Raw genomic sequence first — 53,913 nt, forward strand, 5'->3', positions numbered from 1 at the left:
CAACTTTAGACTAAACAAGAACTGAAACCACTTTTAGTAAGAATACAGATGGAAATAACAAACAGAGGACGGTGAACCGAAGTTAGGGATTTAAATGTCATTTTGTCAGATACAAAAATACCTGACAAATCACACAGTACTGAGTGTAAATACTGCTTTGGTCCTAACATTTTATATTCTGGCTTTTGCTGGCTATGAAAAAAAGGTATTTTAGTATGTTTGTTTATTTACAAAATCACATAAACATTATGCTTTAGCTTTTTATTTCACTTTTAACTTCATAAAGACAAATTATATTGACATTTGATAGTTAATTCAGTTAATTTGAATAATGAAGGAAATATTCAAACCCAGGTTTAATCATATCTAATAAAAATAATAATATCGTGTTGTATTAATCCTGTAATCATACACACTTTGTGTTTGCTGCAAAAAACTGAACTTTTGAGAGCTTGAGCAAATCTTGGCTGCAGCATGCGTGTATATAGAAGGTAATACATACATTTTAAGTGAGTTATGATGACTTTAATGGGGTGATGAGTAAAAAATGTGTTAAAATATAAATGTATCCACACACAAAATGTCTCAGTGTAGATATTTTTCCCCCGTAAACATCTGAAGCAATCTGGCCTATATGAAGGCCTGATATTTTAATTTTCAACTAATACAATTATATCCTAATCTCTTTATGAGCAAAAGGTTTGTTGTGGATCAAACTATTTTTAGATTATTAAAATATTATAAATTTTTCCAACTCTTTGATGGATTAAATAGTGTCATGTACAAATGACTGAATCACATTTTAATGCTTACTAGCTCTGCTGAATTTCTTTAAGCAGGAAAGAAGGGAACTGAAAACATACATTTAATTGTCTTTATTCGGGGAACAGGAAAAACAGCTACATTATGACAGTTCATACATACAAAGAAATCTACAGATAAATTACATTTCCACCACACATTTATAAAAATTTACTTTTACAGTAAATAAATGCAAGTTTCAAACAGATCTTATTAACAGCAGGGTCACAAACACCACACAGAGGGAGAAAGACAAACACTTGTTTTATGTGCCTCCTTTAGGTTTGCTGCGCTTTAAGACTGTAATGAAATGCAGATGTCATTTTCTCATTAGTTGGTCTTTTCTGTCGGTTAATCTGCATTGTTGCATCTCCAACACACATGAAAAGCAGCTCAGAGGCTCCACTGACATGTTGGGTTTCATTGCAGGATACTTGCTGCTCTATCCAGTCAGATAACTGCCGAAGCACCACCGTCCCCCATTCCACACATTCCAGAATTTCCCAGCAAGCATTGCAAGCAAGCCTAAACAAGTCACGTTCTTTACTCGGGGAGAATTTCACACAGTCAAGTGACTGAAGTCTCCTAAACTTTACAAAAACCTGCCTTTTTCTGAAATGTGCAATCACAGAAATAAACTTATACACACGTCTTTAAAATCCAACTACTTTATTAGAACCAGATAGAAAGAAAAGTGGCTTCTTTCACAGCAATCACCTTAAAGTCTGTACTACTGCAGCAAGGAATCTGCACACAGTCACACCAAAAATATACTTCCTTAGTGTTTTTAATTATTACTCGTGTCCATCTGCTGTAGCTTGTAACAGCAACTGGACTGTGGTTAAACATTTCCACCCAGAAAGGTCTGCTGACAGTCATCAAAACAAACAAACCTCTTACTCTCTTACTTTAGGGTTCAAACACGAGGCACACACAGGAGCAGTGACACCTAATCTCAACACAAAGACAGAAAGACAGAAAGAAAGACAGACAGACAGAAAGGGAAGGGCAACGATAGAGAGAGAGAGAGAGAGGGGCTGCTCCCTACATTCCTCCCAAACATCCCCTCCCCCATCGACCTGCTACCATCGAGGATGCTCAAAAACACACATCAACCCCCCCAACTTTTTTTTTTTTCCATTTGCTTATTTTACCATCACACTCACACACTCTGCTGTTTTGCCATCACACCAAACACTGACAAACAGGTGAAGAAAACACACAGCTGACCGATCTCCACTGGGTTTTTATGCAGAGGTTACTCACTTTGCAAAAATAAAAATGCAGTTGAATGTTCAGAGTGTATTAAAAACGCATGAGAATCTATTTTTGCTTTAATTTTTTTTTTTTATTTAAATCTGCTTCACTTACTGATTTTGCTCAGTGGTGTTCATTAAGGCTACAATGTTTTTACAGATCACTTTACATAACTGGACACATTTTTTTTCATGACAGCAGCACACAAGATGCACAAGGAAAAAAAATTCAATATTATAGGTTTGGGATAAGCATTACGTAATTTGTTTTCAAAATGAATGTACATCAGTACTAACTGTCCCTTAAATTTAGATGACAAGGACTTATGTCAGCCTACAAAAGTGGGTAAACTGTCCTCTGTAAATACAGCACTGAGTAAACAGTTTTGGAGGCTTTGCTCTGCCGCCACCTGCTATCAGTCATCAGTCCACTTCTGCAAACTTATCTGAAACAAGCCCTTTAGCACCAGTTTAGTCTGAGCTGAGGCCAAATGCTATGACAATACTATTGCACTGCTAGAATGGATGGTACAGTAGTGCAACATTGTCAAAGCAGCTGACCTCAGCATGTGTCAGCACGTGGACACGGGGACAGCCATTCTTCACTGCCAAACTCAAATTACATTTAAATAAGCAACAAAGCTGTTTGTCCGGATGAACTGGTGGCTGTTGAAAAGAAAGGGGAGCTATGAAAATGTTTCAAAGTGGAATTTATCTGGATTTATTTACAGTACGTGATAATGGCTGTAGAGTGTGGCCTGTAAGGCTCATTTATCAGTGTGAAAAAAAGGGGACAGAATCTACTAAATCTAGCACATTAACACAGTATTTGTTGTAATTGTGATGCTGCTGATGTGAGACACAGCCGTCACAAACATTCACAACACATTCCCACACATTATAATACTATAGGATCACCATTCATATTAACGTCTCCATGTGCAGGTCAACAGTTAAGGCAGTAAAGGGAGGTGTGGGTCTCTGTTTCATCAGCCAATGCCCTTTTAATATTGCACTGCTCATCTCAATGTCCAGTAGTGCAACAGAAAAAGGGCAGTGGACAACAACATGGACACCATCAGCCTCCACTGCACATACTGACTCAACTACCCACCTTTCAAAAACCTAAAACCTGATAAACCCCAAGATGTTTATTCTAAAAACTGGATAAAGCTCATGTCAGAAAAATACCAAAATCCAGCAAAATACATTTGCAAACTTTTTTTTTGCACAAATTAGCTGTATTTGTTTAAAGAATAGCACATCTCCAAGCAGTAACTGAGCTGTAAAGTGCAGCTGAAATTAAACTATTTTTAAAAGGGCTTTTAAAAATCCCATCTTTTCTGCATGGTGGAGTTAAATAAACTTCCTAAATTAAACAGCATTGGTTACTCTCACCCTGGGAGAATGGGAATTTCCCAGCATGTGGGCCCATACCATTCTCTACAGTGAATGACATGCATTCTAATTTGGGGGGAAAATGGGAGGTTCGAGATAGGGGGACACACTCCCAAAGCCTTCCCAGAGCTATAGGGTGAGCCCTGCCACCGTCCACACCTTCTCTATCACACACATTTGATCCTTTTTAGCAGGAATTCTGTCCAGGTCGTCTAATGAGTCGCTCAAAATCAACTAAATAGAATCCGGTTGAATTAAATAAAGGTCTTCTTTGAAAAAAAAAAAAAAAACAACTTTGTAAAAAAGTTGCTTTGGTATATTACAGTGACAACAAACTGTAACAAACCCTGAAATGGAACGCAAAGGAGGTCCTGCAACTTTGCAGTTCCTGCGTGGTTACACAACCTCCACCATCTATACCATAAAAGAACAGGAACCAGCCCTGGACTGAGCTGGAACACCGAGCAGGCTTTCTTTACACTCATTCATCTCATTATTTCCATAAAACACATCAAGGTGTTCTTGTGGTTTTTTTTGTTTTGTTTTGTTCTTTTTTTTTTTTTACCTGTTCTTGAAAGCTTTAGGTTTTCCTCGCCATACATCTCAGTGACAGGCCTATACGCCTCCTTAAAGCACTGGATCTGCTCTGTAAGCCATTCCTGCCAGCTCACAAGCCCACAGTACAATACTGACGACTTGTTAGATTGCACAACAGCCTATAGGCTGCACACACACGCCTGCACCGTGAAAATGCCCCCCTCAGAGACCTATTACGCTACGATCACAACCCAATAAGGTGCAGGACGGCTTGATCTGTCCACAGGGCGGAAAATCGCGTCCCGATCAAGTTTTGAACCGAGCGTCCAGATGCGCAGCGCACGGGATTGTCTCAACTCTTACTGGTGTTTTCCTCCCACAAGTCGCATAAATAAACACTTAATCTTCGCATCGCAACCTTTGCAACTTCCAAGTTTGCACTGAGCTCCTGACAATTTACGCAAAATCGGCAACAACTCACAGTGGACAACCTCCAGCTCCCTCTCCCTCCACAACCACCTCCTCCTCCAAAATCATGAATAGTATCTAGCCAAGGGAGGGACAATCCGTTATAGGCAAAGGGAGAAGGAAAAAAAGTTGTCCATAAAACAAAGAAAAGCAACCCCTCTCCACAAACCACACTTGACGGTCCGCTGCTTCGGGGCTTCACGCCGTCATTCCTACAGAGCAGAGAGCGAATAAAGCTCAAATGTGCGGAGCTTCAAGACTGAAAAAAATCGCAAGTCTTCCATGCACAAGCACACGGCCTCACAGATCCGGACTCCATCTTTGACTACTTGACATTCAGAGCCTGCCGGAGCAAATTCCTCGTTTGCATGCCTCCCACTGATTGGCCTTTTCTTGCGCTAGTCTTTGCTATATGATGAGCCATTGGTTTGGTTTCGGCGTGTTCAACATTTCCAGCGGATACAGGATTGGCTGCGCGCAGGGAAGCGTCACACCGTACAACGAATACCTGATCAACTGTGTCCCATTCACAAATTTCTCATCATCTCGCTCACTGTAGCTCAATACTTTAATCACTAATTATTTTATTTGCGTCCTGGCGCTGAAATTAATTGCGCAACTGAACGCGGCTTTAAAAAAAAAGCGCTTTAATTGGCCTCTGGAGGCGCAGTAAAGCCGCTCATTAGGTCACATATGGACTGAACTGCGCTGATCATATCGACTGTGAATATTAGGCCTGCACTAATCATACATGAATATATCAGGATTTGGGATGGAAATGCAAACATGAAGATCTGGCCGTTGGATTACGCATAAATGTGTCGGCGAGTGCGCCAAAAAGGGGGGCTATTAAAACACTAATGAAATCAGCGCAAAATTAACCAAAGACGCACAGCTGTCGTGGATAATGTAGTTTGTGGTGGGACGTGAGGGATCAGTTGTTGGATCAGATGCGGTTGCGGACTCACACGGTGCTGGAGGTGGACCCAGTGGGCGCCTCGGCCCCTTGCGAAGCTTTGATTGACGCACAGAGAGGAGTAGCGGGCTGTGAAATTTGGCATTCCTGGCCAGAGGAGCTGAAATAATGGCATTATCCAGTGGGAGAGGGCCCACTTTTTACTCCCCACACACCCACCCGACTCCAGCCCACTCAGAAGGGATCTGATTGTGCAGCCAGTCGGCAAAAAAATGTTTGATGTAAGGCGGGGCATGATGGATCCGGTGAAGGTTTGGAGCATTGATGCCCCCTCCGCCTCTCAGAGAGGCTTTCCGGTGACTCTCACTAAACTGGACAGAAAGTGTCCCATCAAACTGTCCCACACACAGGCACAGATCACTGGTGAAAGAGTGTACGGAGAACAGGTAGACCTCTGGACACGGATCTAATTACAGATCATAATTTTATAACCTCTGCCCAAACTACTCCTACTTCTATTCCCGTGTTTCTAATGAAATAATGACACTATTAGAACAAGAAACAAAGGATTTCTTGGATGTCAAATGCTCGGTAAAGTCATACATTTTCCATCTGAAATTAAAAAAAAACTGCAATTTCTGATTTGTGCTCAGAATAAATAAATATTTGATGTGTATAATGTTGGAAAATATGGTTCAAATGATTAGTTGCAATGAAAATAAGATGTTAGAGTAAAGAGATCAGCATCACTTTAGAACGGAAATGTGTGGAGGCTTCAGCTGTAATTTAGATCTGAATTAAACTGATTTAACAGATAAAATGAATCAATCATTGTTAATTTCCTCATGAATCTGTAAAAATATAATCAAATGAAATGGTTTAAAATTATCCTAACCAAACTTCATTACTTTTTTGAACTTGCTATTACTTTAATCACTTTTATGTTAGTTTCCCTCTAACACCTGTTTGTTAAAACAATTTCAGTTCAGAAATGACACAACAGGCAACACAACTCAGTGGATTTAAAACAGGAAACCACAATAAAGAATTAACAACTGGAGCTACAGTTTACAGTTTAGTCAAATGAACAAACTCAAACATGCAGGAAATTACTGTAATGTTTTTTAATCAGTTTTGTAAAATATCAGGTCAATAAAAGATGAATTTTCTGTCAGTATATAAAACCACAGGGAGGAGATACAGAGTTCAAACCAGACAATAATTTTGTTTGTGTAATTTACAGATTCTGTGAAATCCATTTTGCCTTGTTTCCATTTTGCCTTGTTTAATTAGCTATATTGTAATCTACCTGTGTAAAAAAAAAAAAACCAAAACATTTTTTTTAACTGCTTGAAGGGAAAATGAACGATATACTGCAGTTCAGTCACCTGAAATTATATGAAGAAACTGAAGACAATTTCAGATTAATAGTGCAGATAGTTTTAACTAACAGTTTTCTGCACAAGAAACACACAAAAACAATTTTGCATGATTATTTAAAACCTATTTGATGGTTTTAATGTCACACTTGACCTTTTTATACAGTTTTCCAAATTAAATGATGCAACACAACTGTAAAATGTTAGGAAAAAGCATCGTTTCAGCAGAGTAATTTATAAGCAGTGAGACTTTTTTTTTCCTGGAGTGAAAATTTGAATGAAAACAGGCCTAATATCTGAACGATAAATAATAGATGTAATAATACAAATCCTCAAACATCTAATGGTTGCAAAAATGATTTCTTTGCACACTTACATTTACAGATAACTGATGTAACTTCACCAAATGATAGATTTACTTAAATCTCTGCATTTGAGGGCATTATAAAATCACACATTTTGTTTTTACAAAGTAATCCTGCTTTTTTGCATGTAAAAAAAATAATAATAATAATGGAGAATTATTTCCACTAAGACACCTACAATACTCACATATTTAATCAGGTTTAGTCAGAAAAAAAAATGCATCTGAAAAAACATTTTTTGCTCCATGGAGTATTTTCAAGGGTTGAATGTAGAAAAGCTAAACAAAGAGAAGAGAGGTGAAAAAAAAAACAGAGGCAAAACATTTTCTTTCATATTTTGGAAACGTTTCTTCTTAAAATAAGCCTGAGGGCAAAGTGCCACAAACAACCACTCCCTGTGGATCGGCCTGACTTTAAACTGCTGCCTGTGTGAGGTGTCATGGGGGCTGAGAAAAGCCTTTTAAACATGGGAGTTATTGTTCCTCTTTTTCCAACCTCCCATCCTCTGAAAATGTACCTCCTTTCTTCCTCTGCCCTTTAACCTCTCCCAACCCCCATCCCTCCATCTCACGTCTCTCTTCAGATTTCCCCTCTCATCGTCCGAAGACCAAACAACCATGATGGATCGTCATTGATAATTTCCCACTAAGAGAGAGGAAGGGAAAAAAGGTTAATGGAGAAGTTTTTTTTGTGGATGTGGGGGTGGGAAGTGGGTTTTTCTGCTTCATCTTTTTCATGAAGTAGTAGTGGTAGTAGTAGTAGAAGACCCCACCTCAAGCTCCGAGCCCCTGTTCTACCCCGTGTCTTCCAAAGAGGGCTCCCCTCCTCCTCCTCCTCCTCCTCTTCCTCCTCCTTCTCCTCCTCCCCCTTCATGCCTCCCTCTTGAAACAGACTCTATGGACTGCATGCATGACATTCCAGCTGTGTGGGTGGCACAGCCTTTTACAATGTCTCCAACAGCACACAGGGCTCCTAAAGCACAACACCAGAGGAACCTCGTTGTCCTCTGATCCATCTCCACATTCTCCACTCACGAGCTTGAGTGTGTGTCCTTCACACTCATGCAACGGACCGGTGGAATCTAATGACGACAGCTGATATTTGTCCATCTAAACCCTCATAAAACACCATGTGTGAAACAATAAGTCAATTAATGTGTTTGTATTTAACCACAGTGATGTGCTTGGGCTTCAGTACATTCACACCATTGTTTTATCATCTTTATGACTTTTTATAATTCTAAAAAAAAAAAAGGCTCATGATGATTTTAACCTGATGATTTGTTCCAGATGTCTGCTACTTAAGCTTCAGGTCTCAAAGACTGCTATTAAATATGGTTAAAACAATGGAGTTTTTTTGTTTTCCTAATCTTTCTGTGTCTGTGATTAGTGTTCACAAAGTACTTCCTCTAAATCCCAAACCTCTATGTAGTCTGATTTAATTAAAAAAAAAAAAAAAAAAAAACTTTGAACCTTAAAGGGACTCAGATCTTTTTGTATTAACCTCTACATATTAGTTCATGGCTATGTTTGTCTGTCTTTAAACACCTATGAAGTATAAGTGAAGTAGTGTAAAGTTTGGCAATACAGTTTATTCAAGCAGCAATCACCACATATTAATAAAACTAAACAACAGATATGCTATTTTTTTGTTTGTTTTTTTTTTTTAATCAGCAGTTCAACAAAAAATAGAGCTGCTTCTACAAAAGTAACTCAACAGACGCAATAGATGAGAACACCAGCAAAAGATTTAACAGAGCTAAATATTTAGGTTTACTTAAATTCTTTGCTTTTTTAATTAAATTGAATTAGTTGCAAAAGTTTGATCATACGAATTCATTCCTCTAACTTTTCCTGTGTTTATATACACTGTTACCCATAAAGTTGTAATCATTTTGTTTTCAGACACATTCCTCTTTTTATTCCTATTTCTACATATATCAGTAATCACCTTTGACCAGGTCCAGTGATTACACACTGAGTCCCAGTTACACTTTATCTACCAAGAATAAATCACATTGTCACATGAGAAGAGGTACAAATATTTTAGATATGTTACAACAGTGTATTAATGCCACTGCTCACAGAGGTCACTGTATTTTATTATAGGGTATCAAAATCATGTAAAACAAAGAGCAAAAACATTTTTAGTTTTATTAAAATATGTAGGATGTTTCCTGCATTAATACATGATTATTAAAGCTGATCCAACATTATTATGATGCAGAAAAACTGTTGTCATTTCATTCATATCATACTCAACACACTGGTCTGTGCTCTTCTATATCTCGACACTGTCGTCCATAAAGTTGGAATAAAATATTTTTATTTCTCTTCATGAAATGATTGTGACAATGTGATTTATTCTTGATAGATGAAGTGTAACTGGGACTCAGTATGTAATCACTGGACCTGGTCAAAGGTGATTACTGGAAAAGCAATAAAAAGTGTATTGAGTTTGAAAAGAAAATATTTCCAACTTTATGGGCAACAGTGTATATAAAAAACACCTCAGTATATTTAGAAAAGATACAAAGCTTCATACACATTAAAAATCAGCTAAAACAGGAAGTGTTAGGAGTTTCTTTAGACTGAAAAAGATGTTTGCCTTGCACCGAATATGTGGACTGACTCAATTCACGCTATATGTTTGAGCTGCAGAGTTATTAGAGCCACTAACTAACGTGAACAAACTCCACTTCCTCTACATCTCCACACTTCCACTGCTCAACATCCGCCATTAAATCAATTAGTCATGATCCCAGAAGATCATTGAAGGAGCTGATTGAAGCTTTAAATCCTGATCTGCCCGTGTGAGAGATTGATTTTTAACTGCCGATGATAAACAACAAACCTCATCCATAACTCCCAGCCGCCCGATAAGTGTACATCAGGATTGTTTTTTGCCCCTTTCCAGCAGGCGAGTGCATGAGCAGAGTCCAAAGGATGAAAAACTCAGCCCCATTAACTGAACTTCAGAGGAATTCCTCACTTTACATACGGAATGCACTTTAGGTCAAAGGGCAAAGGGCCAGAGGGGAATCCACCCGCGCCCAGGCAGGCAGGCCTTATTTAAACAAGCCTGGAATGCCTGGTTGGTTGGAAGAGAGAAGAAGAGGAAGGGGAAGGAACCTCGCTGCCATTAACATGAGCAGGGGCCACCGCCAATAAATACCAGCACATTTTAAATTACCTGCACTGGCTGACTTCATGTGCTACCGACTCTAAAATTTATCTGCAGCTTTTCCCACTCACATCTCCACTTGTGCAACTGGGAATAGAGCTGAAATTAAAAGGTGTAATCACTGTATTTGTTTGAGTATCTTGTGCAGGTCCAGGATCCTGGAAACAACCCTTGAACACAAACATGGGGTCTCTGGAAAAATCTGAGGGGTCACCAGATGATTAAAGCACGGAGGAAGGAAGTAAATCTTGCTTATTTTTTCAGAGTTTTCTTTAATTTTTTTTTCCTCGCGACCCTCTTGAGGATAAAGCAGCTCAGAAGATGGATGGATGAATGAATGAAATACTAGTGTCTTTAACCTTTTTTGTTCTTGTAAATCCATCATGAGATGCAATGCAAACAGCTTTATCACTTGGGGAAAATTTGTTTGCGCTACTGCTATTTTAGGTTTTAGAAGAGGTTAGTTTGCTTTTCATTGTCAAAAGCATTAACATGTCAAATATGAAAACCCACTGTGTGTCACATTTTAGCTCATGGACAGTCCCTCTGTATCTACAGAATTATTAGACTGAGAAAATTACATTTTCCTTGCTGAATTTGTGCATTCAGGACATCAAACAAAACAAAAAAAAACAACCAAAAGCTGGATTGATGGATGATATTTCTGCAATCTGAAAAATCTATAAATGCTCAAGAGAAAATACTCTTTGTATGTTTTAGAAGAAATAAAACGCAATATGTTGAAATGGGGAAACTGCCTTAACAAATGAGGCCTTTGCCTAATTAGGTTCTCAAAAACATTATTATATACATTTAATTAGCTTGTTTCTTTTTTATTAAATCTAAAAAATTTTGAGCTCTTTTTCGTGTCTGTGTGAAAAAGATTATTTGCAAAGTTTTGTGCAACTTTTTCTGTACATTTCCAATAATTATAGTGAGACATACTTTGCATTTTTGGAAACTTTTGGATCTCACTGATATTTTACATCTTAGCACGATGAATGTGAGCAGAGGTTTTTCTGTGCAATAAGAGTTTCTATTAACTAAAGTACAGGCAAGACATAAATTAGAATTAATTAATTAATTCTTCCTTTTGTTTTAAATTTTAAGGAGCAGTTTCCGTAAAACATAAGAGATTTAAAATCCTGTGTGATCAGTCTGTGAGTGATACGTTTCTCTCCCTCTTAATTTAAGCCTGCCATGTTCCCTGCAGCCCTTATTGCCTAATTAGAGCTGCCCTTTCACCTGCCTGACTGTAATTTCACAATCAATAGGAAAGGACCTCAGGAGCTGCTCATAAATACAAAACCCTGCATTCCGAGTGTGGGCTAACGTCTCCATTTTTAGGACCATCTCGCCAGAATTTCTTACAAATGACATGCTACAATCCCCATGGTCGTGGTGGAATTCTGTCTACTTCTGGGCTTCAAAGCTGCACAGGACTCATCAGGCGGCCTGGCCAATAGGTGAAGAGGGGTGGACCCTGCCTGCCTTGACCTCAGCGACCTTCCCCAACCCCCCTACCGACCCACCAACTCAGTGTCCTGCTCCTCATCCCCCTCCGGCCAACCAGCCAGGCCGCCAGCTAGTCAGTAGGTCAGCCTGTCCATCCATCCGTCTGCATCCTTTTGGAGCAATGAGAACAAAAAATCTATCCAAATGTTAGAGCCAGAGCTTCCTTTGAGCATCAAAACACAGACTGTATCTTAATTTATCATCAAAAAATGGATTAAAACACTAAAAATATAGTTATTCATCCACCATTTTGTCAAACAGCTTTCATTGTGCACCATAGGTCACCTGCAAAAAAAAAAAAGTCCCAGCAAATATTTAATTCACCTTCTGTACAAAGTCAGAAAAATCTTCAAGGTGAAAAGTTCATGTAGTGCAGAGGTCAAAATACTGACAAGTTTTTGCAGTGAAATATTCATTATTGCACTACATCTGTCATTTACTAGATGATATGATTCAGTTGCAGAGTTACACCCAGCTCTAATATTTATATTCTATTTAAATTTTACATTAAGTCTGACACCACAATAATAATAATAAAAAAAGATGTACCAGTTCAATGGGCAAAAAAAAAAAAAAAAAAAATCCATATTAATATGTTCATGACTGATTTTGACAGATGAATGGACTATTGTGCATGTGATGGTTTACACAATGAAATAATCAATACATGTTGTGCAAAGTACAATGATTCGACAGAGAAAAAACATAATGATGTGGATCAGGAATATATATTTAACTGGTTAGCATTATAACAAATGAATGTAGAGTAAATGTGGAGAGGATCCAAAACTAAATGACTTTTGATAATGGCTATAGTTGGTCTTCAGCTGACTTCTTTACCAAGTTTGGTCTTGAAGCTATTAGGGAGTAAATTGTTCTAAGTTCTCCAAAATGTCCTACAAATATGGTAATGATAAATATGTATATTCACATAATTCTAGCCTTTTTTTTTTTTTTTTTTTTTTTTGACAGAAAAACCTAACATTTTCCTGCAGAGGGACTCCAAACTCCTCTCCCGTGCATCTAAGTCTTTTAGGTAAAGTCCTCAAATGAGTAGGAACAGACTTTTGAACATAAATATAATGCATTTCCAGCTTTCTTTTACAAATAAATTAGGGTAAAGTTTGGAAATAACATGCAAAGAATGGAAAATAACATTAGAATTTGAGACAGTTGTGGAACCTGAGATGTAATTGCACAAATTACTCAGTCATTATTTTTTTGAATCTGCATAGATATTCTAAAGATGATTGATTTTTTGCTGAAAATAATGAAACATTCAATATGTTGGGGTGAAGATTTTAACTGTATTTTGACAACTGCATGGAGGAAACTCTGGCAAACTGTAAGATGAGTCCTGTTGACATCTTCTCATTGAACTTGTTCTTCATGGTAGACTAAATTGACATGAGTGTAATCACATTTTCCAGAAGAGTGTCACTCCTGCTGATCTTTATTCATGAATATGCTTATTTTAAGTGCGTTTATCCTCCATTTGTCGCCTGAGTAGACTGGCTGTCCATAGATCTGTTATCGCTGAGTTAAAGAGGATCAGACAGACAAAAGGCTTCAAACATGCTGCAGACAAGTGCAGCTCAGAGAGAAGAACTCAGCATTTCTGGATGGTTTTCCTTTTCTGCTGCAGCCTCTTTGTAAACTCTTGACTCAGCGTCTTTGCTCTGTCATTGAGGCGGCCATTTTCCCATGAAGGCTTTCTCTCCTGGTGCCCTGCAGGAACCAATTACCTCACTTTGATTGGATCATTTCAGTTAACTGCCTGATCAAAGAACGATTTTTTTTCTTGTATTGTACTGATTGTGACACATCTCACTTCTCATAGAAGCATCTTTGTTAAAAAAAGAAAAAAACATGAAAAACTTTCACAGTTTCTTTCTCTTTTGGTTCATTTGGATTTGAAGATGTTGTGATTCTACTGGAGACAGTTAATCTAAATGATTGGTTCATAATGTCACTGGTTTCCATCCATGAAGTTCAAACACATGAAGCCTAAAGTAACAGTGAAGCGATGGCAGAAAAACCACGTCAGGGGCCTGTCATAAGACCGCATACGTTTGTGTTGTGTCGCCATCTGCTGGACAAAGATGGAAACACATTAAAGAGTCACAAGATAAAACAGGCGTGTACTTTACTTCCTCAAAAAAGATTTAAAAATCATATTTCAGATACAGAGTCCAATTATTGTTTCATCAGACAATTAAAATAGATGAATAAAGATGACTTCACATTTACATGCATTATTTGTCTTCAATATTCAAAGTCTTATTGCTTTTTTATTGCCTGTTACTTCATGGCATAGCAGGATAAATAAAACACACTATCTCACTAAAACCTCCGTTTGAATAGACATTCACATTAATAAATATTAACAAGATTTTAGAAAACATAAAGTTTTGACATAATGTTTGCAGATTGATTATTATGGTTATAGGAACTGTGTCATATTCGTTGAAATGAACCTAATACTGCATTCAATCTGGAAAAATATTCTAGTTTCAGTTCTACCACTGAAGCCCCTTGACAGTTTATTAAAGGGTTTTAAAGACAGAAAATCCCCCTAGTTAGTCTGAGACTCCATCAGCCAACAGATACAGCTGTTGAACTGAACGTATGAGGTAAAGCTGCTTTGATTCTGTTTTAACTGAATGTCTGTATTCAACCTGGTTACAGGTTCCCAAATGTTTTCAACTCCACACCTAAAAGAGAAATTTGGCTCATCACCATGACCCAAACTTAAAAAAAAAAAAAGTTTTTTTCACTGATTTCACCATCAGAACAGTGCTGGATAAGAGCACTTTGCTGCAGCTCCACTGAACAGACTAATTTAGAGTATTTCAAGAGAAGTCCTGTTTTGTGTCTTTGTCACAGCTGTTATTGAAGGAGACTTGCTGCAAATTTATACTAGTAAATTATTCCATTTTATATTCACATATAAGCATGTTTGACACATTATATACAGTTTGTAAACCTATTATTGTCAATATAGTTTCTACCAAACTAGATTATGCAACATGTACCTGTACATGACCAGACAATTTCAATATGAACTAATGGGCCTTCAATCAATTACTTATAAGCAAAATTAAGTGTCCACTTTGCTCAGACTCAGAAAAGGGAAAGAGCTCATTTGCTTTGTGCACATCCACAATATTTTTTTTAAGGTGCTCACTGGAGACTTTGAAACATACTTTTGTTTCCCACATTGATTTAAATAAAGCCATGGAAAAGTCAACACAATTGGTAATGTGTTTGTGACTCCAGTAATACAAAACGATCACATTGTACTGACGTAATAAAACGATCAAGACGGCACTTAGTTGCTTCTGCATCTCATCAAACACAACCTTTTCCTTTTTTTTTTTTTTTTTAAATAAGCACTGTGCAGCTCGTTTCTTGAGATGAAGTGAAGCATTTCCTTCCAGTCCTAAGTTTAGGTGCTGATGCAAATGACGCTCTAATAAACACAACACCCACAGTGTTACAGTTAGAGTCATGTTTATTTACAGCAGAATCCTGAACGAAGGGGGGGCACAGGGAGGAGGGGTTAAAAGGAGACAAAGTGTTTAGATCAAGCGCTTCAGGATTCATGTTTCACTACACAGTTCTTAATTTATTTATTCACCATTTTTCTATACAGAATCCATTCAGCCATAATATCAATGCACCAACAGAGCTGGAGTCCTCTGCTGGGTGGGAGAAGAGGTGGAAAAAAAACAAAAACTAAAGCACTAAAGAAAAAAACTTTACAAACAATGGGGTAAAAAGAAATCCATTTCCTATAAAAATTTACTTGTTTTATTTTATCACCATAATCATAATCAGTTATTTATATATGTATATATACACATATACACACACACATATATATACGTATATATGTATATATATGTATATAAATCTATATATTTTCTTGCTGTCCATGAAGAAGTGAGAGTTTGGTGTTGTGGTTCCACGATGTCCAAGCTTCCATAACTGCACGGAGCGGCAGGCCTGACCCGGCAGCATTCAGTTCATAATATCCATCAGTCAGAGGAGGTCAGTGCTGTCCAATCGCAGTCTTTCTGACCTGAAGCTTTTGTCCCACCAGCTGACGCAAGCTCATAGGTCCAGTGCCTCAATGTTGGCCAGCAGAGACTCAAAACTGCAGTAGCCCTGTTAATGCAGTCTGAGAAATGATACACTGTACACTTAACATGCACGGCCAGATAGCATAAAAAAGTAAAAAACAAAACAAAAAAACAACCAAAACGCCAGAAAACTGCATTGTGCATACATCTCTGACTTCCTCACTCACACTTTTTCCAGTATACATTAGCTGTTAACTGACAAGCACCACAAAACAGTCGAAAGGACAAAGAAAAAATAAAGACTCGGATACCGAATGGTGACAGTAAAAAACATCCTACGGGTTAGCGTTATTTTTCTAAATTTCATGATCGATTTCTGAAGGGCATCACTGATTCTCTCCCCTCCCTAGGTCCAAACAGACTTTGTGAAGGTAATGCTATTTGATCAGGCACACACACACAAGCACACACTGAACTGTCCACCCAGTTTTATCTGCAACTACATACAAATCTAACCACAGTTAAGTCCTCTTCATGTCTTTGAGTCCAGAAAAACTCACAATAGTCAGGTCTTCATCAACTGAGGTGAAACACTGACATTTATAAAGTTCAAATAAGATGTGCTGTTTGTTTCCGCTGAGCTGTCCTTTTGTCAAAATATAAAAAATGGATTTGATATAGTCATGCTCAGACTTTTATAGGCTTGAGAAATCTGCATTCAGATGATTTTAGTGTTTTCATAAACGTGTAAATTTACTTGTGCAGAAATTCAGTAAAAAACCCAGCAACGTGTGGCTTCATGATGAAAAGTGACATAGCAACTTTAAAATTCATTCAACATTCATTTATTTCAAAAAAAAAAAGAAAAGAAAAAACAAACACTGTTGCATTTCCACCTGTCTGGAGAGAAAATAAAAACTGACCCCTGATGGAAATGAATGTTAATTATTTATAAGATTAGACTTGCTTCCATTAAACATGTCATGTGTTTTTGCAACATGCCCAAGTGAATGGAAACCTGACTATTGTCACTGTTTTAAACATGTTCATAATTTCAAATTAAAACCAAGTAAAACAACCATTTACTCATCTGTGTCACTCTCCCACACACACACACACACACACACACACACACACACACACACACACACACACACACACGCAGGCACGCACGCGCACACACACACACACACTTTAACACTAGAGCAGGAAACTAACCTTTTCGTCAACCAGCCACCAGTGCAGATGTTTTTTTCCACCCCAGAATTTATCAGCGACTGATGTGACACTGATCAGTTTCCAAATTGACCAGAATTTGGCTGCTGGCTGGCTTCAGTTTCCCACCCTATTCAAACATGCTCCCGAACACAAATACAAACTCAAAATACCGCAAATACATGTACACATATATACAAATAGAAGCGGCCCCTTCAACATGGGGGGCAGCTTAACAATTTATAATGCATCATTTCTGTATATGCCAAGAATAAAACTTTTCTAAATAAAATACATAGTTATCTGTGAGGGTGGGGAATGGGGACAGCAGATGAACAGAGTGGAGGAGGAGGACTAGGAGGAGGACGAAGAGGAGGGGGAGTCAGGCTCGCGAGGAGTGTCAGAGTGGGGTGGGAGTGCTAGGGAGAAGCCACTGTGGTCTGATGATGGGCAGGGGGAAGGAGGGACACAGATGGAGGGGTGGGGTGGGGGGGTGGGGGCTCTTCCCGAGCACCGTCCAGTGCCACAGCAACACTCTGCCTCCTCTCCGCTGTACGTCTGTTTAAATCGTTCCATAATAATAATAATATTAATAATAATAAGGACCACGACAATGCTAAAAAAATATATATAAACCCCAGCCATGTCTCACAACTGTAAGTCCACAAAAAGGGGAGGGGGGGAGGCCTGGTTCTCAAGTTCATCTGTGTGGGTGACGTACAGAGATGCAGAGGAAAGTAAAGATTTAGAGAAAGAAGGAAAACGCAGAGAGAAGAGGCCTGACAAATGGAGCGGGCCATAGGACGAAGTGGCGAATGAGGCTGACTACAGCAGAACTACAGTAGGAAGGAAAAAGGAAAAAATGGAGGGAGGGGGGAAGAGAACAAAAACAGCACATGCAGGATGTGCTGTAATGAAGAGGAAATAAACAGAGAAGAGGAAGCAGCAATGAAACGGGGGAGGATGCAGAGGGACCGAGGATGAGTCGTGTTTGGGGCGTTGTGATCCACACTGGTGTCCTTCTGAGGGTTTTCACAGAAGATTGGCGGAAAGCATGAACAAGTGATGACGACATGGCCTCACTGTGAGTGCGCCCTCTCTCCTTCCCTCTAATTAAGGGTAAGGATCCGCAGTTCACCCCGCGCTGGTCTTTTATCCCAGGGTGCATCATACCTCCAGGAAGCGGGAGCTGCTGGTCTTGGCATGGAAGGGCTCCGACCACATGCGCCGCAAATCCCCCTGTGAACCACAACCCGCAGTTTAGACACGCTTCATCAGCCAGAAATCAAAGGTTTCCTCAAACTGTATTAGTCAAGAAACCTTTAGGGCACTGGCATTTCATTGTTTAACGAAAAACAGGGATTTCCAAACATTCTTTCTAAACATTTACTTTATAGCAGATTCTTCAAGCAAACACTGAAATAGGAAAATCTGCTTTTAGTTTTTCAGCTTCATACATGTGCAGACTTTAAACCATACTTTACAACTGAACAAAACTGAATCTGCATTTTTATTTGTGCGTTCGATGACACTGAGAATGCCCTCAATCATTCCTCAAGATTTAAATAAAGGTTAATGAATGCATTAAATGTATTCTATTCTATTTATTTGGCACTTCTCTGCCAAAGTTAGACCGATTCCACATCTATATACACTGTCCACAAAGTGTCTGCAGATATTACACACTCAAAAATAATGATTTCTATGACCTTTTCATGATAAATTTGAAATATAATTAAAGAAGGTTTATTATTTCTGAGTCACTTTTGGCCTCTTCATCTTTTTCCTATTTAAGTACCAAGTGTAAAGGTAAATGTAACCAGTATGTTTGTGGTTCTATGCAGAAACATGTTTAGTTTTTTAAATCTAGTTTGCCCACAGGTTAAGTGCAGTAAAAAGACAGTATTATGGTTCAGTGGTAGGTTTATAGATTATAAATATCAGAACTTCAGCTTTCACAGAGAAGAGCTGGACTCTTCCATGGAGGAGTTAAAGTGGTTGTGAGAATTAAGACTTCACTAATTCTGATGTAATACTGATTTCTAAGGCCCAACACTGAGTAACTGCATTACAAACATTCAGTAAAAGAGCATGCAGAACCAACAGGTGGCGATGTAACCCCAAACCTAAAGCCACGTTGGCCAAACAGAAGCCTGAAAAAAAAAAAAAAAAAGCTATTATCAGTTTTCGTTGTCTACAATTGTGACGCCTCGGTTCCTCAATATAGTCAGTAATTGTATAGTTTTGTGTAAACATGTAAAAAGTACTGTTACAGTAGCAGGGTTATAACTGGCAGTATTGTACCCATGTCTTCCACTGCACAAAATCACCTCATGTATAATTAAGATAAAGACACACTGCATGTGTGGACCAGGCCTTACAGAAAAGTCACTGTGCAATAACTTTTTTTGTTGTAGTGTTTTATCTTCCTGATCCAGAAACAAAGGAACAATTCCTTTCTTTGCGACTGCCAACTTGTTCTTTATGGTTTGTGTGTAATGCCCCTCCAGCGTACCTTCAGATAGGCCATAGTGAGCAGAGGCAGCAGGGTGAAGGGCACCAGGTAGAGCAGAGCAGGCTGAGCAGCACGATGGATCCTGGAGGCTACGGTGGCAGTCAGCAGACCTGGAGACAGACACATCCACAACATGTTATAACTCTACTCCATCTACTTCTATATTATAATCTACAAGAGTATTTAACACTGTTGTGGCAAAAATACCCAATGCTGAAACTAAGGCTAAGTGTTGACCTCTAGTGTCCGTGTGTCCATCGATTGTTTACTTACCCACAAAGTATCCGATGAGAGTGCAGTGGAAATAGGAGACGCGCTGCATGCGTCCTGACATGTTTCCAGGTCCTGGGACCTCCCCATTGGCTTGTTTCTTATAGTTGTCATAACGTAGGACGAAGCATAAGAGCAGGCCCGGCATCACAATGTCACCGATCCCCAGCATTGAGAAGTGACTTCCTGTGGAACTGGATGGAGAAAAAATAAGGCAGAAAAAAGCAGAAATAAGGTTCAAGTGCTCAGACAATTCAAAGCTAAAAGTCACAGCAGCTTTACAGTTAAAGCCTGTTGAAAATGTGCAACTTTAGGCCCTTTCCCACCGCAGGAACTTTTACAGGAACTTTCTGTATTACCCTGAACTTTCAAAGTTCCTGGTGCGTTTCCACCGAAAATTACCCTGGTAACTGACCCTCCCCTGGCCCCGAATTTACCCTGAAGAAGTTTCTGGTACAGAGGTAGTACTTTCTAGATTACCAGGAACTTTAAGGGGCGGAGCTGTGTGCTGGAGAAGGCTGAGTGGTGGACTAGACTCGCAGCATTTCCACACTCTGTTCACCGCCAATATTTAACTCATTTAATTTCCACAAGCTTTGTATTTTGATAATTCGGAAAATGGACCAATATAGAAACTACAACAAGTGCACGGATGACGAGGAAATTCAGACGGACTTTGAATTGCCGACATGAAACGAGCGAGTAAAAGCTGTCAGAGCCAAATATAAGACACAAGCCTAAAGAAATAGGAGAAAAGGAGAAGAAATTTATGCAGGATTAAAAGAAACTAAAGGACCACAACGGTCGCAGTGGATCTAACTGTCGAACAAACCAATGGTATGTATATGACCAAAATATTCCCTGTTTAGTTGGTTCCATGCTGTAACAGTAGTCAGCGGCATCAGCTGTTTAGTCAGAGGTGAAGTCCAGTTAACCTAATACTAACTGGTCAACAGTCTGACACTAAACCTAAATCAGAGAACTGGATGGATTCGTGTCGTCGCCGTGAGCTGAACACTGATTTATTCTGTATGTTTGTGATTTCCACCTGAAATGGGCCGGACGGACTCGTCTCTTTTTCTGAACCTGCGGCTCGTTTGTGTCCTCGTCCATCGTCTACTGCTGTTTACAACGGCCCAGGTCAGACATTTAACATGTCACATCACATTGGTAGGAATCTGTCATCATGTGTTCTGTTATTCATTTTAACATTTTTATTACTTTTCCTGTAGGAAAGTGAAAAAGGGACCAGGACCACGGAGTTCCAGACCGGCTGTCCTGGACTAGCTGGACCAGACCCTGGTCCAAAAGCCTGAACCTTTCACACGTGTTTACTTCCCTTTTAATCTCAAGGCACCTTTGTTTTGTTTCAATTTTTAATTAAAAAAAAAAAATCTTACCTAATACTGTCTGTTCATTTACAAGGCATCAAAATATGAGTATAAGTACTTTTATCAGTAATATGCAGTCAAATTAAATGCAGGCATTTGAGTAAATCTGTCTGACTTTAGGGTTGAACCTGGACTATATAAAACAATAGAAATGAAACAGAACCATCCATCACACTTAAAGTTAGATGTGACTGAGTTTAAGGAATGAGAAGTTGAAAAATACATGTTCTACCATTTTTAAATACAAATTAAGGCTATGTAATGATGGTTGACTTCATTTAAAATGTATTCCAGATGGATTAAGTGATTCAACAACCAGTAAAATGTGAAACCCAAACTGTCCACTTCAGTACTGTGTCATTTTATTGAACTAGAGGTTATTTTGTGAATGTACATGAACTGGACTACAGTCTCTGTTACTGCTCCCTCATATATCATCAACCTGATTTGAATAAATTACCCTGAACTTTCGGGTGCGGTGGAAACGCAGTTACCAGGAACTTTTTTACCCCAAAAAGTTCCTGGTAAATAAGTTCCTGGGCCTTTTGGTGGGAAAGGGCCTTTTGACATGGGTTCGACGTTGTTGCAGCTCATGTCTTGGCTTAAGGGTCTGATCAAGTGGTAACACGTGGACACATTTAATAATAATAATAATAATAATAATAATAATAATAATAGCGTTATTTGTATAGCACCTTTAAAAACAAAGTTTACAAAGTGCTTTGACAGAGGGCACAACAGCAGGATACAAGAAGCAAGTAAAAACACTAAAACAGAAGCAACACAATAAGAAAGATGTGTACAACAAATGCAAAGAATATGGTACTTCGGATAAATTAAGTGAATCGGAGTAAAGAGGGCAAGGATAGCGTAACATGATGCTGTTAAATCAATGCAAAAATGAATAAATGAGATGAAACAACATCATGTATGAGAATTATAAATTAGTAATCAAACAGGATAAAATCACATTTAAAAAAGTTAAAATTAAAATGGGACAGACATCACATAAAAGCAAGTCTATAAAAATGTGTTTTAAGAGGCGATTTAAAAGATGTCACTGATTCCACAAGCCTTATCTCCTCGGGCAGGCCATTTGGTGTTCAACAGTTCAACATTTGGTGCTCAACAGTCTCTGTCATGTAAGCAGAGTAACTTATATGCATGTATTATACATAACTGAGTAGGTATTTATAAGTACTTTAACATTATGTATAACAAAATTTGGGGAGATAAAATTTTTAGATGAAAAATGTCAAATTACTGCTCAGTAACACAAGGACTTGAAAGGGATATCAATTTTTTAAGCTTTACGCAACCATTCAAAACATGCGGTTCTCGACAAAAATTGATACCAAGTAGGACAAAACCTTTTAGATATTATGTTCAACTGTGCTGAAAATACATTTTGGAGTGAAATATCGAAAAGTCTCTGTTTTATTAACATGAGAATTTGGTAACACATGGGCAGGCTGCCATAGTAACATGTGGATGACTCTTTACCATTGTATGCATCACCCAAAATGTTTAATTATTTTCTAAAACAACAAGCCAGATATAATCACAATGCTTTATTTAATGTATTTAATACTAACACAGTGTTATTTACAACTTGCGGTGGTCCATACTGATATAGGTAAATTACAAATAAAGAGTCATTTCTCTGTAACAGTTCACAGATAGTCTTTTTAAATGTGACCGGTGTATGAATTCACAAACTTCATCATTCAGAACTTTAATTTCTCAAAATAATCAACTGTCTTTTGCGTCTTCGTGTTAACCGAATGCAGCCTCGCAGAAGTTTCGGAACTTCTCCTGTACTGTGTAAGTGGTCTTTTAAAAAGGATAACAGTTCCATAAAATAGAGATCTTTAGCTAAAAAAAATGAGCCCACTTGATAAATAATGTGTGCAAATGTATTTTTTCATGTTGATGTTCACTTTCGCTTGATCGGACCCTTAAACAAAACAGCAAAATTTCCTCTACACATCTAATTTTGTAGACACATATATAGAGAATGATGCTATAAATGCAAAAAATATATATATTTTGTTAAATGACGCAGTAACTAAATAAGTGATCCAAACACAAAAATCACCTGTTATTTTTAGACAAAATTAAAGAATCTTTTAACATTTCCAACTCACTTTTCAAATGTAATTCTTATCTCTTGTGCCTAACAAAAATGTCAACTTATGGAAGTCTAAAAACATATTTATTCTTCTCAGTATGGTGGCCTTCATAGGACATTGATACTGTGTATGTTGGTATTTGGTTTACATTATCATGACTTGGTTGAAATTTCATCACTCTCTACTAGTGTAATCTCCTTTTCTTCTTCATGTTGGCTTTTAAGAATTACAGTTTAGACACATTTCCTGAACATCATAAACTACTTCAGAAAAATCTAAACAAATCCCAAGCAAAAAAATCATCTACACAAGCTTCAAACTTCCAGGTCTAAACCAACCTCTCCATTCATAACTATGTAATCTGACATCAAACCATAACTTTGCCTTCATTTGTCACAAAGATCATCAAAAAACATAAACACTACACAACAGTCACTACAACCCAGTGGGATCAATTCTAAAAGCTTTGCTAAAAATGGTTACTGCACTGAATAATAGCGCTTATACAGACAAATTTGCATCTAAAAAGTAATGATAAAGAGACAATGGATGACAGGGTAATTATATTGCAAAAATACGCAACGAATGGAGACTTTAGTGTACAGTACTGCAGTATAATTTTGTTTGTATCTACCACAGAAAAATTAACCACAGTTTGAGTATAAAAGAAATCACAATAATTCTCTCTTAATATCCTGGCTCGGGATCCCTCTACATGTGATGTTAGACCTGCAGGTAGAGTAGGGTATTGTTTAGAGTTTAACGAAGTGAAGCATAAATATCAGGGGATGTGTCTTGTGCCAGTGCTGCCATTATCATTATGTGCATCATGCACTATGGGCACCAAGTGCTGGAGAGAGAGCACCAAAATATCTTAATGATCATAATCAGAGTGACAAATTACTTAAATTTAAGATGAAGCACCACTACAGCAGGGACCATTATCATTATAGCCAGTAGAGGATACATTTACACATCCATAGAGTGTTTAATTTTCTGTACAGTGTAAGTCTGTGTGATCACAATGTGCTACGGTTGAATGAATATGGAGCTGAGCTTTGAGGGAGCCGAGGGTTCGATTCTTGTAAGCAGCATGTGGTGTTTTTTTCCAATCACATTTACTTTCTCTCACCATCTGGTTTCTGGTCCGGGTTAGACAACAGCCTTTCCAGCATCACAGACAATGCAGTTCTCTACATTTACAGTACAACACAGGTTGTAAACTATACATATTTTCTTCTGTGAAGATCTGAATCATTGAGGCTTTGAAGCAGTTCATACCTGGCTGTGCTATTTGTCCAGCTTCTTTCATCAAGTATGTTTACACGTCCACTACTATTGCGAGTATGACACCATTCAGACATTAATGAGTGTCATGTAACCAGTATACTCTACTTAGGTACTCTGAATTAGGCCTTTTTCTAAGCATTTACCACTTGTGGGATATGTCGATATTATTCTGTTATTCTCTGGATTCTTGGTACATGTATACAAGTGAATTCAGAAACTTACTTTTAACTGAATGTTCTACAGCAGGTCATGACCTATAGCCTCTGTTTATGGTCAGATGGAGTGGTAAACGAACAAAGTAAAGCCTACAAATAAAGATCCTCTCTAGTAGAGATGGATGCCCAAAAGAAAAATCCATACACCTACGATTACACATAATGACAGGGGATACCAACAGGTGTCTGTATATGAGCAAATATCAAATAGCTACCTTTTCAAGAAGGTGTTTGAAGGAACAAAAAAGGGGAACTGTAATCACTCTGTGGAACGTCTGCCACCAGTGGAAAACTTGGAAAAAATCCTATTTTTAAATTGAAGTACATGGTCATATACAAACAGGAATACTGTTAGAATATTCATTTTTGTTAGCCAAGAAACAGCTTATTAGGAATTTTGCCTTTTTCAGAAACAGAGTCAGAATAAAAGTGTAGTCACTGACATCCCATGGACATCAGTGTGGACTAGAGTAGCATGAACTTTGTCAAAAAGATTTGTGTTAGACTATGTTCAGGTCTTTGTGGGTCCAAAACAAGCATACTGTTCCAGTCTCATATCTGTATATCCTGAAGCTCTGATTTAACCAAAGAGTGAACTTGCAGTTTTTCCACAGAGGATTACATGGTAATTGTTATAATAATGACTTGATTTAATGATTTTGAGAAGCAGTAGACAGAGAACCATGAAGGATTTGTGTTTAGAGTTTTGAGACAAAAGATTAAAAAAATTGATTTGTGTGTGAAACGGTGTTAATGAATGTTAGGAGATGTGTCTTTTTTGGTGGATTGTCTACAATAACTGCAATATGTCTTCTTTACTCGAATCACGTGGCCATAACATGGTCTCTTACAATTGCTCTCTATTTTCAGCTGGAAAAAGTAAATCAACACTTTATGAACTGAAATTTTACACAGGAACAGGTGCAGCTGTCAGTAGCTTAACAGAAAAAGTCAAGGGTCGACTAAAATCAAGACGCTTCACTGTCTTGAGGCCATAAATATTGATTCCCAACAGTCAGACAAGTTGACAAACAGCTTAATGAAGGCACAGTTCAGTGTAGAGAAGAAAGGTCAGGTTTCAGAGCCCAAACAGCACAGATGAATCAATATCAAGGCTTCTACAGACCCTGCATGAGTGAAGAAACCCACGTATTGCTTCACTTTGTTAAATTAGTCTTACCTGGGAAAGACCAGTTTGCCAGGTAAGGAGAGGCGGGGGACATCGCGGCCCATCCCTGGCCCCAAATGGAGCTTCCTCGATAGGACGTCTATGGGATTTTCAGCAGGTTGGGTGGCCACTTTGACCATCACATTACTATTGAAGATGTAGGCTGAAAAGAACACCTGCAGGGAAACACAAACAGCCTATTAATTCATAGTCACAAATACATATTTATAATCAATTTAAGACTTAATTAATTTCCTCTCGTCTGACTGACAATTTCAGACTGCATTTCAAAATGTATGCGTCGCTTCAATTCTCAATTTTAACATTACACTGAGCATATAAGGTCAGTGCCATTGGGGAAATAACAGTGGTGAGCAGACAGGTTGCTAGGTTATCAGTTCATTTATTTACTGTACTTTCAGAAATTCATTTCCGTGTCTATATTTAAGATGGACTCAGTATTAGGAGATAACTAGACATGGTGGCTTTTTCCTTTTTGGGACATTTTTTACTGAACGAAAAACATGGCAGGTTTTCCCTTACAAGGAGAGTGATTCTGTAGTAAAACATTTTTATAGCAAATTCTCTCCAAACGTTACTCATCTTTATTTCTCTTTCTTGGAAGCAGACGCTACGGTCGTTGCAACAAACTTATTATTTGGATAAAACCACATCATTTATCTGAAACAGTTGTGTGCTCCACTTTCCTCACAGGCTGTACTCTCTCTGAATTGATTTCTCTTCCTCTCACCATTTTGTTCACTAGTTTAATTATATTACAAAAATAAACAATGCTGTCCATCAAACTGCTCAGATAAAGTCACAGATTCCTGCCGCACATAGTCACCAAACCACTGACACACAAATGTATATTAAAGTCATCATTCATGCCGTTCTTGTCCTGCTTGACTTTTGGAAGCTGTTAAGCAGCCATCACTTTTGTGCACTGCTCTCTGTGTAGACACTAATCTAAAGTAATGACATTATCTGAGCCTAATGAATTGCAGTAAAATCTACCATTACCTGACAGACACTACAGCATTTTTTTTTCCATTTCTACAAAGGACATGTTCATTTCAATTCCACCTCAGGATGAGAACACATTCTCCTTGGCCTAAGCAATCATTTTCAATCTTTTCCCTGAATTTATAGTTAAGGAAGGTGGAGTTCTTGTGGGTGAATTGGATTATTTCTTTAGGCTGTCATTGCTGTCAATGGTATCTATGCAATTTATTGTATGTTTTTCTCACTGTTGCTGTCAAAAACAGCACAAAATGTATTGCTCCCTAAGAAGTTACCTGTAAGACTCTATAAACTGAACAAAGGCTGATCATTAAGTACTACTACATGATAAAATAGATTTTAAAAAATGTTATATGCATCTCCATGTGTGTATAATGTATGGCAGGGACAAGGATTAGCAATGTAACAAATCAAGTTTGGAACGGGAGCATTTCTTACCCAAAACACATCATAAATGAGCAGTCCTGACAGCAGCAGGCAAGACACCTTCAGACTGGGCAGCCGCACGAAGGCGATCATGGCAACACACAAGCCCATGGCTAAAGCTGAGGACAGAACAAAAACATTTATAACACTATTCGGAAAAATGCAATTCCACATGCTACCAACAAGAGCCAACATAGCTATGAGGGAAGTGATGTTAGGAAGTTTATTTAAACATTATTGAAACATTAATTACTGTGCACAAAACCCCAATTAATTAGAGAGACTGTTCAGACAAAAACTCTCTGCTCATGTCCTAGTTAAATATTGAGATCAGACTTTTGAACATAGGATTTCCATAAATAGAAAAAAAGTTAATAACAACTGCAGCCTTTTTTGGAAATTGCACATGCATTTAGAGAATGTTAAAGAAATTAAAGTTAAAAGAGGATGGCAACAGTAACAGCAAACATGCAAAACATACAAAGGCATTTTCTTAAGAATACATAAATGCATAAGGGTCCGATCAAGCGAAAGTGAACATCAACATAAAAAAGTAAATTTGCACACATCATTTATCAAGTGAGCTCATTTTTTAAAGTTAAAGACTGCTATTTTATGGAACTGTTATTCTTTTTAAAATACCACTTGTAGAAAAAAGTTAGAGCAGATTTTATAGATTGTACTTTTTACACCAAAGCCATACCTCAGACATAAAAATACAGCTCAAATTTAATGCTAAAATTATATCTAAAAAATGTAAAAATGTATTCAATCCGTCACATTTAAAAAGACTATCAGTGAACTGTTACCAAGAAGTTACTCTTTATTTGTCATTTACCTATATCAGTATGAACCACCACAAGTTGTAAATAACACTGTATTAGTATTAAATACATTAAATAAAGCATTGTGATTATATCTGGCTTGTTGTTTTAAAAAATAATTCAACATTTTGGGTGATGCATACAATGGTAAAGAGTCGTCCATGTGTTACTATGGCAGCCTGCCCATGTGTTACCACATTCTCATGTCAATAAAACAGAGACTTTTCAACATTTTACTCCAAAATATATTGTCAGCATAGCTGAACATAATATCTAAAAGGTTTTGTCCTACTTGATATCAATTTCTGTTGAGAACTGCATAATTTAAATGTTTGTGTAAAGCTAAAAAAATTGATGTCCGTTTCAAGTCCATGTGTTACTGAGCAGTAATTTGACATTTTTCACCCAAAAATTTTGTTATACATAATGTTAAAGTGCTTATAAATACCTACTCAAATATGTATAATACATGCATATAAGTTACTCTGCTTACATGACAGAGACTGTTGAACACCAAATGTGTCCACGTGTTACTGCTTGATTGGACCCATAAATGTGTTTTAGAAAAAAAAGTGTATTGGACTGATCACAATTAATTACAACCAGGCAACAAGAGAAGAGAACTTCTAAAGGGAGGAGTGTGTTTGTTTCTCAGGAATGACTGACTCCACCGTTAACTGGATCACATTTACATAACTGCATGCACCCTTACATTTTTCTGTGCTGTGCTTGTGTTTCAGTGACACACTGATCTTGATCAAGACCTTTGGCCTAAATGCATAAAGCAGTTGAAAACCAATAGCGTATGAGTATGTTATTCCTTTTAATGAACAGCTCAGTGGAGTGACAACCTGAAAATAGAGTTGCTAAAAGCTGCATTTTGTGTGATTCATCTAAGGTTCCCTGTTCTGGAGGTGGGGAATTAAAACTGAATTTCTTCCCCACTCTCTGCCTCATTGAGGGTTGGATGTGCAAATTTATATTTCCTGTTCTTCTGCCCTATATTGACTTTTTTAGTAGATGCAGTGTTTGGTTCCTTTTCTTCCATTCTCTGGTTATATTTCACTGTTAGTAAGATTTGCATATTGCTGTACAGTTCAGAGGAGGATTTCAATCCACAGATCCTCAAATTACACAAGCAGGACTCCACCTTACAGATGTCTGTTGAATTCTTGTGCATGGAGACTACACCACAATAACAGTAGTACAGTAAAGTTAAAGTAATGTGTAGTGACGCACCGTCCATAAGAAGCCAGTGTCCAGTCAGCACCCAAATGAGCACCAACATTACAGAGAGGGAGAAAGACAAGAGCTCGGCCAGAGTGAAACGCCCACAGCAGCCAAAGGAAATCCTGTTATAAAACACAGAGAAACAGAATGTTTTAATCACAAAGAACTCTTTTATAAAAGTTATTTACTTATGTTTAAATGGTTTATTCAGTGCATAAATAATTTAGATTTTAGGAAGATGTTACCATTTATGAGACCAAATAGAAGTCGTAATGTCACTGACTGATGTGTAATCTGTATAAATGATTTGATAAATCATTTGCGACAATACAGCCTGTGTAGCCTGTTTTGTAAAGGCATGCTAAGATAAACAAAATAACAACAACCTATACAGTAAGCAGAAAAAGGGATTTGGGTTGGAGGTGGAGTTATCACTTGGCTTTGTAATGCAGACAAAGGTTTACTGAAACAAAATAGGTGGCTCTAAATGTGTAACTAAAGAGGAGGTGTTCATATTGGTAGATGAGTGGGTGGGTTACGTTGGTGTAACTTCTGCTGCTTTACTATTGCTTAAGACAAGAGCAGCTGATACCTTTGGACACCCGAAACCTAATGAGCAGCATTATTTTTATGACAATAGACAAATGGCAAAGCTAGAGCACCTGAATCAAAGCATGTATTTTTTTTTGTTACTAATAGTAATGACTCATCCAGCATTATACGCATTTTACTGAGACCTGAGCACACACTGTTATAGTAATGCACTGAATCACAAAGGTTTACGAATATTTATGGCAGATGTACTACATCACACAGGTTGAACAATTACAGAAAGCATTTAAAGATAGAAAGATTTCTTACTTGTTCTGTGGGGAACAGGGTCTGGTAAGATACTGGCACATTGGCAACAAGAGGAATGCAAATGCAATTGTTGCAAGAACTGAGGACAAGAACAAAGCACAGCAGTGAGACCTGAAGTCTAATACATCTAGAATGCTTGTTTCAGTTAGTTTAATGGAGCAGCTAATGGTTTTTACAGTTTCAATATCAAAGCAGAAAAGAGGTCTGGCTTAGTGTGCAACTACTAAACAAAAATGGGTGGAAAAGCTTTTCAACACTAATATGGGTTACAGTGTTCTTGTGTGATGTTCAAGAGCAGTAGTTACCTGCAGTGCAGATGGTAAAGACCACCTGTACTGAGTCAAAGAAGAAGAACATGACTAGCAGAGACACAGAAGCTCCAATGGGCAGGAACAGAGCCTGTGTGGAGTCTATAGTCTGAATACCTGCGAAACAATTAAAAACACATAAATCAAAATGAGATCGTATAAAACATTTCAACAATATCCAGGCTTCATTGCAGAAGCAGAATGTTATGAATGTGGTCAAAAGCTAAAGCCAGGAGCAGTGATTATTAGTGTTTGTTGCTTTGTCATGCATATAACTCACTGTTGTTTGTGTTGCTGTTATTGAAAGACCCCGTTGTTGAAGGGTTACCATCTTTATCCTTCTCCTGGTTCTCACAATCCATGTTTAATGATCTGCATGAGAGGGGAGGAGAGACGCGGGGGTGGAGAGAGGGGCATATTGGACACACATCAGTGATCAGAACCTCAACAAAAATGGAAACTGTTGATACGCAACAATGGGAAGCATAGAAAAGGGGCCAATTTTGCACCAATTCATTTACTTTACCACCTATCCTGTTTACAAATGCTCATCTTGAAAGTTAGAATAATGGGTCGTACAACATTAAAACCGTATCTATGGAGAATGATATATTTTTCTGTTTTTTAAAATGTAGAATTTAGTTGGCTCTACTTAAACCAAACAGCTTAATATAAACAGCTCTACATTCAGACGCTTAGTTTTCTATATATGGGCTTCTTAAGAAAACATTCAATGCAATGTCTATATGATTCATGAAAAGGAAATTAAACACATAAAAAACAGCTTGGTTGAGGACTAAACTGTGGTTCACTGAAACTAAAATAGTATCTCACAGCCAATGTTTTTAGTACCCAGTGTTCAGTTAGAAATATTTTCTGCTCACCCCTGACATCAACAGTCATAAAAACGTGTAAGCAGTGCCTACTCTCAGGTGTATTTCTATCTTAAAAGGTATTGATGGAAATACCATAAGTGAAGATTTTAACACTACACTAACATCTATCTCTTAATCTAGATGAAAACAGACTATCAGCTTGTTCTACTCAAACCTCAGAGTAGGTGTTGAACTTTTTGTGTTGTAATCCAACAGCAAATACATGTGAGAAATATACCCTTTACAGCAAACATCCAAAAGAAATTAAATCTATCAGATGAAGGACTTTGTGCATTGACATGGTGATACTTTTTAGCTACAGGTTAAGCTTATGCTGTAAACCAAATGTGGTCTGCGGTTATTGTTCAGTATCCTCCTGAGCACTGAAGTGATTATTTATTTAGTGACACTCACCTGAAGCTGCCATAGACAATGAGAAGGATGGAGATGAGGAAGGTGGACACCTGGCTGGAGTCAACTAGGGAGTACGCCCTGAGAGACAGAAGAGACAAATACACACTCAGTACAAGGTCCAATCATATGGATGTCATTCTATTTTAGTGTAACAGTTTACACTGGTTAAACTGCTTCACAATTTCTTAGAAAATATCTGCTTCGGACGTTAAAATGTACCATATCTTACATACTTTGAAAAGATGAATCAGAAAACAAATTACAAAAGTGCTGGTTAGCTCATGTTTTCAATATATATGATAATGTGTTATTACACATATATGTTGGTTTATGTACATTTATATAATGGATTTATAAATGTTCCTCTAGAAAGAACCTGAAAAAAGTGACTGTTGCAATATGCAGACACTGTTTTGAGGTACATCTGGTAGCTCTGACACAAACATTCCTTTTGAATAAAACCCACTCATTAATTCTCAAAATTTCACATTTTGGCCCAAAATTGTATCTTAGAAACTATAACCAACTAGCACTTTTGACTTAAAGGGGTCATATTTTGCTAAATCCACTTTTATTAGTCTTTGGTACATTTATTTGTGTATTTGGGGACCCTAATACTTCCAAAAGTTTCAATTTGAACCCCCCAGGTGCTGCAAAGCAATCTTTATATTAGTTCTGGTAAAAATCGATTGGATTTCTACAACCCATTTCAGTTCCTGCTAAATTTGTTATGTTTTGTAGCTAGTTACATCATGACATTTGCACATATACAGTCAAGACTTCCGCTGAACATTTCTCCAAGTACGCCATGACTGTTAGCAACTGAAAATACGTCCAGACTTCGAGCCAATTACCTAAAATGTTCAGTTGTTAGTTGTATTAATGACCACAAGTGGCTGAACGGGACAGAAAACACAACCAACAACCTGGAGGATTTGGGGTGTGAAGTGGCTCATGTGCATGTAAAGGGCTAGTGCTCAAAATGACCTTTCTGGTGTCATTACTCAGAAATAAGGTTGAAGAGGGACCTGTGGAGTTGACTTAATGAAGAATTCAGACCCAAGCATAGCATTTACAGTTTATGTAGACTACAGCGAAATGTTTTAAAATGCATAACACCATTTAAAAAATATATATATATATCACTCCCTTAATTTTTCTTTATTAGTGACTTAAATTTGGTAAAAGCTACCTACTTTTATTCTGGAAGCATTTTACTTGTAGACCAGTGTTATTTTCAGACTTAATGCAAACTGTTAAATGAAATATCACAACAAATACACTGGATTTCAAAGCTCATTACTTCACTTCTTCTATGTTTCTTTGCATTTTATTCAAACATTGCAACAAAACCTGAACATGAACAGTTAGGGCTGCACGATTAATCGATTTTAAATGGAAATCGGATTTTTCAATTAGGACGATTTTTTAAAAAAAAGGGAAATCGTCAAATCAATTTTATCTCTCTCGTGCCTCCCGGCCACATGCCTCCAGGCTACCGTAGGCTCTTCCTCCTATCTGTGACAGCGGTCTTTCACAGAAGTTCGTGTAATGACCGGACTTCAAATCTGTTCATGAGCCCACAGTAGTGATACCAATGTAAGCCGTGGTTTCACACACGGATCCCGCAATTGAAATATAGCTGCATGGGGATCACTCATCTTACGTTGTCCCGGATCCGTACCATACCGTCTTCTTCCGATCCAGGTCCGGGTCGCAGGGTCAGCAGCCTCAGCAGCCTCAGCAGAGGAGCCCAGACAGTCCTCTGCCCAGACACATCCATGAGCTCTGGGGATATAATCCCTCCAGCGTGTCCTGGGTCGGTCTCTTAAACGCATGGATCCCCCAAGTTAAACAGAACCGGATGGGGATCACTCATATTACGTGGTCCACGCACGCATGACTGATGCCTGTCTTACAGTGGTATCACTTCTGTGGGCCCAGATACCCCAAAAAGGAAAAAAAAAATATATAATTAATTTATTTCCCTTACTTGCTAAATTTTTCATTCACAAATGTAAGTTCTGTAATATGAAACCAAATATTATTTTTTTCAAAGATGTTGAACTTTATTCAAAGCTGTTAGATAAATCTGGGAAAAAAAAGGCGATAAAAACTATCAGTATTTGCTCTGATTTGGACATTGTACTGTAGTGTATTCCCCCTGGCAAACTTATTATGTTATTTTCTTGTTGTATACATTGTTTGTATACTCTACTCCATTCAATAAAGAGTTAATGAAAAAATAAAAAATAAAAATAAAACTCCTGTGGGCCCATCACGTGATACCACCACAGATTTGAGGTAGGGAACAGTAGCTTGCATTGTGGGCTGCTCACAAAAATGACATGCTGACTTCTATTGTCTTTTGTAGTTTTACCCAAAAATCGAAATCAAAAATCAAGTTTTTAGGAGGAAAAAAAATTGGGGCTTTATTTTTTGACAAAATTGTGCAGCCCTATGAACAGTTTGAATCAGTGTTGTATTTACAGGCTATTTTTGCATCTAACACTGCCAATGTAATTGTTTGTTACTGTTGGCTGCATTACAAAAATGAGGAAAGCAAAAAAAAAAAAAAAAAAAAAGAAAAAGTTGAGCACCCATTACATGTTATATCAATCATATTTCCATTTTAGAGACTGCAATTTTGGTTAGCCTCTTTATCTCTTATACATTACTCATAAGCTTATTAAACTAAGACATCTGTACTGCATAAAATGATTTCACTGACCATCCAATACATTGCGGCTGAAAGATATGAAAAACATGTTAAATCACCACACAATATAATGATACTGCGTGCTACAATAAATCGAACTGTACCCCTGAAATGGCTGGTCCTCATAATTACACACAACAAACCGGTGAAGAAAGAAGAGCAAAACAATTCAATAAGAAAATAGGAATTGCAAATTCTGCCGCATTCTAAAAATGAATAGGGGACAAGAAGGCAATTGATTCTGAAAATAAATAAGGCAGATATGTTGTTCTAGGCTCCAGCAAGGAAACGGGGTTGACATCCAGCTGTGCAAAGGTCAGGATTTTTTGTTTCTGCTGAATTTGAATGTACCTACTGAAATAATGTGGGTATTACAGCAGAAAAAGATGCAATCAGCTTTAATTTACAAGCCTTTAAGAACTCAGAGTATGCCTTTTTGTAAGGGGGTTTGGAGGTTGTTCTGTGGTGTCTTGTTGGTTTCTTATAAGGAGTTAACAGCGGGGGTTGTTTCTCTTGGATAGCATTAATGAGGTGAGGTATTAAAGGGCATACAGATAGTTGGACAGGTAAAGCCTTCACATTTTCAGAGAGGATGGAAAAAGAGGCTCCTATATGAAGGTAAAGACATCTCAGAGGAACTACAAGCAGTGCGGTAGCAACAATATCTGACTCCAGCACTGTTGTATTCAACAATATTCTTGTCTAGTGTTTGTGAAGCAAATACAACATAGAGAGATTCCATCTCCACGGTTTAGCTCTGCAACATACTGCATCAGGCAGAGTGCATTATAAATTTCAGTTTCATATGAGAACAGCCTGAAGGAGTACAACACATGCAATCCAAACACACTGAAATATGTTTTTTTGGGGGAAATAACATGTAGGAAAAAGACAAAATTAGTTCTGATCAGGATTTAAACCCACAAATTAGTCTCTGTCATTCTCCCTGAGTGAATAGACATTTGTAACAACCAAAGAGAAAAGCCTGGCGATCGAGCATGAACATGGGGATAAGGTCCTTTTCTGCTGGCATGAAATGAATACTGTCGCAGTTCTGTCTATTGCAGGGCTGCTTTATTAGCTTTCTTCTCAGTACTGACAGAGAAAACAGCCTTCACAGAGCTTCTCCACTGAGCTCCTCCACTCATTTTTCATAGTGACATACTGAAATTTGCAGGTTTCATTGTGATGCTGAGGATAAGAGAATCGCTTGTCCCTTTCATCCATTCATTCATTCAGTCGTACAGGAATGACTACAGGGTTTCTAGGAGGGGAAGGCTGACATGTAGTTCACTGTGGAAACAGGACACCAGGACTATCATGTCGTCTTCGAGCTTTGGCCTGGTCTCATTTGTGTAACACATCATCTTTTACAGATATGTTGAAATTACAAAGACGTATCAGGTACACATGACCCAAAATATAAGCCATAACACATGCCTGATCCAAATATGACACCCAACTCAGACAAGTGTTTTTGTAGACTCTTAACTTAAAGAGGTAAAGTGTTTTGCCAATAGTTTGGCTTCAGGCATTAAAACTGTGATTAAGAAACTGACCTTGTTCTCACTACACACAGACACTAATGATGTCACTGCCTCCCTGTCAACTCAGCAAGCAGACAGACAGCTAGTTTAATCTACCACAGACCTAATTCATATTCTGGTATCGAACTGGTTCGTCTGAATTCTGCACACAGAAGCCTGAAGAACATGGGTGAGATAGATGAATGGAACATTTAAAAACAAAATACAATCCCGGACTGTTGAGGGCTGGATGGCAGCCCAAAGTGCCATAAGACGTCCTTGTTCACTGACAGACTAGGTTTTCAATAACACAATTCCAATACCAACCTCCATCAAGCCAGTTGCATGCATGACTTGACCACTAAGGCCCAGGTCACCAAGCGACAATAAAGACATTTTCAAATGTCACCACTGTAAGACCAGCTATGAAAGACCCAATGTCAAAAATCAAGTGTCACTCCAGACAAAATAATTGTGAGAGAAACTGTGACTTTGTAGCAGCTATTCATTTTGCTTTTGCTATTATTTACACCCGCTTACAGTAGCCAATGGGTGGAGTGGATGTACCTCCACCAGGGAATTAACTTTTATCTAGCCTCCACATTCTGATCCAATTATGGATGTAACAACCAACATTCTGCAGGAACAAGAACATAATTTGTGATGAACTGTGACCTTTTTGTCTCCATGAAAATAAGCACAGCTCCCCTGTGTGTCGCTCTAATGTGTTTATACCCTTGTCTTCTTTTTATAGATTGAAAGTGTATTCATCACATATCAGTGATTGCACTTACATACACAAGCTATTTCTTGCTTTTTTCATTATTAAGAAAAAGACAATCTTCCAATTAAATTTGCATGGCTAATGAGAAAGACTATTCCACTAATACTTCTCTTTACATGATGCCGATTAAACTTCAAAGTAAAAACTGTCCACCAGCAGCAGACTTGTTCAATCATGCAAACACATCCTCACGTTTTATGCATTCTGCTACAGGCTTGCAATACTTCTGTATATCCATAAACCTGTTACTATCACAGTATTCATGACGTTTAAAGGTTGCCATTTCTCTTACAGACAACAAATTTAGGCTTTTTTATTGGGGATGCATCTCTGTGCCACCTTTGCCGACAGACTAGTAACAGTACAATAGGTCTGCACAACATGAAGAAAATTAGCAATGATGGTCTGACAATATCAGTTTTAATAAATAAACAAAATTAACATCCTTCATCAGAAACTGATCACAAATAATCTGAGAGCATCTCAGTGGTTTAATGCTCACATACTGCAATTGAGGGTATTGGCATATATTTTTTAAACAAAAAACTGTGCTTTGTTATGTTACTTTACAAAGTTCTCAAACGTAAACTAAACAGATTGAAAAAAAAAACATTTTTGCATGGATCAATCAAGATGCTAAATAATGTGGATGTTACTGTCCTATATGCTGCTTTGTTATGCTTTTTTTTTTTTTTTTTTTTAAATCATGGGGTCTGTAATGTGTAACACTTTGGTCAGAGACACATTTCCCCAGTGAACTACAAAGTATGTTGCACTGTATTATATCATATATTGCACGACAAATATGTGATTTATTGGTGAACACTATTGCAAAATGAACAGAGGTGATCAAAAACAGGCAAAAGGCTGTTTAACTGTTGGTGTTGCCAACTGTGGAATAAACTAGAGCTTGACCAATGGTGGATTTTGAAAGGGTGGAAATAGTTTCTGCAGGAAAAAGCAAACGGCTTATTAATAAATATCAACCGATGGAAAAAAATGTGACTATGAACAATCTTTGACTTCATTTTAAATTGGATAAATGCTGAAATGAACATCTACATCACAGTAGTAAATACCTAAATAGATGAATGAAAAACATGAGTCCTTAAATACCAAACCAATGATAAAAATCTAAGCAATTCTTGATGCAAAGTAAAAAAAAAAATTAGCTATTATTCTGATTGAGAATCATTAGCCACAATCTGAGCCAATTCCTACAGATGCTGAAAGTTTATAAAACCTCCCGTTCCATCCTAACTGGTCAACATCTAGTAAAATCTCTCTCTGAGACTTATAGTGAAGTAGTCCAATTATGATGTTCATTGTGGCTCTTTTATTCCTGCAGCTTGTGCTGCATGTATGTCAATCATCAAATCATTCTCCTTCTCAGTAAGAAATGTCAGAAAACAAATGCACACCTGTGATTAAGCCACCTTCGTTAAGTGGGTCGACAATGCACGATCGTAAAAAATGCCTCTGTGTTGTAGAGAAAAGGCATGTTTGTCTTTAAGAAAGTGCATGGAGAAGACACTGGAGGCAACAATTGGGCTACTGATGTGCTGCTATCATTTACATTTAGTATTAGACGACTGACAAATTAAAGGTCTGGAGTAAAACATGATTTGATATATCCAAAAAGAACGACCCATTTAATTCAGAAAGGTGTCATTTTTACATTCATCAAAATGTAGTGAATGAGGAGATGGACAGAAAAGAGTGACACTGAGAAGAAACTTAGGTATTATTTTGTCTGGGATGCTACAGTCACATGAGCAACACCTCAGCTATCGGAGTCACAAGGTTACTCTGTGGCTCAGTGTTAATAAAAAAGTTTAGAAAAAGCACATCGCTATACTAGCTACTGGCTACAACTAATTAAACCAAGATTAATTTTCTTAAAGCACATGAATGTAATGCATTCAAATCTCAGTCTACAAAAAACTGTTCTCTCCAACATCAACTATTTAGGCCTCAGAGTACTGAAAGCTAATCTTTAGGGACACTTCTGTTCAGGACACAAGCGACAGGTGCTTCACTAATCTCCCAGATTCTAACAGATCAATGTGGACTTTAAAGGTGGAGAGAATTCACTTCTAGTAATTTTATTTTCCACAGAGTCCAATAGCCGTGCTTTCTGTGAGTGTGTGCTGTGTGTTCGTACATGCTTGGAATGATTCATTTCACACTGCCAACAAAAAAGTGTGTTCGTACTCATGCAGTGAAACCATAATGTGCATCCATTTCTTATGTGGAGGTGGAGTTTCTGAAGGAGCACCGAGGGGAAGGGTGTATTTGTTTGGCTGTTGAGTTCAAATGTCACTGCTTCTCAGGAATGACGTACCCCACCTTTAAAGCTGCAGCACTAGTGGCGTCTATACAACCAAAGCATCTGTAAAAAGACATTAATTTGAGAGAGTATTGATTTTTATTGTTGCTCTTCAAATGCTTCTTACAAAGGCTTCAGTAACAAAAACACTTCGCCAAATCAAGTTAATAAACCTATTCTTTTGTGAAGTTTAGATTTTTGACTTAGCATTATACAAAAGATGATTAGTCAGTCTATTGATGTACTTGATGAGACTGTAACTCAGATAGTTTTATTAATTAAATTTTTGGATTAGATCTTAAGAGCATTGCCTACAGGAGAACAGAAAAATTTAAATGTGAAAAGGGAAAAGGACATTTCTTTGTGGCTGAGGTCAGTTATTTCATGCAAGCCAACATCTTATCTAAATTTCTAGATGAAGACATGACTAATCAGTTGGTTGGAATTAATGGGAGTTTAGAAAGTGATATCTGCTGACTCAATGCTATAATGCCATCGGTAAAACACTACAAATGGCAGGTAGACAAAAGGGGTAGGACATCTCTTCACATTCTGTGGTCCAGTGGAATCAGTTCCTGCAATCTGCAAACCATAGTATCAGGCAGCGAGCCGTGTACCCGTGATTTGCACGGTTAATTTTTGAAAAGCACAGCCAAAAAATGGTGCATGGCTTGCTCAAAGCCGTGCTAATTATCAATATATTTTTCTTGTACCTTGTCACAGACTAAATCCATCTATTTTCTGCAAAAATGAAGCAAATTATCAATTAACTCAAGAGGGTCCCTGGACGTGTCTGTGTGTCCTAATGACATGTGCGATTTAAGATGACATGGCAGCAAGATGGAGCCTCGCTAAAACACCTTTTCGATTTGAGTTGAAAGTGCAGATGTCAAACTAATACTGTGGCATCAATCGTGTTGAAAGCACAAGTAAAACCAAGGTTATGAGACACAATAAAAACATAATTTTTTGGCAATAGTGTCATTACATTTGATGTGCATTCAGTGCAGGTAGAGACAGTAAAAACGGGCTTCTAAGTGAATTGCTTGCAAGAAGGAAGTACTTGCATGAAAGAAAACATATCGCCATGTTTCTATTGGTGGAAAAGGGCATCACATGGATCAGAGATGTCCATACTGTGCTGTGTGTAATCTAGTATACCACAAAAGTTGTGGAAGTAACGGTAACAGAAAAGAGACAGCAACAGAATTCCGAACTTCAAGATTTCAGAAATTTGTGCATATTTAGTGTTTTTTTGAATGTGTAATTAGTGTGTTGTGTCGATACCATTGGTGGTTACATGCAGGTAAGAGGATAGTACAAACTAATAAAGGTGATAGTATAAGAGTGCAGATTGTAGCAGCAATGTGCCAACTACAGGGGGTTTAGACAAGTAAGTGCAGAGAACATTTGAGTGAGGTAAGTCAGGCAGGTACAGGTAGTTGTTAATAAAAACCATAACCAAAGGGCAAACACAGAAAGCTATTACCTGAAAATAAAAATTAACATTCTCAAAGTAAGAAATGAGGTTAACTTGACAGAATGAATTAGCAAAAATGACAGAAAAGGAAATATACTGAAACTAATTCTAAACTTATTTTCCATGTCAAAATATAACATTTAACATACCAAAATGCACTAGAATGCAGCATTTAAGATCTACTAAAATAAAGTAGCACATAGTGTTTGAGGTTAAATATCAAAACAATGTCAAAGGAAATTACAGTTTTCAGTACAATATCAATATGTAACTAAAATATCTGTGGCTGTGTACTGTACACTTCTGAAAGTACCAGTTTCAGACTTTCACCCACAATGTCATGTTTGAAAACTTTCACAATCTCTACTTTTATAGGCGAGTGAACTTCAAGTGAGGAAGAGAAACTCGCACAGCACAACTCCCTTGACAAATCTACCAGATGGTGACATAAAGCCAACTATCAATAGTTAGGGGCCAGGGAAAACACAAAGATGGCTTCTGTGAAAGGGACAGTCAACCACTTGATCACTATCATCATGACATTTTTATAACTGTATGTGGCCTACCACAAGGAAAACAAGACTTACCTATTATTAATCAACCAACACATTACAGGCACCAATATAGAAACAGAAACCATCAAAAAAATACCTATGCTGTAGCCCTCTACTGCAATATATTGTCTTTACACATGGTGTCATTACCAGTTCTGTATCTTCAAAAGTCTGTTTTACTCTAACACTTCCAAGCATTTTGTTTAAGATTCCTGAGAGGGAAGTTTAATGTACACAATCTAAAATCATGCTTTAAGTATCCATTCTCCATGCAATTACAAGATTCTGACCAGCATTTCCTTCTGTTAAAGTATACCAATATAATGTGGCTTTAATTCTCAAAGTGCAAAGAGGACATTATTCCAAATATCCTTAAAGACCGCAAAGGTGACCATGCTTTACTACAATCAGCTTTTGGGAAAGTGTCTCTGCTTTCCCAGATTGAATAATGTGCAAACTGATTCTGGATAGAACTGTGTCAACGTTTGTTCATGTGTATAAATACCATATAACAAAGAAACTTGGGGAAACAGTCACATACTTCACAAAATTAAATCTAGTCTCAGAAGATTTCCACAAATTTTCCACAAAATCTGGATCGTCTACAAATGTGTAACATTACAACACTTTTTACATAAGATGAGTCATTACATGAAAAAAAATGCAATGTTTTACAGGCACCTGGTAGCAGTGGCATTTGGTATACCATCCAATCCAATCCAACTTTATTTGTAAAGCACTTTAAAACAACTGCAGTGAACCAAAGTGCTGTACAGAAGAATAATTAAAACCAAAATAGAAGAATAAAATACAGGATAGACTTAAAGGCATAGAAACTGTACAAAAAAGAAAAAAGTGTTAGAAGAATAAATAAAACCCAAATAAAAATATAAAATACACAAATAGATTAAAAAGCCATACAATTAAAAACAACAAAATAAATTAAAAAATAGACAAATAAGAACAATAAACCACTACCGATACCATCACAAATCCTGCCGTCTCTGTGTGCCTTTCATTAGGAGTATGAACAAGAGGATACTGCATCCCTATTCTGGGTCTGGGCTCAACTACGAATTGCAACTAAGTTATTTAATGCATGCAATAAAAAAAACATTTAAAAATTGTAAAGAATGGCCGGTAAGTCATGCCTATTTAATTAAGCTGTCATCAAATTTAAGTGATTATGAGACAACATGATCAAATATCCCGGTGGTTCTTTACATGACTTAACAACTCACCTGATCATTTAGTCTTGGTCTGTAATTTGAGCTTGTGGTTGTTCATCTTGACTGAACTTCAAATAAAAATGTGATGGTGATCTTTAATAAGGAGCAGTTCTGCTTTATGAACATTTAAACACAAAATACTTCACAACTCAATGGGTATTTGTCTTCAATGGCTCAGAAATGGAGGTTGGAGTTCAGACTATCTGCTCACCTTCTGATGGACACATTGGCAGAAACACCAATTCCCAAATATCATGTGTCTCAGAAGTCTTCATTGTGTTCCCCTAAACACATCTAATCGATACATTTTATCTCTATTATTTTTTAAGACAAAATAGCAGCACCTCTGTTGTTCCCATCTCATATTGCAAGTTGTGCAGCTAAATGGCCCTTTTTAAAAAGGTCACTGCTGACCAGATCAGCAAAACAAATATAAACCCATATCTATCATATCAAAAATTGTAGATGGTGGTATGCTGATGGGGTGGTGTATAAAGCTTTTGAAATTTTTGACTATATTGAATGAAAATAGACACAGACTGACAATATATAACTACTGTAACTTATAAGTATGATAGATGTACATTTATTTTTTCTTTTACATGATATAAAAAGTCTTCCAGGGTATGTTTAGCATACATTATATACACAATGTTTAAAAATTACAATATGAAAAACAGGCAATATCTGTTTCTGCAGAGTTTATTATCCTATTGATGAATTTCATCATCTCAGCACGTTTTTATTAATCTTGGTAAGAGTACTATTGTGAGTTTGTAGCTAAATGTTCTTAATCTTAATCAGAATCACGGCAATTGTTTGATTAACCCTCCTCCTCTTAAAATGCCATAGAAATGTTTAGAAAACAAGCAAAACTATTTGTATTGTTATAACAACAACACTGGAGGGGGAGGTCTCCTTATACAAATTTCTAAATAAACTATGAGCCCATTTGTCATTTCTTTCATTTAAGTTAGTGGTGCATTCGGGATCAGACGAGTCTTTACAGTGTCACATAATTGCCAATCTTGTTGCACCTGGACGACTTTCCATACATCTAATGTGGAGTAGGTACAGAGTTTTCCTTTTACCATTGTTTATACTCACATTATGAAAACACAGCAGATTGTGGTCCTCTACTTTCTCTTAACATTACCTACCCATGTAACAAGTGACTGGTTTCATGTACAAGAGGATACCGTTCCTAACTCATTACAATATAAGCTTGTGGTGTTGTTGAGTCCAAATAAGCATAACGTAGCTCATCCTCATTCAGCTGGGCCTCAACAAATGTGGGTAATTTTCATTCATGAACAGAACACAATTGTGCACTCACATCATCTCTGACTAGCTTCAATAACTATTCTACGGCAGGCACTGAAATAAACTACAATGTTTACCTGCCTTTTACATGTGGTGATGGCACAATAGTGCGAACATCATTCATGCAATATTGCCATGTGTCATAATGACTAGCTCACCCTGTAATGGGTATTTTGGGATATTACTGCGATGCCAGCTAGCATAGCACTACGGCAGAACCTTTGTTTTTGTGAGCAACGGGTCGACGACGGATGCTAACCACAGCTATCAAATCAGCTAATTTGTCGCTGAAGGAAACCTCCGCTGACCTCTTAAATGAAGAAATACATGTGTGCTCATTTTACAGTTTTCACTAAGCATGTATATGATAATGGACATTACAGTCAGTCACAAGCTGAGAAACCCAATAAGCTTATCATATCGTTAGCTAGGTAACTAGCTGCTTAGCATTTGCCTACAATAGCAGCAATGGAATTGACCGTAGCTGGATAACGTTAGCTAGCACAGCATCAGCTGTTGCGTCTGATTAGCCGCTACTAGCTACCGACACTGCTCAAGTTAGCACCTAGCAATACGAGAGCTGCAGAAAAAATATTTAGATGAGTGACATTTTGCTCTATGTAGAGCAACACATGTATCAGAAAACTTCGATATGAAGAACGAGTATTTCTGTGAACTGTTGGAATAATAATTCATTGGTTAGGCGACATAGATGAATGAGGTTTGTCAGTAGCATCGGCTAGCATTAAGCAGCTACTAGTCGGTAGCCCGATGCCTGTGCGCACTCACCAAGATGAGTAGCCCTGCTCCGCCATATCGCCGAAAACAGTGGGTTCCGCGACTGTGGCTAACACAGATTCAGGTCCCGGTGACAACCCGTTGGGACCTAGGAAAGGTTTTCTGCTTTTCCTTCACCAATCCGACGTCCTAGCAGTTACTTTTAGGTGACAACATGGTGATACATCCCGGCAGCAGCTAGTAATCACTAGCTGAATGTCTTGCAATTGAAACGGGAATGATGGTTTGCTATCGTTAGGTGGACAAGACAAAGCACCCCGAGAAAAAAACACTGATGTTATTTTGGTCGGTTTCGCTAATGTCCTGCCGTCACCCCAGCCGAGAAGGCTCGGTCTCCAACGATGCTACACCCACTGTAAATCCATATTCAGCGCGATGTATCCAGTATAAATGTTGAATAGTCCTCAAGTCTGCACCCCTAGCTGTTATGGAAGACGTTCAGCTTTGTTTTCTATGGCGAGAGTCACGGGGACGCGCAAAATCGCCCTGCTGTAGGTTTACAAGTAGGACGTGCACTGAAATGCTTTTGTGCACTGAAAACGCTCGCAATGGTTTCCTCTCGGCTGGCAGCATTGCAGCCTATCTATATACACCTACAACTAAAGCAGATAGCATTACGTCGATCATAAAATATTATTTATGCTCCAAAAATTAGGAAATGTAAAAACGCATAGTGGGAAACATTATGTTAAACACTGACACAAATTAAACACTGACAAAATGAAAATCATTATCAGACATTGATATTATTTAAATATAATATTTTTGAATATAGAGTGGGTTATAAAACAGTCTGAGATTAAACTGTCAGTGAAGACTAATCTATGAAAACTAAAAGATCCCGCTATATTTGTTTGATGTGTGAAACAAGGCTGCAGTAAAATATCAATTCAGTGATCAACAGACTAAGGAGCTTGTTTCATAAAGCATGTTTTACACATCTAGATAACCCTCTAAATATGTTTTTTTTAAGGAGACTAGTTTTCAGATTTACAGTCATTTGGATGTGTAAAACCTGCCTCTGGGGCCTAGATATTTTGAGATACAATGCAAAAAAATTAAGACCAAATACAACGAGTAAAAACAATTCCAAATGGCATGTTACAATAACTAACTGAAACATGTTAGGCCTATCTCCTTTTATTAAAAAAATGAATAATCTGTGTTGTGTGTAAGTGTTGTGGCGCCCCCTGTCTCTCACACGGTAATTGCAAAAAGTTGGGTGTAAGTTCTGCTGTTATTATTCCTCTCCATTTTGGTGTCGATTTATAAAAATGTTAGCGAGTAGCCATAATATCAGACAGAGACTGCAGAGTTCTTGTGATTTCATTCTGAAAGTATTACTAAAATGGGCACAAGCAATCACACATTTTGTTTAGTCTTTTTAAGGAGTTTGAGTCCTTGGGAGATTATATGCCCTTGCAAATGTTTGTTGTTAAAAAGCATATTCAGCTGCAATTCAGTCTTTGGATTTGAGTTTAAGTGTTGAGTAAGTAGTGGAAAATGATATGACATATTTGTAGTAAACTTACCAAGTCATCTTTTAAATACACAGGGCTGCATGGGGAACATTTTTTGTATATCTTGAATAGCTAGGTCTAAAAAATAATGGGTGAAATGTAGCGCTGTCTACCATTTACATCGTCAGTTGTAAACAACTGAACTGCTCTGGGGTACATGGAATTGAATGTAGTGGAATGAGTAAATCTGCCTGACAATAGGAAACTTTCATATTAGGCCTAAGCTGATGCCAGACAAGACAGTGCCTTTCCTGCAGATAAAGGTGGCTTTAGGGTTTAGAAAACGGTCAGTGGGATTCCCACTAGTCAAATAGTGTGGGGATTAAAAAGTCTGCAAAGAGCTGCTTTTCTTGCAGATTATGCACAATCTGTCCTCAGTAACAGAGACACATATTCACACGACACAAGAGCAGTATTAACTAAGAGCCTTATGAATTCAAGAGCAGTGATCAACAGCCTTCTACTTCAGGATCAGTTTGAAATGTGTTCATACCTCCTTCAAATCTTAATCAACTCCAACTAGAGGATGCGAAGAGATGAAACAGCATGAGATGGTGTCAATCAGTCTGAATAAAAATCCTCCAGAGTACTGCACTGCTGCTAAATGTATGAGGTTTTTAGAAGGAACCTTACAATAATGAGAATCCCATAACTATTTACTTTAATGCATATGATAATCATATAGATGGGGATATTTTATGGATTTATGTTGTGACTTCGTGGCAAAAGATCATCTGCAACAATTTAAGGAAAGGTATACAGGATAGATGTGAGACCAGCAATACTGGTAGTATTAGAGACCGCTGTACTGATGAGAAGACAGGAGGCAGAGCAGAGATGTTGAGATTTTCTTTGGGACTGACAGGGATGGACAGGATTAGGAGAAAGTATATAAGAGGGACCGCTCAGGTTGGACGTTTTGGGGACAAAGTGAGAGAATCCAGATTGAGACAGTTCAGACAACTGCAGAGGAGGGATAGTGAATACGCTGATAGACAGATGATGAAGATGGAGCAACTAAGCAGGAGGCAAAGAGGAAGAACAGAGGAGATTTATAAAAGTGGTGAAGGAGGACATGCAGGTAGAAGATGCAGGGGACAGAGTCCGATGGAAGCAGATGATTTACTGTGGCGACCCTCAAAGGGAGCAGCTGGAAGAAGTAGATTTTATGGACTTATGTGAATCTAGCCCACCTCTGCCCCTCCTATGGTAGCTGCAAAAATGCAGAAGGCCTTCACCAGAGCCAGTAGAGATGTTTCCATGACATGTCAAGTAAATATGAAGGAAGACACAATAACAAAAATGCAAATAATATTAATTTCCATAATCTAGTTTGGTGTGAATAAACAAGGCTAGATCCTGTCATGAGAAGGAGGAACATGGTTCTAATAATCAGAGTAAATGAAGTACAGCATCATTCCATTGATGTTTTACATCTACTATTGTGCTTTTTTATGGATGAGACAGAGGAATAACTGTGTGTCCTTTTGAGTCCACAATAACTGCAGAACATCCCTGCTTTCCTACTTGGACGAATAGATGTACAAATTGTACACATTATTGATATCATATTTTAAATTTCTTTTTTTTTTTAGGTACTAAAGTCTAAAAAATGATTTCCAGATTTTATTTTTATTAGTGTGGTATATGGGGAAAGGATTTTATTTGCTGCAACACAGTGATTGTTCATCAGGGGAATTGACAACATTTCTGAGTGGCAGCGTTCTACCCTATTCTCTGAAAACATGCACGGTTTTCACACTTTACTGGGTTATTTGGGAAAATGTTTTAAACAGCAGGGGTAAATAATTGCTTTGAGTGAGTTCATTCATAATGATTTTTCCATCTCCCACTTTGCAAGTAATCTTGAAAATGTAAACGTCATGCAAACAAAACTTTTTGCAAAAATGAATAGGTTTTTTGAGCTTCTCCAAATGTTCAAATGCAAAACTTCAAAATGTGCAAAAACTCACTCATGAAAACACAACTAGTATTTGTTTTGCTCAATGCAGGCTTTTTAGTTCAGGCATATTAAGTCTGGTCCACACTCAGATGTGTTTGCAGGTGACAGTAATTCACCTTAACACTGGATGCCACCAGCTATAACATGTAAAAAAGGAGAGGAGGAAGTTTGTTCTGACCTGTGCTAGAAACATGTCAGATTCCATGAGAGCGGATCTGCTCACTCACACATAAACAGCTCATTTTTTATGGTAAAGAAAACAGACACAGATAAAGATAAACTTTATAAACCTCTGAGGAGATATTCAATGTCCATCAGCTCAAGTTAAGACAAGAAAAAACAACAAAATTTGAACATGTAACCAGTGAATTATTCAGAGAAAAAGACCAACACTTGTGTGAAGACCATTTGTGGAAAAAGGTGCCATTTCATGCTCAAGATGAAATTCATAAAATAACACATAGCAGCAATAAGTAGTAAAATAAGTAGCAAGAGATACATAGTCTTGACAACAGAGCCTAAATTACTGATAGTTTATGCCATGGCTTAGACAAGTGAAATAGTTTCATAAGTGAAGTATTACAGGTTAGTCCAGTCCAGGTTTCATTTCAGATTCAGACAGGATGGATGTGCAGACTATGTATCTATATTATAAAAGCCAAGTGGCCTCTGTGTGTGTGTGTGTGTGTGTGTGTGTGTGTGTGTGTGTGTGTGTGTCTCCGGGGATTCACACACAACCTGGTGTGAGCTGCCTGCTGCAGTTTGGCATACTTATGTATTTTTGATCAAGGAAGAGACTAGTGAAATGGATGGATGGATGGATGGATGGATTGATGGATGGATGGATGGAGACCGACCAACCGACTGACCAACTGACCAACTGACCAATAGATAGATAGATAGATAGATAGATAGATAGATATTCATTAGGTTGAAATTTGGTGACTGTGTAAAATAAAAGACAAGAGTAACACATGAAAATATATGGATTATATACTGACAACATTTAATCTGCAGTTATTGATGACATAACAGCTACAGAAAGCGTTGATATAATTGCTGCTAAAATGTAGATAAGACTACGTTTATATTGGCTGATTGGTTTAGTATGCCTTAAATGCCCAGTGATAAGTGCAGGGTGTAGATATTATTAGGTAAACACATGACCTAGCCTGAACTATGTACTACATTTGCACAATAATGAGGCTCATTGCTACATTTTACAGCATAAAACATTAAAATAAGCTATTATAACACTATAATCTTAACACTGATTCTTCTTTATGTTTAATTCATATTATTCCAATACTTTCATCATTTATTTGTTTTGTTCCTAAGTGAATTAAAATCAAATACACATTCCAACACGTCATGTTCTTTGATTCTGTAACATACAGGTTTGACCACTAGATGTCAGCCTTTACTTTGAGTATTGTGGAGATGAGCATATGCCCAGAGGACCAGATCAAAACCTGACTATATTTATAGGCTTTATTTTACACTCTGTCTTCACAGTTAATTCTTTTCAGATTGTAGCTAGGTAACTGTCTGGTGTTGTTGGTTACATTTTATTATCCTAGTAAAACCCACACTAAAATAAACACTAAAACTCTGGCGTAAGTGCTAAATTTTAGTGTTTTGTAACATTATATATGATGTAGCTTTCCTTTTAGTAGCATATTTTATTTGTTTTATTGCTTGTAAAATAAACGTTTCCACTGCACTTTGTTTTGTTCTTGTTCTTTATTATCCTTGGACTTATATCATTGTAATCATTCATATCCTTTTATAAAAAAATTAAAGTTAGACGCAAAATGTATCATCATTATTATTTTTTTGTTCAAGCTTAAAACAGCACAACAGCATACAATAGGCATGGTGTTATAGCTAACATGCACAGCACTGACGAGAATATTAAAAGACAGAGGTATTATCTCAAAAACAGTTTGCTCCCTACCATCTGTAGTTAAAGAGCAGCTCATTAGAACAGGTGAGTACATTTCAGATGTTGTACATCCTGCACAGACCGCTCCTGTTAAATGCTTCATGTCTCGAGCTGCTTTAAAGCACCTGATTATACTTAACAACTGGTTAAACGGGGAGTCTGAGTAGACTGTCAGTATTGTTGTAGATGTACAGAGAGGGCCAACCTCCCGGTCATGTGGTTGAGACAAGAAAAAACTTTAATATACTGTTTCTGATTGCATGCTCCGTGCATTCGTGTCAAACATGATCATAATCTGATAACGTGAGATAACTGTTCCATAGCAAACATCTCATGCATTTCTGTATAAGCACTGTGAAACTTTTGAATGAAATTAATTACCGAAAGAATGCAGTGACAAATTAAATTACCTCCTCCAAAGGCTGTAGCTATTTTTATGAATTCTTTTAAATGTCACAAGTCACCAAATGTATTCTACACATTCCTCTTCTGAAATATGGACATTAAGCCTGAATTAGTTTGTGTCAAAATACAGTTTGCAATGTCCTTCTCACCTTGTTAAACACTCTATACAAAGTTGACCTTTCAAAAGACTATTTTTTTTCTGCATGATGCTTTTCTGCCACAGGATCACCAAGTGTTTAGAGACATGCCTGTCACTTGGGCAGGTATTATCCCTGATTGTGGATCACATCACCAAAACACCCCTGACACAGTTTCCATGCTTGTTCTAAAGGACACGTCTGAAAAAAAGGGAAGCAACTTTTACATTTTCCTGTACTTTACAATCTCCTTAGTGACAAATGGTGTTACTCTGTCTGCTGATCTCTTCAGCAAGGTAGTTTCACATAGAAACAACCTATCTTAAAGCAGAGGTGGCTTTTAAGACAAAACCGTCATGATGTAACTGTTAAGTGAATTTAAAGAGATAAAGTGTGGTGTTTAAGTGTGAGGTTGGCAGTTGAGACAGGAACTCAGCAACCTCCCTTTCCCCTTCCCCTCAAGCAGAGTCAGGGGGTGAATGGCTGTTTGAAGCTCTCCCCCTGGGCTCCAGGGTTCTGTGGGATCCGGGTGTGCTGACACTGTTAGCACGCCTGATATGAGAGCCTGATCAAAGCTGGCTCATTCTGCCTGACCGATTTCCACAGGATTAAGGATTAGGGAGACAGGAAACTGGGAGAGGCACAGAGACAATCTGAGAGAGACAAAAAGCAATAGTGAGGGTTATGGAGTGAAAGGGATGGAGGAGTATTGCAGGGCACCAATGGACCATAAGGTATTGGTGGACCAAAAAATTACTCATAAAGTGAAACAATTTGCTAATTTGCATTAAAATGGACATGTACATTTTTTTTAGGTAAAAATTTACTTCACTTTGTGGAATGTCTACGAAGTCAAATTCTGTTATAAATTCACCCAAATTATTCTTTTTGTGCTTCAATAGTGAACTCATGAAAAACAGACAGTTGGAGTAGAGCTGCATATAGTGAGGAAATATGACCCTTTTGTTCTTAAGTAGGTGAACAGCCTGACATTTTTTGGAAAAGGAATGTGAATCTGATTTAAAAGGGAATTAAAGAATAAAAGGACATCCTTTCTGGAAAACATCTCAGCTAAGTTAAGTAAGGACTGACCAGCTGTCTTATGATACTATTATCATTAAAGCAAGTATGTGAACTAAAGGCCAAATCCAATGTATTGTGTTCAATACAGATAAAATCCTTTATTACAACATACATAATGTTACACTCTAATATAATTGATAAATTCACCACAATTGAATGTTTAATCCAGTGAATTAAATACTGACAAATCCTCTTTAGATTCATACCAAATCTATATTACAACCTATATTCATTCATACTGTTTATACTGTATAAATAGTATGACAACATCTGTAACAGTATTAATCTGTACTGTCTCACTGCACTGAAATTACTTTCTCTAATCTGAATGCTGCTGAGATTTTTTTTTCCAGTGTGGTCTTAAATTGTACAGCTAGTTGTAAAAATACTCAAGCAGGATCTAGTAAGTTTAATCTAATGCAAAATCAGGGCCGTGTGATATAACAACGCAAATTATCTATATTATAAAAGCCAAGTGGCCTCTGTGTGCGTCTGTGTGTGTGTCCGGGGATTCACACAAAATCCGGAAAGTGTTGACTGCTGCAGTTTGGCATACTTACGTGTTTTTGGTCAAGGAACAGACTAGCGAAAATGGCAAGTTGATATGACCAGTATTTTAGGAGATATTAGTAATTTTGGAAAACAATAGCCTTACAATCATATTGCTATGGCCAGAAGGCTTTGATGGTGACTGCTGGACAAATGCGGTACAGCATGCACAAATACACAACAGCATAAAAATGACCACATCTAGAACCCATGGATCCCCACTGGTCAATGCGCTAGTATGGCCTTACAATCATATTGCTATGGCCAGAAGGCTTTGATGGTGACTGCTGGACAAATGCGGTACAGCATGCACAAATACACAACAGCATAAAAATGACCACATCTAGAACCCGTGGATCCCCACTGGTCAATGCGCTTAGTATGGCGATAAAAAATGTTTCGTATTATACTCTGTGTTTTCTGGAGTAATAAATCATTATTCTCATTCTTACATACTCTCACAACAATATCTGGATGATGCTTTGTGGATACAGATAGGAAATGTGCATGAAAGCAACACAAGCAAACACAGGGCAGTGTGAATGTAACACAGAATAAGATTACTCTGAAAAAGAGAAGGACTCAGTTGAGAGAAAACAAGGGGCTTGTATGTTGAAGACTGGCTACTGCTTACACATGGACATGGTACGAGTATGAAAAGTCTGACTACAAAACTTAAACCGTATCAAATTAAATTGCAGCCGGTCCCCACCACAGACATGAACACCACTAAGCTCCTTTACCACAATGTCAAGGATTAATGACCTTTTTGTATTTTATACTTTCAGAATTTATTACATGCTTAAATGAAAATTGCACAAAGGCTCTACATTTGTAGAGTAAGTCATGTTTTTATTTATCAGGTACATCATTTTACCATGAGGTCATTTTACAGAAAATGTGACATCCTGATAAGATCATTATCTGGACATGAAATTTCAGATATTGCAATAATTGCTTTGTAAGAGTCAGGATGCACTTCAGTGGTCAATTGCATGTATGAACCAGGAGATATTTCTCCATATGATGTTGACAGGTAGATTCAATCGTCACAGCTTTGACATTTGAAGGTGAAATGTCAACAACAGCTATTGAGCATAAATGGAAAGACTGACCCAGTTTACAGCAAAGCTCTTGAACATAACACCTTGTCTAAACAGGTACTTTCTTTGCTTTATTTTTTTTTTTTTTTTTGTCAGTATGCCCAACACAGTCTTGAAAGTGTCATCTTCTTTAGAGTCAGATCACCTATATTTGACTATTTGTCAGATGCAAATGTGATTTTTTTATGGCAGATGTCAGATTCTTTCAAACATACATGATTTTATTGTACTACTTTGTTACTTTTGTAAGACTTTAAGTTGTTCACTGTAATAGATTAAATGTCTGTCAAAGTGAATAATGGTATTCGCTGAATGGGTTAATAGCGTTAAAGAGATGTAGTGAGGAAGAAAGTGACAGGGAGAAAGAATGGGGACAATACACCACCTGCCTTCCAGACCAGATTAA

The 53,913-nt window shown here is 37.5% G+C and overlaps 1 protein-coding gene across 1 annotated transcript; it reads right to left on the reverse strand.

The window, feature by feature from the left end:
* Window positions 1-15,314: 15,314 nt before the first annotated feature.
* On the reverse strand, window positions 15,315-45,287 carry sppl3 (signal peptide peptidase 3). The gene is made up of 11 exons (XM_030149287.1): window positions 44,794-45,287; window positions 32,061-32,138; window positions 31,052-31,143; window positions 30,769-30,888; window positions 30,464-30,542; window positions 29,612-29,724; window positions 27,561-27,667; window positions 26,112-26,275; window positions 19,907-20,097; window positions 19,634-19,743; window positions 15,315-18,357 (listed from the first exon to the last, which is right to left on the reverse strand). The coding sequence occupies exons 1-11, from the start codon at window positions 44,817-44,819 to the stop codon at window positions 18,286-18,288; spliced, it is 1,152 nt and encodes a 383-aa protein (XP_030005147.1). The 5' UTR covers window positions 44,820-45,287; the 3' UTR covers window positions 15,315-18,285.
* Between the last annotated feature and the right edge of the window lie 8,626 nt (window positions 45,288-53,913).

The sequence above is a fragment of the Sphaeramia orbicularis genome, chromosome 12, assembly GCF_902148855.1.
Source record: "Sphaeramia orbicularis chromosome 12, fSphaOr1.1, whole genome shotgun sequence".
Taxonomy (NCBI): Eukaryota; Metazoa; Chordata; class Actinopteri; order Kurtiformes; family Apogonidae; genus Sphaeramia; species Sphaeramia orbicularis.

Coding starts and splice junctions, on each gene's coding strand:
- sppl3 (XM_030149287.1), bottom strand. CDS start 44,819: ATGGCGGAGCAGGGCTACTCATCTTG. Junction 32,139..44,793: donor GAGCAGGGCTACTCATCTTG/GTGAGTGCGCAC, acceptor TCTGTCTCTCAG/GGCGTACTCCCTAGTTGACT. Junction 30,889..31,051: donor TAACAGCAACACAAACAACA/GTGAGTTATATG, acceptor ATTGTTTCGCAG/GTATTCAGACTATAGACTCC.